This window comes from Cyprinus carpio, chromosome B3, assembly GCF_018340385.1.
Source record: "Cyprinus carpio isolate SPL01 chromosome B3, ASM1834038v1, whole genome shotgun sequence".
Taxonomy (NCBI): domain Eukaryota; kingdom Metazoa; phylum Chordata; class Actinopteri; order Cypriniformes; family Cyprinidae; genus Cyprinus; species Cyprinus carpio.
Window position 1 is genome coordinate 48,297,070 of NC_056599.1, and position 72,089 is coordinate 48,369,158.

General features: G+C 40.0%; 1 protein-coding gene and 2 long non-coding RNA genes across 3 annotated transcripts; all 3 read left to right on the plus strand.

Annotated features, from left to right (window-relative positions):
- The first annotated feature begins 2,437 nt into the window (after window positions 1-2,437).
- Window positions 2,438-12,481, plus strand: LOC109056432. Its single transcript, XR_006154317.1, has 3 exons — window positions 2,438-2,519; window positions 4,701-4,836; window positions 12,411-12,481. It is a non-coding gene; the product is annotated as an uncharacterized LOC109056432 (long non-coding RNA).
- A 16,497-nt stretch (window positions 12,482-28,978) lies between these two features.
- On the plus strand, window positions 28,979-32,012 carry LOC109056458. The gene is made up of 3 exons (XR_006154318.1): window positions 28,979-29,089; window positions 29,471-30,512; window positions 30,799-32,012. It is a non-coding gene; the product is annotated as an uncharacterized LOC109056458 (long non-coding RNA).
- A 12,692-nt stretch (window positions 32,013-44,704) lies between these two features.
- Window positions 44,705-49,477, plus strand: LOC122136865 (MFS-type transporter clz9-like). The gene is made up of 3 exons (XM_042721456.1): window positions 44,705-48,151; window positions 48,528-49,343; window positions 49,455-49,477. The coding sequence occupies exons 1-3, from the start codon at window positions 48,034-48,036 to the stop codon at window positions 49,475-49,477; spliced, it is 957 nt and encodes a 318-aa protein (XP_042577390.1). The 5' UTR covers window positions 44,705-48,033.
- The last annotated feature ends 22,612 nt before the right edge of the window (window positions 49,478-72,089 follow it).

The following is a 72,089-nucleotide window of genomic DNA, read 5'->3' on the forward strand; positions in this document are numbered from 1 at the left end:
CAAGGTGTGTGAAGTGTAAGCTAGTTAATTTAAATGTTATCAACTGTCAGACCTATTGTACCTGCCAGTTTATTTGGTACACTGAAAAATCTAATGTAGTCTCATGACATAACTGCAATAGTTCACATAACTTTTTGTGAGTTAGTACTTTGTAGTCTGTTGATAAGGTGCCTATATGATACATTATAATACATTTTTATTATTACTTTTCATTTAGATATACCTAACTAAGTCCACATAAGTATATGGGCAGTTTATGAAGAAAGAATAATTAGAAAAACATACAAAGCTGGAGAGACATGCTAATATGGCACGTCTCTTCACCATCCTCCGCTGCATCCTGGCTTTTCTTTGAAGGATTTATCTCCTCTGCTCGGCATCCTCCTCTTCAGCATCTTGATAAAGAATAGCAATTGCAATGGCAATCCTAAGCTGTTCCATTTTGAATTACACTTAACAACAAATTAACAACACTTCACAACCATTATTTCATATTAATATTCAACCATATTAAGGAGCGAAGGGAAGCTGCTAAAGGCAGTTCAACATTGCAAACACGAATACAAAGCTCAAGCAAGCGAGCAGGTAAATCATATACTGTAGAATATTTTGCAGTTTTTCACTTTCATTATTGTATTTAAGTATATTTCCCATTATAATTACTGGTCTTGATACTAGTAATCTATAGCACATTTTATTGAAACCATATTAGCCTAATCGTAGGCCTATAGTTAAAAAATAATATAAACATTCTAAATTAGATGTTTATTAGTATATAATATACATTTGTGCTGTAAAATATTAAATTAAATGTCTAATACTTATAGGGGAGAGTGGGGCAAGATTTGCCATTTTCAGACAAGTTAAAATGATGCAGAAGTATAATGAAATTATCTGTCCTATCCTATCCAATCATATCCTAATGAAAGTATTCCTATCATTTTAAATGATCAGAATGTATCTATGACAAAGGGTTCTAAAAATATGGCTTCTTATAAAAAAAAGTGTCCCCATGGCTCAGTTTGCCCCGGGTTTGGGGTAAGTTGAGGTCGGTAGATGCACCATCTGGATGCAAAAATACCATTCTAAAAAAACCATCTGACCAAATCTGATTAGAACCCATGTGAAATAAATAATAATTAAAAAACTAATTTAAACAGTCATATTTCTTTTATGAAGTTAACTTTAACAACATAAAACCAACCAAATTAAGTTTAAATGTCAATATTTAATTGTTTGCATTTCTGAAACAATATGTTGAACACTAAAGTTATAGCCTTCCTAAAAACAGACTAAACATAGTTTGTTGGCCATTAGAGACTACAGGTGGAAATATATATCTGATCATAATGTGATGAAAAGCATTTTCTGGTTCTTTTCAGAGAAGGATTTGGTGCACGTGTACACATTCCCTATCAAACAAAATATGTATATATGATAAACTAAACCAGTAATATCACATTAAAATACCAGTTTATAATTCAGAGATTTTACTTAACTCCAGTGCCTTATGGTGGGGTAAGTTAAAATGCTGACTCAATTTACCCCACAACATCTGGCTCACTTTGCCCCATAGCTGCCCTTTTGGAAAAATGGCTACTGTTGCTAACTAGTTCAAGCTAATATTTAGCTAAATGATTTGCATAGTTGTATATGTTGCTAAATCACCTATATGTATAATAAATATTTTTAGACCTGTATAAATTTGCTTTGGTGTAACAACCATTACATCTGTTATGTTAAAATTTTACTGAAATGATAAGAAATTTTAGAAATGATGAGTGGTTCCAAAATACATGGCCACCTGACAGTAAAAGTGTATAGTTGCCAAGAAACAACCAAAATGCACCGTTTGTTTGACGTCATGATCCAACGTTCTCGAGTGTCTGCTGCTGACACTCTGGCTCCACACTTGTTGGATCATGATTATTTGTAATTAGGGATATAATATTACAAACAACAAGATTACTGTCTTAACAGCAGAGTTTAAAGGCTTTTTTATTTTTATTTTATTTTTTGCAGCAGCAGGTCTGTGCATGCATTTATGTATGTAAATAAGATGTAAATAGTTTAAATTGACAAAAACACTTACTTTTACATGCATTGAAATAACAGAACTGATTGCTGTTGGTGTTGTAAAAATGTTTTTTTTTTTTACACTTCATGATTTACAAGTTTACTTACATTCTTGTAATGTGAAATGTTATATTGGTTACTTCAGTACTGTTGTACTTTTTGTCTATCTCAAACACCTTTTTTTTAACAATTATTAAACAATTAAAAAGTGAGGCAGAAACTGCCTATTATTTTCATAAATGCTTTTTATTTGTCAACACAGAATTGTTGCTAGTGTACCATGACACAATGAATGATAAAAAAAAATGTCAACTACTATTTGTATATATTTTATTCTGTAATGTTAGACGAGCGTTTGAACAGGACTTTTATTTTGGTATTGCGCTATGACGTCACAAGACTGCGCCGCGCTCCTGCATTTGTTGTGATTCAGCTGAAGAACGGTTTGTGATTTTAAGCATTTAATGCGTTAAAATCAATGCAACCCGTACGGGCTATTTTTGTTTTTACAAAAAATGTAAAAATTATTAATTAATATAACACTTAACACCTCAGTGCTTTATCTAACATGTTTTATCTTTACTTGTGTGAGTGAAGCGCATCCACACACGCGTTTCAGAAAAGACGCGTCTCATTTTGCTCCCTATAGCCTATCCTCAATCAGTTTATAATGAACATGAATCCATACACTGGTAAGTAGAGATGAATGAACTGAGCTTTTAGGATCTTCGAGGGAACTGAACCAAATGCCCCGCAAAATGATTCAGTGATTCAGAACCCTGTCAATACAACAACTTTAACAAACCAACTGCAGATGTTTGTATTTAAAGTGGTTTAAACCACATCTAGCAGACTAGTGAACATAGGGAGCTGATTGAGACGCAGCAGAGATTTTAATCTCGTTCAGAATGTCAGCTCAAATCTGATTTTGTGCTTATCTGGAGTGAATCTGATTTGAGTGACTGACTGTGCACACTGTGCATCGCACCTGTTCACATCCGATCTGTGTGTCCAGGAGCGCTCTTTCGTTTTACAGAATGTGCATTGGTTTCAGTGGCAATGCTGTTGCTTTATGCCTGTGCATAAATGATGTTTCATAAAACAAGTTTACCAAATAAGCCTTATATCAGAAGGTAATGCGACATCGTACTGAGCTACATACCTCAAGCTCATTCACTGTGGCAACTCAAGCTCATAAACTAACCCAACTCATGATCTGAAACTAACCTGATCTGGAGCAGGCTAAGATGAGCTTGCATTGATATTACAGCACTGACTCTCACATATAATTATTTGGACTTTCTTCTAATTTGCGTTCCATCTGTTTAGCGCGCAGCAGCGCTTGTTCACTTGCGTTAAGCCCCGCCCACTCCTGACAGCAAAATGGATATATTTGCATGACTTTCTAACATTTACAGATGTAGAACATACCTGTGCAGGCCCGGCACCAAAGGTTTAGCGTGTATTATAGTCTTAAGGCCCGTTCACACCAAGGACGATAAAGATAAAGATATAGTTCTAAAAATCGTTTTCAGTATTAAAGAACAGCAGAGTCCACACCACAACTATAACGATAAAGACTTTCAAAACAATTTTTTTTCCAATTGATGAACGATAAAAAATTGACAACCAATAAGAATCCATCCTGCTGTAATGAGCTCGAGAATTTAAAGCGTCAGACGAGCGTGCACTTAGAATAAAAATAAGATATCGTTCGCTGGTATGGACGCTAATATCGTTATATTTATAGTTATCTTTATAGTTATCGTTCTTGGTGTGAACGGGCCTTAACTCATACAACTGCCTGCTGTTTAGCTTCTGCTTACTTTAGGTGGAAAAGCTGCCCATAACCTCTGTTTTCTTCGTAATAATATCATAACGAAATAGGTTTGGCAAACAGTCCAGTTTATCTTATTTGGAAAGCGTCAAATTGTAGCCAATCACAGACATGTTTGTTGATTTCTAAAATGCAGTGGCCAATCAGAGGAGATTAGGATGGAATCCACGCACTCGCCGCTCCAGTCACCGTTTTTTTTTATCCAGTGCCGAGTTCTATCATGATCGTAACTTTGTGTGTCCTGGCGCCGGGCCTGTACCTGTGACCTGTACCTGTACCTTTAGTCCCAATTGATTTGTTAGGTTATTTCAAGTCAGGCTTTGCTTAGCGTCGTTTATGAAACAGCCCCCCGGCTTATTTGGTAAACTTGTTTTATGAACAGGCCCCTGATATTGTCTTACGATATGACATGATGTTGCTGTCGTGATTATTTGTCTTTTCCGCTTAACTTGCAGTTTGCAACAGCACAAGCTTGTCTTTGCCAAGATGTTTATCATGTTTTCTACAAAAGTGTCGAATTTTTTAAGTTTTACGAGGCGTGAGAACGTGAAAAAGCTAGGTCAGACTGAAACAGATTTCCAGGAATTTGATTTGAATAGGATTCCAAACCACATATGAATGTAGCTCGAAACGGATTCGTACAAATCGGATTTCATGTAGTTCGCCACCGTTCAAACTATCTAAATATGATCGGATTTTAAACGGATTTGGGCTGACAGTCTGAACGAGGCTTTAGTATGGATTTATTTTTTATTTCTGATAATTATTGTCATCTTAATCGTGACAGAGTGTCCAAACACACAGAAATTAAAGCTACTGAGATCCATGTGACGTAAAGATGGCGTCTGTTAAAGAGGAGAGTGAAGACATTAAGATTGAAGATGCAATCAGTGTGAAACAAGAAGATACTGAGGAACAAACAGGTTGGTTTTTATTCTCAAAGCTGAACGCAAAGATTTTGCTTAAAAATGTATCAATCTCTGTTTAAAATTAACATTATGATGCTGCCATCTTTCTAAAGTTAATGTACCCCACTGTAATTTGGCTCCAAATCTGATAAATACAGTATTAGTCAGTAAATATTTATCCATGACATTTAATATTTTGACGTTAATCACTGTTTATGTTTGTCCTTCTTCAGAAAAAAAAAATAATAACAAAATCAAACATTTAAGCCTGGGTTGGTGTGACATGGAATGACCATTTTTAATGGTTTAATCAAAAACTTGATTGAAAGTTAAAAATAAATAACTGCATTAGAATAATATGTTAGCTTATATATTATTCTAATATGGTTATTATATTTATTATAGGGCAGTCGTGGCCTAGTGGTTAGAGAGTTTGACTCCTAACCCTAAGGTTGTGGGTTCGAGTCTCGGGCTGGCAATACCACGACTGAGGTGCCCTTGAGCAAGGCACCGAACCCCCAACTGAACCACCGCAGCATAAATGTTTGCCCACTGCTCCGGGTTATCACGGTGTGTGTGTGTGTTCACTGCTGTGTGTGCACTTTGGATGGGTTAAATGCAGAGCACGAATTCTGAGTATGGGTCACCATACTTGGCTGTACGGTATGTCTTGTCACTTTGTCACGTCACTTACACTATTCATAGCTTTCAGTCACATGACCGGCTAAAAGATCTGGAGGGCAAAACATCCATAGAACTGTAGCATAAGCCTGTTTCACACCCGCAAATATTTAGATCACCTCTCAATAGAATAAAACAAAGGTATGTGAACAAAATGTTAGCTTTGGCCATTTGCAATCCATATTAAGCACCCGCGGCAATATTTCAATCATTAAATAGTGCGACAAAACGTTATAAAAACATTTAAGTGCCTTAATATATTTAAAACAGTAATATTAAAATATCACATTCAGTAATCTCTATATTAATGGTGCATAATTTACATAGGCAAGCAGATGAGGCCGGAATATGAATACTGTCTGCTTAATGGTTTAGAGTTTTCCTAATAATGGTTCCCTTTCGATTCGGTCACTCTACATTGCTATGGGAATTACCCTTTTCTCCAAATAATACTGAAGCCTTATTGAATCACGCCAGTGAAACTGGCCAATGGCATTCAAGCCTACGAAATATGAGGGGCCCCCCACTCTATATAAAGAAGCGCTTGTACATCATCCTTTCAGAATCTTTTTCCTCAGCCAACCTTCTACGAGAAGTAAGAAGCCTATCAACCAGACTACTCACCGTGACCTACACGCTGCAGCAGACATGCCTTCTCTTACCCTGCTGTGTTCCGGTGAGCATCGGAAACAAGGATGACTCTCTGATGGGTCGCACCCATGCAAAAGCGGTGCTTGGGGGGGTCGGACTGCCCCCACTTTGGAGATATGAGCCTCCGGAATCTCAAGCTCTGTGTGCCCATCATCCAAGGCGATGAACTCACCCAACAAGCCCTGACGCGCTCTTCCTCTGCAGCCTCTTCGAGCAAAGGAGGACAGTGGTGCGAGCTTCTGATGCGGATCTGTCAGGGTCAGGTGACGAGCCCACGCGCTCCTCACCCCCCGCTGTTCTCCGCCCCCCCAACATTGCTCAAGATGTGGTGTCCTTCGGTGCCATGCAGGGCGCTGAAGAGGTGGATGATGCCATTTCGTTGGCAGCATCTGCGAGAGAGGAGTGGTTTAACAGCCTGGTGGATTACACTGTGCCCCCATGGCAGCAACTTGAACATGACCTTCATTATAGTGATATTGAGCTACTTAGCGTCCTGTCCAAGGCAGTTGATGAGCTCGGTTTGGAGCGGGCGCCTCCTGCTGAGCTGGCCAGAAGCTGTCTGGACGAGTGGTACCTCCAGTCAGATCGTGGCCGAACTGTGGACGGCACTAACCAAGTGGGGCATGTTAAACTCGCCCCTGTGGAAGAAGACGTTGCCGTCCATCTCTGTCCTTCAACCGCGGCGAACTGGAGGGTGAACAACGCGCCTCTCTCCTCTGAACCTTGCCGCGCCACTGCAAACTTTCCCGGCAAGGCTTTCTCCGTGGCTGGCCAAGCAGCTTAAAGCACTGCATGTGATGGCGATACTCCAGGTGTATCAGGCCAAGCTGCTCAAGTCTCTGGATGAGGACGTGCCAGACCCTGAAGTGTTCAAAGGACAAAAAAAAACGCTTCCGTGAATCTCTCAGGTCTCTTTCGGAGCAGCAATAGAGATGGTCACGGAGCGCAGAAGAAACAGTCAAAGGCTATTAGCCACTTCCTGCCAATACGCACACGGCGCAAACCTTCCTGCTCATCCTCAGCGCAGCGCACGGAAAATCTTCTGCTGCTGCCGGTGAGACCAAGACAGCCTTGGCCGAAGCGCGGTCAGGTCCAGAGACCCCGCCCTGACAGAGACTTCAGGCCACCGGCACAAAAATCAAAGCCGCGTTCCTGATGCTGTCTCTCAGAGGAGGAAATCTTCACCCAGTGCCGAAGACGAGTCACTGGAAAAGTCTGCTCGCTCCGCTGTGTGTGTTCACCACGCCCCTGCCGAGAGCAATTGTTATGTTTGTTTTTGACTGTTCCACTATGCAGTGCAATAAAGTCGAAAAACATACAAAACTACATACCAAAACCTCACCTCAATATCAGAGCAATTCTCCTCCTCTCACTCCCCTCTCCCCCATCACTCACTCTCACACACGTGTGGTATTAAAACTCCCCCCAGCCCCCCAACTGCAAGTTATCCCTCACGGTGTGTGCAGCCCACTTCGCCCCGCTGTCACAATTCACAGAAGTGTGGCAGGCACTGCCAGGGGTATCAGAGTGGGTTATGAAATCAATAAAGAACGGCTACACGTTTCAGTTCTTCCGCAGGCCGCCTGTTTCAACAGTGTGTTAATGACCACTGTATGGGAGCGAAAAGCCTCAGTTCTGCTAGAGGAAATATACAACCTCCTCACAAGATGCGCTTTAGAGACAGTGCCCCTAGCAGACCGCGAGAGTGGCTTCTACAATCGCTATTTTCTGGTACCAAAGAAAGACGGTGGACTCCGCCCAATCTTGGACCTGAGACCACTGAACCATGCACTTTCAAAGCGCTCATTCAAAATGATTACGCTTAGACAAATCCTATCAATGAATCAGACCGAGAGATTGGTTTATCTCTGTGGATTTAAAGGATGCTTATTTTCACATTCAGGTAGCTCCACGCCACAGGCATTTCCTGAGATTTGCATTCGAGGGGATAGCGTACCAATTCACGGCCCTACCCTGAGCGCGCTGCTCAGCGACAAGCTCAGACACCTCGCTCATCTTCAGAGCTTTTAGGGCTGACTGAATATGCAAAAGAGCATTCTGGTACAGAGCCAGGACGTCTCCCTTTTAGGAGTAGAGCTGAATTCAATCACTATGCGAGCGTTGGTCTGTCAGATAAGTGATCACAAAAACTGATCAGCTCTCTGAGAGTGAGGGCACTCTCCCCCGCCGAAATGCTTTCAGAGGACGCTCGGCCAGATGGCTGCTGCCTCAACAGTGTGCAAACTAGGGCTTCTACATATGCAAGCGCTTCAGCTCAGCTTAAGTGCCGGGTGCCACAGAGCGCATGCTTGTGTATCAAAGTGACGCATGAGTGCTGGGTTGTGCTGACCCCTTGGTGTGATATGACTGTATTGCCGGGGTTTTCTTATTGGCCAAGTGATCAGGAGAAAGACTATTACAACAGGTGCATAGAGCACCGGACGTGGTCAGAAACAGAGAAGTTGTGGCACATAAACTGTCTGTAGCTCCATGCTGTACACCTAGCGCTCGAGTGCTTTCTTCCGGACATTCTCCACTGTCACATTCTCATCAGAATGGACAGCATGACCAGGTGGTAGCAACTATAAATCACCATGGGGGCATGAGCTCAGGCCCGCTGCTGGGCTGGCGAGAAGCCTTCTTCTGTGGGCAGATCGACACCTCTCCATCCGGGCAGTGCTTGTCCCTAGAAGCCTGAATTACAGCGTGGATTTACTGTCGATGGGTGGGGTAATCCACGGAGAGTGGAGATTACACCCTTTTAAAGTCAATATGATTTGGAGTGTATTCGGCAGGGCAGAGGTGGATCTCTTGGTTTCAGCGGAAAACACTCACCGTTCACTGTTTTATTCACTGACACACTGTCCACCGGGAATGTGGATGCACTGACTAGCTCATAGCTGGCCGAAAGTAAGCAAGTATGCTTTTCCTCCAGGGAAACTTCTGCCTCGCGTGCTTTGCAACAAATCAGAGAGGAAAGTAAATCTGTTTCTGTTAGTAGCACCCGAAAATTGCCCAATCAGCCTTGGTACCCAGAACTGGTGGAGATGCTGGTAGCCCCCCGTCGTCTATCCCACTGAAGAATGAGACCTCCTCTCTCAAGCACAGTTTAACCATATTGCATCCAAATCCAGAGTCATGGAGCCTTCTTCATGTCTGGTCGCTTAACTGAGCTTGCTTGCAATGGATGCACTTCCTCAGCGCGTGTTGAACACTATGTCTGAGGCTAGGTCTCCTTCCACTAGACGTCACAACAAACAATAATTTACACAAATCACAGTGGGTCGCGAGGCGAAGGCCCATTCAACTACCCAAATAATTCTTGCCTTCCTTCAAAAAAAAAAGGCCTGTTCGAGCCCTCGGAGCCCATACATCAGCGAGCTTTGCGTGTGCTCTGCGTTTCAAAACCAGCACTTCTCTGCTCGCGCTGTCCTCTGTTAAGCGAGCTGGGGACCTGCAGGCACTGTCAAAATTGACCACCTCGTGTATTGAGTTCGGGACAGTGTGATTGCAGACTCAACTTAAAGCCTAGAAAAGTTTATGGACCTAAAGTGCTTTCGACTTCCATTTAAAGCGCAGGTCATAATCACTATCTGCCGGGGGGGGTTCTGCCCTCAGAAACAGGGGGGGGCTGGCCGGTGCCGCTCCCCGCACAATAAGCACCGCTGCAAAAAATAAATGCAAAAAAGTGCAATGAGCATTTATACCAAGCGTTCTATACAGTTCGACTCTTGGAGCAGAAAGTACGCTTTGGAGGGCGCCACAAACCAGGCCCTGCCTGTGTCCAAGCAAAGGCTGTCATACTGGATCGTTCATCGCAGTTGCTTGGCTTTTGGCTCTTAGGGCGTCTGAAATGTCCTATAGAGGGTTCCGGGCCCATTTAACCCGCCGACTCACGTCATCGTGGGCCCCTGGGCAAATGGCGCATATCTTCTTCAGTACATTGCATTGGCAGCAAGCTGGTCATCACCCAAGCACTTTTGCAAGGTTTTATAACCTAGATGTGTCGTCGCTTGCCACACATGTGCTGTCAGTGGCTAGAGTGACCGAATCGAAAGGGATGCTCTCGGTTACTAACGTAACCTCGGTTTCCCTGAGATGAGGCGAACGAGACATTGCTCTTATTGCCATGTCATACCAAGCTTCCCGGATTCTTAGAATGCCATGGAAGTGCTTCAAATCGAAGATTTCTTGAGATGTGATGGACTGTACAAGCGCTGCTTTATACTAGGCGAGGGGGGGGCCCATCATATTTCCGCACACTTGAAACGCCATTGCGCCAGTTTCACTGGCGTTGATTCACTTAAGGCTTCAGTTCACGTAGTTGGAGAAAAGGCGTTAATCTCCCATAGCAATGTCCGCGTTCCCTCACTCAGGTGAACGAGAGGTTACGTTAGTAAGGCCGATGAGCATTTTCCTTATGGGATAACCACTTAAACGTTGTGAAAGACTTTGCACGCGTTGCGTTTGTATTCAGGCTTCAGACTGCTTGCCTGTACAAAACTATACAAGAACTAGGGGTGTTTACTGAGTTTTGCCATTTTAATATCTGTGTTTTACTACATTACTATAAATGCAAACTGCGTCAAAAATAACTGGCGTCTCAGTGGAGCCAATGCTTCGTTTTGGGCCCTCCAGATGGGCGTTCCTATAAGGGGTTGTAACGTAACGTGTCAGAAAACAATCAATTTATGGCAACTTATAGTAGTGCTTTATAATTAACCGTTATTATACAAACTCTAACCGGTATGCGCATGTGTAATTCCTATATATTCATATATATATAATCTATATTATAATATATATTAGTATCTATATTATTTTATTAGTGATAACGCATTCACTCAAACATCATGATTCAATTTAATTCATGATTTTGATTTCACGATATAGGATTCACAATTTGTTTTTGTTTTTTTAACAAAACTGAGATTTAAGACAAATGTATAACTGAACTTTTTGCCTTTTAATTATTGCTCTGGGCAAATGTCTGTAACGTTTCTTGTGGAATTGTAAATAATTCAAACCATCAATAAGTACACTCCTATAGCACTTGCATTTTATTCTAGTTTTGTTGGTTATTGTTTTTTCTATTTGGTTCCCATTTGATAAGTCGCTTTGGTAAAGCGTCTGCTGAATTGACAAAATAAAAGAAATCAGTACAAACCGCCGATTCCAAAAAGTTGGGACAGTACAAATTGGTGAATAAAAACGAATGCAATGATTGGTGGAAGTTTCAAATTTCAATATTTGATTCAGAATACAATACATAGGATGAAAGATCAAATGTTTTAAAACTGAGAAAATATATGCATATTTTAAGGGAAAAAAATACGTTGATTTAAATTACCTATGGCATCAACCCCATCCTCAAAAAAACAGTTGGGAAAAGGCCCTGTTTTACCACTGTGGTGGCATTCCCCTTTCTATTTTAACACAGTCTGCAAACGTCTGGGTAACTGAGGGAACAAGTTGCAAGTTTGGAACATACAGGATGGTTGTCCCTTCTTGGCTAATACAGGCTTCTAGTTTTGCTCAACTGTCGTAGGTCCTTCTTTGCCGCATCTTCCTCTTGTATGAACGCCCAAAATGTTTTTCCTCTGGGTTGACAGATCTGGACTGCCTGGCTAGGCCATTTCCATACCCTGATCCTTCATTCTACGCAGCATGAATTTTTGTACATTGATAGCAGTATGTTGTGTGGCATTGTCCCATGTTGGAAAATGCAAGGTCTTCCATGAAAGAGACGGCCTGGATGGGAAGCATATGTTGCTCTAGAACTTGGATATACCTTTCAGCATTACTGCATACATGCCAACATGAATAGTTTTTCGTAATTTTTTTTTTTTTCTTAAAAAAGTTAAAAGACCGAAAGTAAAAAAGTTGTGCAAGCAAAAACAAAATGGTCTGACTTCGGTTTTGTGAAAATATACATTAAAAATTATCTGCATGAAACACAAACATTCATATAAACTCCTACCCCTAATTGTATGCGGATTTGTTTAGCATCCTCAACCGATTTGAATCGTCAAATTTGAATCGATTTTCACCGGCTCGCGGTTAATCGTCACATCCCTAATGTATATAAAGTATATTATAGAACTTTATTGTGATAATATATACTATTGTGTGCAATGTCACGCCCACCGAAGTTTTTTCTTTTTTGCTGATGTTTTACCCCAATGTCTATACATTTTGTTGTGTTGCTTTGTGCCCATTAAACTGGAGTTAATTTGTATTTGTCTCTTTCACCTTAGATCTGATGCCGCTGAAAGTAGGAGAGAGTGAAGTACTAGATGAAATGAAAGAAAAAGATCAGTATAAGAAAACATCATAATATTGTAAACTGAAGAAATATCTGAAAAAGACTTTCTTCCAAAAAAGTAATTTCACCTGCCCAACAGTGTGAAAAGTGTTTCTCTTCAAAAGCAAGCCTGAAACGCCACATTACGCTATCACCTCTGGAGAGAAGCCTTACGCCTGCCAGCAGTGTGGAAAGTGTTTCAATAAAAAAGGAAACCCTTAAAGGCCACATGCGCATTCATACTAGAGAAAAGCCTTACACGTGCCCTCAGTGTGGAAACTGTTTCACAGTTTTTTTTGTTTTTTTTTTCAACAGAGCAAGGAAACTTTAACAGGCACATGAGAGTTCATACGGGAGAGACGCCTATACGCCTGCAAACTGTGTGAAAAAGGCGCTTTACAACAAAACTAAACCTTAAGGCTCATAATAAAACAGTCACACTGGTGAACACCATTTACATGTGATCAGTGTGGAAGGAGCTTCCGATATATAGGTAACCCTTAAAAGGCACTTGAAAGGTTCACTTAAGAGAGAGCAGTTTTACATCATGTCATCAGTGTGGAATGAGTTTCTCAGACGCAAAAACCTTACGAATCATGTGATTACTCACACTGGAGAGAAAACCATACATGTGCCTTCAATGTGGAAAGACTTGCTCAAACAATACAAATCTTGCTGTTCACATGAGAATTCACACTGGAGAGAAGCCTTTCACCTGCCCTCAGTGTGGAAAGAGTTTCAGATACATAGGAAACTTACAGAGTCACATGAGAGTTCACACAGGAGAAAGACCTTACATTTGCCCTCATTGTGGAAACCGCTTCCAATATTTTGGAAACTTTCAGATTCACATGAGAGAGTCACACAGGAGAGAGAGCCTTACATGTGTCTCGAGTGTGACGAGAGTTTCTCATATAAAGAGAGAGCTGAAATGTCATCTGCTAACTCACTCTGAAAAGGAGTTCTAGTGTTTTCTCGCAGAGGCAAGAGATTTACAAAATAGAGCAATTTCAAAAATCACCTGCACATTCAGTCTGGAGAATGGCAAATTGTGAAATAAAATTTGGCTCTGCAATTTACTAGAAAACTAGAAAATACTAGTAATGCTGTAAAATTTCAACAAGTTTCAAATATGAATAGTTGTGAGTAGGGATACACAATATTGGATTTTTGCCGATATTTTCAACTACATGTAGCCGATGCCAATATATTTTAATTTGTTTGTAAAACAAACACTAAGTCCTCCTGTGCAGAGATTATAAACAAATTAATATTATTCTTTTTGTTGTTTGTTGTTGTTTGTTTTTAAAAACTCTTATTAGAATTAAAATAATCATGACGTTCTTTTAATAATTAAAGTACATTAAAAGATTAAAAAAACTAACTACAAATCAACCTAAATCAATGGCTGCAATTGTTTTTTTTAGATGGGAGGCAGTGGTAACCCTAACATTTTATTAAAAGATTTAATATTTGTAGATGGTCTAAAGCAAAAATATTTTTAGAGCTCCTTGAATTTAAAGGAATAGTTAACTCTGTGTTGTAAAATGTTGTGTCATCATTTGCTCACCCTCATGTCATTCCAAACCTGTATGAGCTTCCCCATTGCCCCCATTGACTTCCATAGTAGAGAAAAAATACTTTGGAAGTCAGTGGGGGACCAACAACTATTTGATTACCAGCATTCTTCAAAAAATGTTGTTTTGTTTCCAACGTAAGAAAGCAAAAACTTACCACAGGTTTGGAATGGGCTGGGTAATCTGTTTGAAAAAAACACAAACAAACAAAACACATATACTCATCAATGAACAAATCTGTATATATCATAAGTGTCAGATTGTGTGATTTTTATTCATGTAAGCTTATAGCTTCGTGACCTTTAAATCATAACATACTTGTAATAAAAATGCAAGTAAAAAAATACATGAACAACATTAAGATACGGTGTAAGATATGGTATATCGCCATAATTTTTTATACCAGGCCGATGCCGATAAATATTTAAATTTTAAGCCATTTATTGTCCAAGTCCGATAAACATTCTGATAATATTGTGCATCCCTAGTTTTGAGATGCTCTCTAATTGTGATTGTAAAAGAGGTGTCTTTCAATATATTTGATTCAGTTAAATATTTTGGAATAAAAAAAAAAAAAAAAACCTTGCTGTGAAATGGCAATGTAAAAAAACAAACAAAAAAAAACCCTGAATGAAATAATGAACATTGCAGTGGGTTATTTTTTAGCGATAGAGTGGCAAACATAAGCACATGTTTCAGTCTGGGACCTTAATATGGTTATTGTTGGGGCTCATTTGAGGTGTATTCCAGAAAAGCAGGGTTAACTTACCATCTGCGAAACCCTGAAACTCTCGGTTGATTAACCCCAAACCTTCCAAATCCAAAAACACATCCGGGTGTAGTAAGTTCATTCAACCCGGAGTATGTTCCTGGTTAACACGCAAAGACATTCTCAACGGAGCGATGAATCGACGAGTTGTTAAATTCTTATCTAGTGGTTGTGCAATAATTTTTCTTTTTTTCCATTGATTTCTTTAATCCTCCAGAATAAGAATTCTATTGTTTGTTTGCAAATTATATAACAAGTCATATAAAAATATGTATGTTTATTGTTGAAATACATTATAGAAAATGCAGATCCATAATGTGAGATGATAATATAAAAATAAATATGTATAGGATAATAAATATATTACCCTTATATAAACACTCATACTGGTTAAAAAAAAAATGTATAGCCTGAATGCACTGTAAGTCGCTTTGGGATAAAAGTGTCTGCTAAATGCTAAATTAAATTAAAATATTACTTATATTAGTGATTTATAATTATATATATATGTGTGTGTGTGTGTGTGTATTGTATAGTATATTACATAACTATATTATAATAATTGTAATAATACATAATACTGTCCGTGATCTGTCATGCCCACTGGAGTCGCATCAGTAGGTGACGGCATGTTTTGATAGCACTGAAGTGAACTAACCCTGAAACATAACCCAACTCCAGAGCAGGTCATGTTCAGAGAATAAGTTGCTATGGCTACTTACATCCGTTGAGCGTTACCCTCTTTTTTTGGAAACCAAAAGCTGAGTTTATCCGCTTGCTTACCCTTAAACATACCCGGTATGTCACATTACCTGCTTTCAGGAATACCCCCTGGGGTGTATTCCAGAAGGCAATGGTTAACTTACCTTCAGCTAAACCCTGAACTCTCGGTTGATTAACCCCAAACCTTGCTTACTCGAGATATGTGGTTCCAAAAATGCATCCGGGAGTAAGTTCAATCAACTCAGAGTATGTTCCTGGTTAAGACTCAAGACATTCTCAAAAGAGCGACGAATCAATGAGGTCGCTCACTATGGAAATGGACGCTAAGAAAAAGTGCGCCATGCTGTTGGTTTCTTCTTTTTGGGGATGTTTTCTCAGCTTCAAGGAATTGTGTTACAGATCCTTGCAACATAGGGCCATGCAATATCATGCTGCAACAACTGAGGTGATGGTCGTGGATGAATGGCACAACAATGGGCCTCAGGATCTCATCACTGTATCTCTGTGCATTCAAAATCCCATCAATAAAATGCACTGTGTTTCGTTGTCCATAACATACGACTGCCCATACATACCATAAAACCCCCCGCCCACCATGGGTCACTCGATCTACAATGTTGACATCTGCAAACCGCTCACACCACACGTCGCTATCGACACGCTGTCTGCCATCCTCCGGAGCAGGTTATCTTCAGAGTGCAAGTTACTGTGGTTACTTACATACCCTGAAAGTAACCTCCGATTTTGCTTTTTAGAATACCCCGCTGATCTCATCATCATCCAGTCTGTCTGGGATTACAAGAAGAAACAGGAAGAAATGGAGACAGACTAAATCCAAAGGAACTGTGGCAACGTTTTCAAAGATGCTACAAGAAACCCCACCTACAAAACTACAGTACTGTGAAAAGTTTTTTAGGTTTATTTATCAATTAACTAAATCAAATCAACATTTGGTGTGACCACACTTTGCATTTAAACAGCTTTTTGTCCTAGGTGCACTTGTGCATAGTTTTTCAGGTAGCTTTACAGGAAGGTTTCTTGTAGCATCTTGGAGTCGTTGCCACAGTTCCTCTGGATTTAGTCTGTCCTCAGTTTTTCTATTTCTTTCATGTATCCCAGATAGACCGGATGATGATGAGATCAGATCTCTGGGTGGAGCACTGGTTGTTGTCAGACTCTTTGTGTATACAAAAGTTTCACTGTATTATTCACAATTAATGGCACAAGGAATGTTTTGGAAAAGTAAACAGTTATTTCCTACTGACACACTAAAGCAAAATATAGAAATAACTGGTGAAAATACTAATGGCCTAAGTACTGTATATATATAAATAATAGGCTACATTACATATTGTATTATTGTATAATGTTGTGCGCTATCTGTCATGTCCGTCAGTTGATCACACGTGAGCTGAAGTAAACATAACCCTGGAACATAACCTGCTCCAAAGCAGGGTATCTTCCGAGAGCAAGTTACTATGGTTATGGCTACTTACATACCCTAAAAGTAACCTCCGATTTTGGAACCAAAAGCTGAGGTTATCTGCTCGCTTACCCTCAAACATACCTGGGTATGTCACATAACCTGCTTTTTTGGAATACCCCCCTGTTGGTTCCTGCTGGCCTACTCGTGGGGGGTTTTTTTCGCAATAGCCAAACATTCTAGCAGTCTTATGCTGATCATAGGTATTTGTATCTTATTTCACAAGGGGCATCACTAAGTAGTTTTAATATTTTCATATATCAATATATAGTGCATTCAGAAAATATTCAGACCCTTTATTTTTTTTTTAGTCACACCTTAATCAGCAATGATTCAAGATCTTGAAACCAAATTGTCTACAGCAGCGGTTTGCAATCTTGTGCACATTTTGTATATCTCCTTAATCAAACCCACTTGATTCACGTCTTGATCTTGTTGCAAGCCACAAACAAGTGCTGAGAGATAAACACTGGTTTGTGGGTGTTCTTTCTGGCTCATTGACGACATGACCATTCCATGCGGCTTCATTCTGAATCACATCCTCTAAAAAGGGTTCCCAGTTGACCTGGAAGGTGATAATTAATTTCAACCCTGATTATAATCTATTTCACTCATCAGCCAGTTTGGCTCTCATAACTATGATTAACCATGTCACAGCTTTATTTATAAATATATTTACTTTGATATTACTCAACAAAATCCTGTTATCTACTGCAATATCCTCCCTCTTTCATCCTCATCCTTTTCACCAAAAATGTCTTTTATGTGGGCAAATCAATACAGTACACAGAAAAACCAAACAAACTTGTGGGACTAAAAGAAAAACGGTAGGTTCTGCTAAAATTGGCAGATGTTTTCAAAACACTGTCTTTTCTATTAACCAAATTCTGTTAATAAATATCTGCAAACTGGAATGAGCATAGACCATGGAACTCCTCACAATCCATGCTGAAGCTTAGATCAAATTGTTCACCAGCTTACGCCTGGTTCACACATACTCCGTTTGTATTGCGTATGCGGAGCATATTTTTTTCCGAGCCCAAGTTAACGGATTAGAGCATAGGTTTTTCAACTCTGCTCCTGGGCACCCACTCCCTGCATTCCATTCGGAAGGGGCTCATCCCTACGCCCTTAATCCCTTCAAAGGGTCCTTTGAAGTGGCAAGTTTTGAGCACTTCGGTTTGGAACGACCCGTCAAAATGGTGGCCATGATTGTTTTCACTCCGAAGTGTGATATATCCAGTTTGGAACGCACACCACTTTCTTGCCGAGTTCAGCTCCAGCCTTAATCATACACACCTGAACCAGCTAACATCAAGGTCCTCAGGATCACATAAAAAAAAAAATGATGACCATACGGACCATTTTTACGGGACGTGTCCTTCGCAGGATTTCTAGTGTTATGGAAATTTTTTTATTTAGTTAATTTGCATTGATTGCATTCATCTCATTTAAGTATCTTCTTAAACATACAATGATCAAGGTAGTATATAGTCCATAGGGACATTGAGTTTTTTATGTAACTTGTGCACGTTACTACTTTAGGTTGAAAAACAACATTCTGTATAAGTATGAAACTGAAACTGTGTACCAGGGACGGGCAGTTTTGAGAGTAACTAGACATCAACCATGTAATGTGCATGAGATGTGCATGTGTTATGGGGTGATGTGCACTGAGCAACATGATTGGCTCAAAGGTCTTAATCTGTCCTTCAGTGTATCTTTTTACATCCTATAAAAAGTGTGCTGTGAGTCTGTGTTTGTTATCTCTTTGCACACAGACTCAAGCTGTGTGTAAACCAGATCATTCTCTGCAGAGAATTAAAGCAAACAAAGACAAAACTCTGTTGTGTTTTTTCATTCTCAGTCTCTACAAATTGTTATTGAATTAGAATTTCCACGACACTATATTGCCTAAAATATCGAGGTTTTGGGCTGTTTGCACTGTGTAGATAGATCGTCGTATGACATTCACGAGAGCTATAGAGAACAGAGCAGATGGCTCCTTATGCTTTCGAATCACAAAGAAACAAAGCTTTTATGGGTTTGGAACGCACATTGGGGTAAGTGATGGTTGTTCATGAGTCACTTGTTTTGTTCTGAACAATTAAACTGAGCTCTGTTCTAAAAATCCGCCAGTTCCTGCAGATTCTTCAGTTTTAAAAAGATTCAAACAATAAAGATAGCAAAATAATTTCATAAACGATTTTAAAAAGATTCAAACTTTGGAACATGGAAACCCCTAAAAACTGCAAATAAACTAATAAAATCTAAAAAGTATTTTCAAAAGCATTTGTTAAGCAAATTGTGATGGTAAAAACACTCCTTAACAGAAATGAGAAGTCATGGTCCAAGATCTTATTGCTGGCTGGTCATGGCCTTATCATGGTCCAAGGTCATATTGTCCTCTAGTCTCAAAATTTTTTAACCTGAATCTTAAAAAAAAAAAAAAATTATATTTCCTGCATTATAAGCCAAAAAATTTACAAAATTATACATATGGGATTTACCTTTCTTAATGCACATTTTTTTTCAATTGCATAACAGAATATTTGACTGTCCCACATTAGTCAAAATGTGCTGTCCCACTTTTTGAAACATCATTTTCCAAAGAGGGACGACAAGATTTGCATCAAATAGACAATATTCTTAACACATTTATCTGACACATTATTATTGCAATATTTGTTGTACAAATACATCACAAATATAATTCGCTAACAATTCAGAACATTGTTTTATTTATAACAGATTTATATCCTTAACATTAATTTTGTCTAAAGTCCCATGTCACTGAGCTTTGAGTGAACTTTACAAGAGGTACTTCCTGTTTGATAATTTTCATAGCCACATTTCTGACATAAATCATGTTCACTTTAATTTTGTAAAAGAAGAGATAAATGCACTGAAGCTTAGGTGTCCCCACATTATTTAGTGTCCCACATTTTGTTGTCCGGTTACTATCAAAACCATGAAACCTCCCTTCTCCACTTTCAATGAAATCTTACGGGCTAACGCCAGCTGGGGACAGCTGGCCAATTGACGCGAAGCATGCAATATACTGACATGTCAGCGGGCAGTATAAAATGCATGGGCGCGAAACTTACGTCAGAATCACAACTGAACACTAGCACAGCTGATCAAACCAGCAACCACGGCGTCTAACGTAATGTCTCGTTCCCGCCTCTCAGGGCTGGAGCGTTTTCAGGAGTGATGATGCGTTCCCTTTCAAGGCGGTAACTCAACATTACGTCAGCTATGACGTATATGGAAACTGTATAAATCCCTCCTTGAGAGCAGTGAAGATAAGCCCTGAACGGGGTCAATCACACCCACACATAAGCAAGACAGTTCTAGCCAATAGCCGCGTCGCTAAGAGTACTCGCATCTGATAGGCGGAACTAGACCAATGAAAACATCTGCTCCGACCCTAACAAATTTTGCATATCTTCGTGCAATGAACACGAAGGCTGCATTGAATAGGGCATACACAACACAATGAGCACTCAAGCATGAGAGTTAAACACAGAGTCAACAGCGTTTGCGGTGACAACTGCATAAACCTTATAAACCATAACACAGAGTTAGCAGCTATGGTAACTACTGTATAGCTGGTTATAACAGTTCACAACAAATGAATGAAACTTAACTCACCAAAGTACATGTGATGCTACAGAGGGTACATCCAGCTTGTAAAGCCTGGCAAATGTATTCTGGGAAGACCAGCCATTCGTAAGTCAACGCACTGGATAGACATACCTCTAGACCAGGCCCATGAGGAAGCAATTGCCCTCACAGAATGAGCTCTAATGTTGAGGGGACAATCCTTCCCCTGGCATTCGTAACCCAACGCAATAGCGTCCACAATCCAGTGAGAAAGTCTCTGTTTTGAAACAGCACGTCCCTTATTACATCCACCAAAGCACACAAACAGCTGGTCCGACTGACGAAAGGCCGCCGAGTGATCCACATACATCCGCAAAGCCCTAACAGGGCAGACAGCGATCTGAGCATCAGTGTCACACGAGGCTGGGGGCTCAGCAGATAAGGCGGGCAGGGAAACAACCTGTGCTCTAAACGGTATATTGAGTGACTTCGGCACGTAACCTGGTCTCGGCCGGAGAGTGACATGACAATCGCCAGGTCCGAAACAGATGCAATTGTCGTTCACCGAAAACGCGTGTAAGTCTCCAATGCGCTTCGCTGAGGCGAGAGTCTTCAGGGAAAGCTCCTTAACCGTACTCAAAGCTAAGGACTTGAACGGTGGTAGAGATAGAGCCCTCAAAACTAGAGCTAGATCAAGCGTGCTTACCGATGGCAGCCGTGAAGGACACAATCTCCTCGCTCCCCTGAGAAAACTGATTACCAAAGCGTGCTTACCGATCGATTGCCCGTCAACCAGGGAACGAAAAGCAGCAATAGCGGCCACGGCAAACACAGGTGCCTGTTAAGGACGACAATGACCCCATGGAAACAGCCGATGGCTTGAGCGTATAGCCAGTTGCCACGCGCAGATCCCTGATGACGTCAGCGCCGACTGCGCCGCGGTTGAGGGATTGAAGCAGTTTTGCCTGGAACACCTTGGAGTATAGCCATAGCGTGAAGAGCAGAAACTGCCTCCCCTGCAGCAGCATAGGCTTTGTCCGCCTGGTGGGCCGTGAACCTGCACGGCTTAGAAGGCAGGCTGCGGTCCGAACACAATGCAGAGGAAGACTGGCACAGGTGCGCAGCAACAGTCTCCTCGACGGGGGGCATGCCGCACATACCCGTGGGCTTCCGCCCTGTCCACTTTTCGCGAAACATAGCCTGTGTGGCAGAGTGGGTGCGCACCGATTGGGGTGCAGCCCATGACTTCACCACGTGCACGTCTGGGAAGAACAGGGTTCTTCTCCTCGATGTGGCCTGGCGGCGGCTCAATTGGAGGAACCACGAGTCCAGCTTACTTTTCACAGGCTCGTCAGGTGCGTTCCAAGCGAGGTCCAGCTCTGTGACGGCCTTGCCGAGGACCCTGATGAGCTCCTCCGGTCCGACTGAGACCCCCAAATCCTTTTTCTGACGCCGAGAGCGACATGGAGTCGTCTTCTTCGCCAGCTCCTTCGAAGGTGACGAAGTTCGTGAGCCTCATCCCCGCTTTTGCCCGAGCCACTTCTCTCCTGGCTCTGAGGGCGTGCACTGGCAGCTCGGCGAGGCCCAGGCAGGTGACACAGAACTGGTGAAGGTCGGGCGGGTCAATGGGACCCATGCAAATCTGGCATGTAGCAGCCATCGGGTGCGGAGAGGAAAAAACGGGTGAGTAGTCCTCTAATGCAACTTCCACGATGACTTAGATAAGACTTCTAGCATGAAGAAAGAGATTCTGACGTAATTTTCGCGCCCATGCATTTTATACTGCCCGCTGAAGAGAGTTTTTTAAGCTCAAAGTGGTCAAAGCAGGCCGTCGCCATCTTAGCAGCACATCATCCCCAGATCATCGAAAATGGACAAAAAGGCGGGAGATGGTTGCTAAAAGCCACGCCCACCTAGCTCGAAGGCAGTCAGCAGCGGCAATCCACCTTTCACTCAAGTGGCCACGCCCTTAATTATGCAGAACTTTAAGGCTTTATATATTTTAATATAAAAACATTCATCCCCCTCACAGCTGTCATGAAAGGCAAATTAGCTATATAGACCAAAATCATTTTTTGTACCAGGCTGTAAACATGTTTTTTTTTTTTTTATTTCTGCCATGTGAGTTGAATTGCGCTTGGTGACTGCCAGCCCTTTAAATGCTGTGTTATTAAATGTGTGCTCTGTGAACAATAAAGTTTTGCTTCTGTCAGATTTTATCATGGACAATAATCTGGACTTGTTGCTTCTTATGGAAACTTGGCATAAACAGGACGATGGTGTTCGTTTTAATCAGCTGACTCTAGCGGGCTTTGGACTCTTTTTGATTTCTCACGGACTATGGGTAGAGATGGTGGTATTAAAGCGGTCTGTAAACTGCAATACAATATACACCCTGTGTCTGTACCTCTTTTTAAAACATTTGAATGCCTTGTCTAAAACGATACAGCATAGTATCGAAATATTTTCTGTGGCAATACTGTATCGATACACGGACTCCAAGTATTGATCATTTATTTTACTATTTGGTAGAATAATAAAATCTGTTTATTTACAGTCCACTAGATTTAGTGTTGAGTTTTTTTTTTTCTGGTGAGGTCAGCTGGGTCAACTTCAGCATGCAGTGAAAGTTTGTAAAATAAAGATGTCAGCATTGTAGTGAATCAGTATGAATGGGCGAATATGAATAATTAATCATAATTAGTTATAACTAATTATAAATATTTAGAAGATTGCTGAAAGTATTTACTTTGTGCTTTCTTGTAAGTAAGTAAAATTTATTTATATAAAACTATTAATTAAGTAAAATTTATTTATTTAGCACTTTTCACAGATAGAAATAAAGTGCTTTACAGTAAAGTGTAATACAATAACAATTTAAATGCATTCAACAAAAATTCAAAACGCAAACATAACAAAGAACCATAAAAAAATCCCTCGACTAACCAAAAGCCTGCTTGAAGACCAAAAACTACAGTTCCCCTCTAAAAAAAAAAACAAATTCCGCACACTTTCTTGTGGCCTCTGGAGACAAGCCACAACCTAATATCAACTACCAATAATTACTGATCACCACCACTTTTAAAATAATTACGAAGAACAATCAAGTCAGTGATGTCTAATGATCTGAGACTTCGAGTAGGAGTATGAAGCTGTATCAAGTCAGTGATGTAGGCAGGGGCTTGGCCATGCAAGGCTCTAAAAGTAAGAGCCAGGATTTTAAAATAAATTCTATACTGGACTGGTAACCAATGAAGTGCTACTAAAACCGGTGTGATGTGAATAATTAATCATACTGTACAATATTGCTCAGAGCATGTAGCAAAAATCTGCATGATTAGGGACTCCAGTTATGAAGTGTGATACAAGTAAGACTTTATTAACTACATAAATCCTTAAACTAGTCTAACATACACATACACACACACACACACACAGTTGGCATAGGAAGAGGGTTTAAAGCTTAAACAGTAAAGAGAATAGAAATAAAAAGATGAAGCTATCATACAATTTAATATTCAGCAGATCTACAGCCTTGAGGAAATATCAGTTTCTTAGTTCAAACACACCTTTGTAAAGGGTGCAAAGGATACTTAATGTATCACTTAATAAGACTAAGTTTGATACTTGCACGTCTCGCCGGTTTGAAAGAGAGTTCTGATGGTCTTTGGGGCTCCAGTAGGTTGGCTGAAGTTTGGTGATGAGAAAGAACCATTTTCGAGTCAGAGGATCTTGATGAATGTAAAGTCAAGGCCGAAGGCCTGGCACAAACTTAGGGTGTCCTTAGAAGCGTTCTAGCTCACATCCTCACTTCTCAGAATCTAACCGACGCACAGACTGCCTGAGCTATGTGTTGGGGCCCACCGGGGCATGCCTGCACCAACTCAGGCTCTCCACACGGACACAGAGGACTTAGCAGAAGAAGAAGAAGAACTGGGCGGAACTGCCCGCACCAGCTCAGGCTCTCCACACGGACACAGAGGACTTAGCAGAAGAAGAAGAACAACTGGGTGGAACTGTGGTAAGATTACATGAACGAGTGGTTCTATCATAAGCATGCATAAAGAAGTCAAATTCAACAGACAATATACAAGAAAAGCAGTAATATACACAATGACCTGAAGGATATGTGTATTCATTCAAAGAGAGGTTTTCTTATGAACTTATTACAGAAGAGTCCATTTTATGGGCATTATGTGTCTTTCCTAAGGGGAAATTAAGTGAGTGTTGCTCTAAATATAACAAATAGTTGTGTGTCTGATTGGTCCAAATGCTACAGCATCGAGGAATGTTATCAGGAAAGCCCTGTCTGCGTTTAAATCGGATGATTAATTATTTTAAATTTAAAGCTGCAGTCCGTAACTTTTTTGTGTTCAAAATTAAAAAAAATTCTATAATAAGTGAGTACATCATGAATCCATTTTTCAAACAGTGTTTTTGGTTTGTCCTGAATCATTACGGTACACCTACAATAAGTGTTTATATTCTGACTATTTAGACTGGTTCAGGTAGGTACCGCTGCCGAGTAGACCAGTACATGTTTGATTCGCCATAAACATAAACAGAGAAGTATATGCACACAGTTCTGTTTATTAACCGCTAGAGCGCCAAAAGTTACGGACTGCAGTTTTAACAGTAATTTACTTTCAAAAGCCCCAATTGCTGAAGGGTTTGCACAACTTTTTTGTACAAGTTCAAGTTTCAGTGTTCAAAATACCTGTAGTTGCACAGCAGTGCATACCTGTTTATATTTAATTAAGATGGACTAGATTAGACTGTAATACAAATAATTGAGTTTGCCAGGTGCATACTGTCAATCCCGTGTCTTGTGTTTTCCTCCCCCATGTGGTCCATTACCTAGTTTCTCCCTCGTGCCTGATTATGTCAATTAGTTCCAGATGTGTCTTGTTATTTCCTTGATTAGTCCCATAATTTAAGCCCTCTGTGTTTCAATGTCCAGCGTCCGGTATTGTTAATTTCTCCCCTCTGCTACGTGTGCGTGCTTTGTTTTTGTTAATAAAGACTTTCTTCACGGCTTCCCCTACGTTTCCTCGTGCCTTTGCTCCTCGCTCCAAAGTAGCAGCAGCACCGTGACAGAATACCGGGCCTAAAAAGAGAAGGATTACAGCAGCTGAGGACAGGCTGTGGCATTTGCGGCTGGGTGGTCGGAGGTTGGAGCGATATGCTGAAGAATTCCTCAAGCTTGCTAACTGGATGAGCTGGCACGATGCCGCTCTAGGTGGGTGTTTGCAGCTGAGGCTTGATGACGAGACAATCCACTGCGATCTCCTCCCTTGATCGAGCTGATTACCTTTAATTCGGAAACCATTTAAATAGAGAACAAGGTTAGAGGAAGTAATGGACCTTCCTCATCCAGTCCCTCCTGAAAACCACTGGGCCTCGACAGCTCACCCCATGCCAGGATCCACAAGATGCCCGGCCAATGGCTTCAACGACCCAGATCCTCCCAGCACCATCCCAGTCCTCAGCCTAGAGAAAGCGGCCGTTCCTCAGTGAAGCCCCCCGGCCATGCTGAAGTCAAGACCGCCAGCCTCTGCGCAAGCCCACTGGCCAGTTCACTCCCAAGCCCTCAGCTGACAGCAGCCCGATCCTTAACCCAAAACCAAGGGAGGAATCTAAGGAGGAGGCGACTGTTGGCTCGAGCCCCTGAGTCTTCTCCAGTGTCGATTCCAGCCCCTGAGTCCGCTCCAGTGTCGGCTTCAGGCCTTGGGTTCGCTCCAGTGTTGGCTCCAGCCCCTGAGGCCACTCTAATGTCGGCTCCAGTACCCACGTCTAGCTCAAGGCCAAGGAGGGCCACTGCTACTACGTCAAGCCAATGGAGGGCCTTAGAAGCCAAATTTTCCCCAAGGATTTTTTGGGGAGGGGTTATAGGGATCCGGCTGTAGAGGCCGGGCCGAACTGCCTACTTTGCCATGGCTACCCGAGCTGCCTGCTCCGCCATGGCTCACGGGTCTGCCTGATCTGCCATGGCACCGTGAGCTGCCTGATCCCCCCACATTGGATGTTGCTTCAGGGAGGGGGGAGTAATGTAAGTCCTGTGTCTTGTGATTTTCTGGCACTCCATTTTCCAAACTTACTTCATCTCAGGTTTCTCGTATGAAATCTTCTACTTGAATACTTGATCCTTTGCATTGTAGCCTATTTAAATCTTGTTTTGGTCCTTTATGTCCCTCAGTTCTTGCTATAATGTTTGTCAACTGGTATGGTGCCAGCAGCATGTAAAACTGCTGCGGCCACTCCACTTTTAAAAAAGCAAAACTGTGATGTGAACATTCTTTCTGATTTTTACCTGATCTCAAATCTTCCATTCCTGGCTAAAATCTTAGAGGCTGTAGTTGTGGCCCAACTGAATAAACACTTAATTGAAAAAAACAACTGTACTTGGTTTGTCAGAGACAGATCTTTGCTGGTTTATGTCCTATCTTACTGACCTCAGTCAATTTGTTTTTATGTGTGTCTATAGATCCAAGTTTGTTCCTGGTGTCCCACAGGGGTCAGTATTGGGTCTGTTACTTTTTAGTTTGTATATTTACCCACTGGGACAGCTACTAAGATTTCTTGGCCTTAATTATCACTTCTATCGTGATGATACGTTAATTTATATCCATTCAAGATTAGGTCAACATGTGAACGTTGTGCATCTTTCTAACAGTATCACTTAGATCAAGAAGTTTTTAAATGGCTCCAAAACAGAAGTTATGCTCCTCGGCTAAAACATAACATAAACTCCTAAACTCTTCCCATCAAACTCTAAATGCTGATTGCTCTTAATTAGTAAAAAAACATCTTAGCAGAGTAAAAAATCATCTGATGCTACGCTGTCATTCGAGCCCTTTGTGCAGAATACAGTTCAGACATCCTTTTTTCACCTTTCACCTCAAACTCTTTTGTCTTTTCACATGTTGATTATTGTTATGGTCTTCTTGCTGGAGTTTCTAAATCCTCCATTAACAATCTTCAATATTTACAAAATTCAGCTGCTGGAATTCTGTCTGTGGTCAGGGCTGGTGATCATATTACCCGTTTTGGACTCTTTGCACTGGCTCCCTGTTAGGTACCGTATTGATTTTAAAATCCTTTTGCTGTCCGCCGGTTAATGAACATTTTATATTCCCCCAAGAATACTGAATCAGAATGCCTCGCTTCTATGGATGCTGAAAAAGCATTTGATAGAGTAGAATGGAATTATTTATTTTTTACCTTTGAAAAATTTGGTTTGGGTCCTGTTTTCACTTCTTGGGTTAAACTATTATATGCATGCCCTTCTGCCTCAGTATTAACAAACAGCCGCTACTCGAGTAGTTTTGATTTGCATCGTGGGACCGGGCAGGGTTGTCCTTTGAGCCCGCTCCTTTTTGCTATTGCAATTGAACCACTTGCGATTGCCATTCGCAGTAACGAACGGATACAGGGGATATGGAGAGGAGGAAGCAAGCATAAGGTATCATTATACACTGATGACTTACTTTTGTTTGTCTCAAAGCCAGCCACCTCCCCACCGGAGGCACTTTCAGTGTTGGAGGTCTTCAGTCAGTTTTCAGAACCGAAAGTAAACAGAGCTTTGCAGAAAAAAGCCTACAGTACAGAAAAAGAGTATATGGGTGTGTGTGTTTGTGTGTGTGTATATATATGAGAGAGAGAGAGATAATTGTTAAAAATTATTAACTCAATACTGACTTTATCTTTTCATTTATTTAGATGGATTTTATTTATTATTATTTATGTTATATATAAATGTTAGTGCTTCGGCGACATTGTGTTACACAATCACGCTAATAAAGCTTAATTGAATTTAACTGAGAGAGAGAGAGAGAGAGAGAGATTGTTTCTTTGGAATATATTGTGATAATATAATGTGATGAACATTAGCCTACTCCCCTCCATTCTTTGTGCTTTTGTTGCTGTTGTTTTCAATCTTGTGACACTTAAACGGTAAATTTATAGATCTTGGCCATGTTGAAATCGTAAAGAAAATGAATGCTGCCCAAGAGTTGCAGCACATCAGTTATGATCCCTATATCCGTTAAATCCTAAGAAAGGTTCATATGGGATATTATACCACAGGGTGATTAATCTGTGATTATGTGTCAAGCACACCTTTCTGTATAAGCTTCAGCCATATTGGGTTATTTAATTTAGACTGACTCCAGACTTTACATGCTATTGGCATTCTGTCTATCAGTTCTACTGTTTGTTTTTGCCTTTAGGAGTCTCAAGTTTTGGACAGTTGCACTATTTTCCCTCAGAACTTTCTGTATTAAAAAAAAAAAAAAACATTGTGGTTGTATTCATGTGTCTTCGCTTCCTTTGCAATACATCAAAGTCGACTCCCACGCTGTGTCTATCCAGCGAGCCAATCAGTGCTCCGCAGGTCAGAGGTGCCGCCCACTGAACTAAGTCAGAGATGAAAGCTGTACAGCGGTCTTTGCTAACGGTGTGTGCATGCCTATGAAGTAAGTAGCAGTCTATTCATCCATTGCTCTCGAATATGTTTATGAATGTTTAACTGCTCAGAGTGTGTCCAAGTGATGTGTTAAATGTGTATATTTACATACTAGATTCCTCACATATATCACTGTTATGTTTAGATGACATAATCTACTGTATGTGCCATTTATTTATTATATGGTTTATCAAATATACATTTCTAAGAGTCAAAGTATGTCACCGGCGCTAATAGACAGAGCATCTCTGTCCAGTTTTCCTATCTACTGTATTAATCATTGCATATGTATTATACAGTATATTCATTGTGGAAGTTACTCTGATTATATTTGTTGTGATTACTGTTATTTATTATACTTATATATTATTTGTATATCTTTATTTTGTAGAGAAACCACACACACATGCGAAGCAGAATTTCTTCAGTGTACTGAGTTGTGGTGACAATAAATGGGTTATTCCCGCATACCTGATGCTTCATAGCGTGTGTATCAAACGATAAATTCTCATAACAGAAAGAAGAGCTAGCAGTAGCAACTCATTTTGATATTTTCCTTTTCTGTTGTTCTCTGATTAGACTTGTATTTACAGGCACAACAGTCACACTGGTGAATTCCAGAAATCTTTTGCCTTTTCTGTTTTTGAGCAAGAACGTTTGATTAGCTCAGCTTTTTGCTCAAGGGTTAAATGTAAAATTTAAAACCAGCTGTCTAGTTCTTGTTTCCTCAATTTGCATACACCGTTTCAACACACTAACTTCCACCAGGCTTGGAACTGGTGCAACTTGTCCTCAAAAGCATATTTCTTAAGCTTCTAAAACATTTCAGAAAAAAAAATATTAATCCTGCAAGGAAAAGGAATGCTGTGACTTGTTTTTATGACCACATTTGTGTATGAGACAAACCTTCTGCACATGCTCAGACCTGAGAGACCTTGCATGCAAACCACATCCTGATTCACTCAAGATACAAGTAAGATACTGCTGTAAGATTTGAGGATTTTACTAAATCAGCTCACCTGTTCAAACAGATCACTTCAAACTCCTAGACAAGCCATGGATTTTGAGAACAGCAAAGAAGGATGTAAAAACTGCAAAAAGAATTGCAATAACAATTGCCAATGTCATTGTCATACAATAACCCAAAGTCCTAAACCTAAGCAAAGGGCTGAGGAGAAGACGTCTGAAGGGCCTTCAAAAGAGTGCGGCTCCTGTGATTGCAGCTACTGTTATTTCGTCCCTTGTGACTGTGGCCCTTGTGATTGTGGATCCGGTGATGGTGGTTCTGGTGATGGTGGTGCCGGTGATGGTAGCTCATGTGATTGCGGACCCTGTGATTGTGGACCTTGTGATTGCAGCTCCTGTGATTGCGGCTCCTGTGATTGCGGCTCCTGTGATATTCAGTGAATGTTTGCAGGATGTTGATCAGACACGTGAGAAACATTTGTCTCTTTAATAACTGCTTCTAAAAATATGGACATTTTACAATTTCTCTCCAGTTTTATCAAAGTTTTGTCTAATTGTGGCCGATAAATACACTCTGAACATCGTAATCGTAATGTTAATTTTTATGGTTGTTTTGATTTTTTTTTTTTACTTATAAAAAAAAGACACTGCACTTTTTTAACCTCTTTTTTTTTTTTTTTTGAAGGCATAGCAAATATTTCATGTTGATACTGAACCTTAATAATAATAATAATAATAATAATAATAATAAAGTAATTCATCTGTCTGGAGTGGATGGATTTGTGGAGACAACGCAGTACTCAGGACAGGTTTCAGCTCCAGTGAAGAACATCATCAACACAAAGACAACAGCACTATGATCTACAATAAATGACAGGACATCTGTAGTGCCATCGTGGATGTTAAACATCATAAAGACAATATTATCTATACATATAAATACAGTTCCAACCAAAATATCAAAGTAAATTAAATAGCAAATCAGTTAAATGCTAAATTTCTTTCCAGTGCTCTGAATATCTGTACTTTTTAAGAAATTTTTCATGTTTTAATTTTATTTATTTTTTTTAGATTTTACAACGAGACCATTGTTTCTCAACTCTGAGATGATTTTTATAATTTTTGTAAACAGGACATTATGCACTCATTATTTGTGAGGGGTAGGAGTGAAGGTGGAGGGAGGGGTGCTCGTCATGAATGTCATGTGACACAGCAACCACGATAGCACTCTATAACTGATATAGGTCTATGCTTTATCTTTATTTGATCTTTTTATTCAAAATATTCCTAAATAGGTTAACTATATCCTGAAATATCTTGATTCTCAAATATGAGTAATACGTATTACATCTTACTTAGTCTTAAAAAGTCTTACAAAGCAATTTGCCTTATACATTTACAGCAAAACCAGAGTACAGGCAGTTTTAGCTTAAAAATAAAAAGAATATAATCAATAATTATGAATTACAAAATTATAATAGCCTATTTGAAAAATAAATTGTTAGCTGATGCTAACTGGCTAGCTAACTAGCTACCTGATGCTAACTTGAGGTAATTTTTAAATATAAAGTCCAAATATTTTTATTCAACCAACTCAACCATGTTTATTCAAAGATTTGATGAAAAAAACCAAGGATTTGATGTTCAGAACAGAATAACTACAGTAATTGCCCATTGCCCCCTGGGCGCATTTTGCCCCACTATGTTTGAGAAAACAATTCTGTAATTCTAAATATAATTATATTTACCTTAAATAACATGTACTTCCCATCTACGGGCCCTACTGTTTTCATAACATATATAACCTGTGATTTTCTACAAAACGAATTTTTCTTATTGCTTAAAATTAGATCAATTACTGTGAAATGTATTTTCTCTCAGGTACATCACCAGTGTGAGCTTCATCGTGAATACTTCTACATCACTCTTGTCAATGCAGTTCATGGTGAAAATAAAATTTATCTTGATATTGTGGTTATTTTTGGGGAAAACAGTAGGCGGGGGGATGGGCGTTTTACCCCACTTTACACTGTAAAAAAAAAAAATATTATTTAGTAACTACTTACACAGAAACTTAACGTTCATGTAAATTTCTATCTTCAAAGTGTTATCTGAATTGTTATTTTTTAGTTGGTTCAACCTTTACTGAACTAGTTTTATAGTCCATTTAGCTAAAATGTTTTAATTTCACAAACATTTAGAAAACTACAGCAAGTTGTCAATTAAAATGTAACCATTTACTCCATGCATTTTATATGTAGCCTCGATTAAGATATATTATTTGGCCATCATAAATTGCTGTGAAACTAGTTATTACATTTTATATATTTTAATAGTTTAAGAAAATTATTGAAAATGATTAACTGTTGTCTGTCAATCACTAAAAATATACACATTACAACACATAATAGCCTTTATCTAATAATAGTCTGCATTTATAACATTTTTCACACAGACTAAACATACAGACTTGAAGAAAAAAAAAGTCACCAGCATCTTAGATGGCCTGAGGGTCAGTAAATTAACAGCAAATTTTCATTTTAGGGTGCACTAGCCCTTTAAAGCTCCAGTGGACAAACGTTACATCTGTAATACAACTGCAAAATTTAGTTTAAACTTTGTTTAATGAACTAAAAAAAAGACTGAACAAGCTAAACAAGATGTTTGCAAACAAACATTTACAAATATTACTACTGTTCACAATTACATCTCTAAAATGAGGCAAAAGTAAAAAAAAAAAAAAAAAAAAAAATGAACCAGATGTTAGTTTATAAAATCAAGTCAAGTTACCTTTATTTATATAGCACCTTATACAGTACTGATTGTGTAAAAAACAGCTTTACAGAGTCATACAGGAAAATAGTTTGTCAATAATGCAAGAGAACAATAACAAGTCTTTTTTCCAACTGAATTCAGTTCATTGATGATTCAGTGATGTCATCATCCAGTTCAGCTCTCTTCCAATAGTGTCCGTGCATTCAGTCAAGTGTCCCCAACTAAGCAAGCCAAAGGCGACAGTGGCAAGGAACCAAAACTCCATCGGTGACAGAAGTGGAGAAAAAACCTTGGTAGAAACCAGGCTCAGTCAGGAGGGACAGTTCTCCTCTGGCCAGACGAAACCAGCATGGCTTGGTTTAATTCCAGGCTGCACCAGTGGTCAGATTGAGCAGAGGACTCATCTGGTTACAGTGTTCCTTTCCTGATGGCCGACGGGGTCTTTGGAGGGGATTGGTCTCTGGGGCTCACCTAGTCGTCATGGTCTTCGCTGACATTCAGTGGATGGAGATTTTTTTTATAAACAGAGTTTTTCCTACTTCCGTTTTTAAAAAAATCTCCATCCACATGAAAACGCAAACGCATGCTATGAAGCACAGTCAAGAGCATGCCAAACCAACAGGTGGCGATATAATCTCAACCATAAAGCCATGTTGGCCAATCAGAAGCCTGAAAAAGTTTCCAGTAGGCGGAGATAACAGCACATGCTCCGACGTCACAAGCCAAAAACTCTGGTTTCGCTGTCTACATTATAACACTGCAACCGGAGTTTTTGAAAATCTTCAACCTGGCATTCAATTCAATTCAATTCAAGAATTGAATAAGTTTCTACAATATTTAGGAGTAGCTTATCAGTGGTGACTATCAGTTTATGTGCATACGGCAGATATGTTCAGAAAAATCAATAAAAGACGTAAACAAACAGACGATTAACACTATTAACAGCAATTATGCAATCACACTTAGAGCAAAATGTGGTAGTTCTGCATGTTGTCTCTGGGTTAGCATCATCTGAGGTCCTCTGAGGGGTTGGCATCATCTCTTCTCAGGAGTTCTGGATCCAGACTGGAGCTTGTGTAAATCCTAGTTACCTCGGGATGTAAATCCCAGCAGAAAAAAGAGACATAATTAGCATAGCTGCTGTTCCAGCCAAGTAAAATTAATTAGTTTAACCCAAGCTAAAGATTGATAATGCACATTTGATCAGATATAACTTCAGTCCAAAATTATTAGAAGCATTATTTGAATGCTTGGCCAAAGAGGTGTGTTTTTAATCTAGATTTAAACAGAGAGAGTGTGTCTGAACCCCGAACATTATCAGGAAGGCTATTCCAGAGTTTGGGAGCCAAATGCGAAAAAGCTCTACCTCCTTTAGTGGACTTTGCTATCCTAGGTACTATCAAAAGTCCAGCGTTTTGTGACCTTAGGGAGCGTGATGGGTTGTAGCGTGGTAGAAGACTAGTTAGGTACACAGGAGCTTAACCATCAAGGGCCTTATAAGTAAGTAATAATATTTTGTAACTGATACGGAAATTAATAGGTAGCCAGTGCAGAGACTGTAAAATTGGGGTAATATGATCATATTTTCTTCACCTGGTAAGGACTTTAGCTGCTGCATTTTGGACTACCTGTAGCTTGTTTATTGAGGATGCAGGACAACCACCTAGCAGTGCATTACAATAGTCCAGTCTAGAGGTCATGAACGCATGAACTAGCTTTTCTGCATCAGGAACAGGTAACATGTTTCGTAGCTTGGCGATGTTTCTAAGATGGAAGAATGCAGTTTTTGTAACATGGGAAATATGATTTTCAAAAGACAAGTTACTGTTGCTAATTTAAACACCCAGTTTTGACCAGTAGAGGAAATAACAGTACATCCTAATTGCACCATTGTAATCTACGAGATTCTGTGTAATGTTTTTTGGTCCAATAAGTAATATCTCTGTCTTATCTGAATTTAATAGGAGAAAAATTATTGTCATCCAATCTTTTACATTTTTAACCACTCTGTTAGCTTAGATAATTTAGAAGTGAGTTTTCAAAAATGTTGACCTGGTGCAGCGTTTGCGTGTGGACGAACGGCAAAAATATAGTGAAAACACTATTAATTAGCACAGTAACGAAAGATCGGCAGTATGAGACATTAACTTATAAGCACAAAACACAAAATACTCTTTACAATATAAATAACTTTATTAGATAAATCTAAGACAATATAAACTAATCTAACACATAAACGCACACACTCCTCACACATTCACAAAAGTTGCAGGAAGAGAGAAAGTAAGGAAAGAATGAGTTTAAGATGAGTTGAATTGCATAGATCAGAACAACAACCAATCATTTAATTTACCTTTGCCCTTTAATCATCCAGTTTCTCAGTGATGCTATTAAGCTTTATATTAAATGTACCAGTTCAGCTAGAATCTGGAGGTACTTGCATTGCTTGTTTAGGGGATTCCCTTGTCATAGTTGCAGAAAGGGATTTTCCAAGGTTGATGATTGGTTGGAAGTTCAGTAGACTTTGAAGTGACTTATTGGGCGTTGGCGGATGGTGCAGAATCAGTGGGCTGGTTGAAGTTTTGAGGCGAGCACAGTCGGAGTTGGACTTGCAGAACTTAATTCAGAACATGGAACTCTCAACAGAAAAAAAATTAAAGTAGAAGACAAAAAGAAAAGTGGCGAGACTAAATGGCATACCTCCTCATGGTTTTTAGAGGAGCATCTGGCGTGTAAGCCAGAGCATGCTGAAAAAGGCTTGAAGACAAAAACCATGAAAAAATGCAATAGCAAAAAGCCCAAAAGGCAAACAGCATTGGCTAAAAGCAAAAAGCTAATTTTGTTGGTGTCCTGAGTTTTTCAGCTTGGCTGTTGGACAAATCCCAAATGGTGTCTTGACCAATTAGACATTGTCTTTGCTCGGTGTGTTATTATATTTCTCCTCCCAATACATAAATCAACATGTTATCTTATCAGTCACAGGGTCAGAATTTTCCTGCTCTTGCAGAGTACAATTTGGACATGATTTCTATAAAAAAATATATATTTTGGTCATGGTCATACCATTAATCTTGGTTACTTGCCCCAAAATTGACAATCTCCTTCCTGAGTTGAAATCATTAAGTGTTCTTTTGTGTTAATGTTGCAAGCTATTCAAACTGTGGAGTTGGTTGGTTAAGCTTACTTAAGTCTGGCTGGCTAGCGCTAGGATCTGATTTACAATCATCCATGTTGTCTTGGGCCTCTTTGTGGAATTTGGCTCCTCGTGTTTCAACAACGGTCTGATCGAATCTTTAATTGTCTGATTTTCTCTGATATGCTACAACCTGGAAAGAAAACAATAAAGTCTTAGTCTTGAAAGTACACACACTATATAGTTGCAGTGGAGCTTTCTGGTCATGGTGCCTTAGTCTGGTGTTGGGATGCATAAAAGAGCTCTAGCTGTGCAATGGCTGTTGTTTGCAACACAAAAACTGCTTGGCACAAAAGTAGGAAGTGTTCGAAAAATCTACATGGAGGAATAGTTTTCAAAACAATAGGAGCATATAACAAGAGAGAAGTTTGCCATTCTGATGCTAAACTGTCAAACCACAGAGAAGACAGCTGTCTCATCAAGCCTAAATCAATTCAGTGCATGGAGTCTACAACAAACCTGGAGACAATGGCAAAAAATGGCAGCAACTTCAAAAGTGTGGGCCCTTTCACACCAGAGGTATCACCGACTGCAACATTTCATCCACATTCAACCATATCTGTGTGACAGCGTTCGGTCACTTCTTCCAGATAAGGATATACTTGAACATATTCAAGTATATGGCATTATATGTTGGTGCCGCATATATGGCTGCCATGGTGTGGAATGCTCCCATTCTTTTACTGTTTTTTTAGTGCTGGGCAATGATTAATTGCAATTAATCGCATCCAAAATAAAAGACTTTGTGTACATAATATATGTGTGTGTACTATGTATATTTATAATGTATATAAAAATACACACACATGCATGTATATATTTAAGAAAAATATGTTATGTTTATATATTAAATATATTTATATAATAAAAAATTATATGAATATAAATATATTCATGTAAATATTTTCTAATTATATACTGTATGTGTGTGTCTTTATATGTGCATAATAAAATATACACAGTTCGCACACATTTATTATGCTTACTTTAAGCTAGCTGGCTAGCGCTAGGATCTGATTTATGATCATCCATGTTGTCTTGGGCCTCTTTGAGGAATTTGGCTCCTCGTGTTTCAACAACGGTCTGATCAAATCTTTAATTGTCTGATTTGCTCTGATACGCTACAACCTGGAAAGAAAACAATAAAGTCTTAGTCTTGAAAGTACACACACTATATAGTTGCAGTGGAGCTTTCTGGTCATGGTGCCTTAGTCTGGTGTTGGGATGCATAAAAGAGCTCTAGCTGTGCAATAGCTGTTGTTTGCAACACAAAAACTGCTTGGCACAAAAGTAGGAAGTGTTCGAAAAATCTACATGGAGGAATAGATTTCAAAACAATAGGAGCATATAACAAGAGAGAAGTTCAACATTCTAATGCGGAGCTGTCAAACCACAGAGTAGACAGCTGTCTCATCAAGCCTAAATCAATTCAGTGCATGGAGTCTACAACAAACCTGGAGACAATGTCAAAAAATGGCAGCAACTTCAAAAGTGTGGGCCCTTTCACACCAGAGGTATCACCGACTGCAACATTTCATCCACATTCAACCATATCTGTGTGACAGCGTTCGGTCTCTTCTTCCAGATAAGGATATACTTGAACATATTCAAGTATATGGCATTAAAAGATGGTGCCGTATATGGCTGCCGTGGTGTGGAACGCTCCCATTCTTTACTGTTTTTTAGTGCTGGGCAATGATTAATTGCAATTAATCGCATCCAAAATAAAAGTTTTTGTTTACATAATATATGTGTGTACTATGTATATTTATTATGTATATATAAATACACACACATGCATGTATATATTTAAGAAAAATAGGTTATGTTTATATATTACATATATTTATAAATTATATGAATATACATATATTCATGTAAATATTTTCTAATTATATACTGTATGTGTGTGTCTTTATATGTGCATAATAAATATACACAGTTCGCACACATTTATTATGCTTACTTTAAGCTAGCTGGCTAGCGCTAGGATCTGATTTATGATCATCCATGTTGTCTTGGGCCTCTTTGAGGAATTTGGCTCCTCGTGTTTCAACAACGGTCTGATCAAATCTTTAATTGTCTGATTTGCTCTGATACGCTACAACCTGGAAAGAAAACAATAAAGTCTTTGTCTTGAAAGTACACACACTATATAGTTGCAGTGGAGCGTTCTGGTCACGGTGCCTTAGTCAGGTGTTGGGATGCATGAAAGAACTCTAGCTGTGCAATGGCTGTTGTTTGCAACACAAAAACTGCTTGGCACAAAAGTAGGAAGTGTTCGAAAAATCTACATGGAAGAATAGATTTCAAAACAATAGGAACATATAACAAGAGAGAAGTTTGCCATTCTGATGCTGAACTGTCAAACCACAGAGTAGACAGCTGTCTCATCACACCTAAATCAATTTAGTGCATGGAGTCTACAACAAACCTGGAGACAATGGCAAAAAAAATGGCAGCGACTTCAAAAGTGTAGGCCCTTTCACACCAGAGGTATCACCGACTGCAAAATTTCATCCACATTCAACCATATATGTGTGACAGCGTTCGGTCACTTATACCAGAAAATAATAAACTATATGGCATTAAAAGTTGGTGCCGCATATGTGTGTGTACACGCGCATATATGGCTGCCGTGGTTGTGGAATGCTCCCATGTGTATACTTTGTTTTAGTGCTGGCAACAAATATTACGATTATTCGCATCCAAAATAAAACATTTTGTGTAGATAGGCAACCTCCCACTCTCTAACCCAAAACCAAAATGAAAAAAACACACAGATGCTGTCATGATACACAGGAGTGAGGAACTAGGAGATGCAGGAGTATTAACCGAGCGGCAACCTCCCACTCTCTCTCTTGAAGCCAACATGGAAGTGACTAAAACTGTAATTCATCGACTTGCCGCTTGAGGCTAGCTATAAAAGGGAGTCAATCCCATCGACTGCCCATGTTAAACTGCCCAACTTTACAGCAGAAAAAAAATATGTTTACACCCTGGTTCAAAAGATGATTTTGGTCTATATAACTAATTTTGCCCTATATGACAACTGTGAGGGGGTGAATTTTTTCTCATCCTTTTAAATTATACTTAGCCTTAAAGTTCTGCATAGAACAGGGGGGGCAGGTGACTCAGGAGGTCATGGCGTAGCAGGAGACCATGGCGGATCCTCCGTGACCTTAGCTGGCTCGGCCACTATGGGCATATGCCCCCCACCCATTTTCTTGGGGAAAATTAGGACTCCTTGAGGGCGCTCTGGAGGAGCAGGCACTGGAGCGAGTTCTGGTGCTAGAGCGGGCACTGGAGCGAGCTCTGGGGCTGGAGCCGACACTGGGCTTACTTGAGGATCTGGAGCCCTTCCTGGGCAGAACTGGCGATCTGGAGCCCTTGCTGGGCAGAACTGGCGATCTGGAGCCCTTGCTGGGTGGAACTGGGGATCAGGAGCCCTCCTTGGGCTAAACGAGTAATCAGAAGCCCTCCCTGGGCTTAACAAGGGATCTGAAGCCTTCTCTAGGCTTAACAAGGAAATAGGAGCCCTCCCTGGGCTTAACTGGGGGTCTGGATAGCGCTTACAAGGTGCTGGCACTGGAGGGCATTCTGGAGGAGCAGGCACAGCAAAGCGCTTTCGAGGAGCTGGCACTGGAGTGAACTTTGGGGTTGGCAGGAACCGCCGGTGGGCTTGCCACATGATTGGCCGGTGGGCTTGCCACATGAACGGCCGGCTGACTTGACTCGCGAATGTCCGGCAGGCTCGAATCGGGAGCGGCCGGCTGACTTGACTGGCGAATGGCCGGCAGATGGGTCCCAGACCAGTGGCTCTCCAGACACTGGATGACTGCCCCCTTCCAGCCGAGGTCGGTGGTGTCTGGGAGCTCCGCGGGGCGATGGTAAGTTATCCCTGTTAGGGTAAGAACGATGGAAGACCAGGGTGGGATGCAGTTAACAGTCTTTAATGAATAAAGTAAATTGTCTTCACTGAGTAATTAGAACACAAAATCACAGGCATTAATCAGAGCCAGAACAGAAACTTCCAGACGACTGGATCAAAGAAACTCTGCATCAACTTCCACGAGGACAGAGGCAGGGACCCCGAGATGCATTCAGCCAGTCAGAAATAGTGAAGACAGCGGGCAGGGTGAACAGCCAAGGGCGAGCGCTGAACAGGTACTCTGCAAACAGGCACAGCAGGATAATACACAGTCCAATAGCAGTATAACTCACAGCAGAAATTATAACTTCACTTTCCACAGACAAGACAGGACAGGATGAGAGAAACAGACGTTTCTCACGAGAGGTCATTGAATAATCCGACAACAAGACAGGGCTAGGAAGAGGGAATAAGAAGCAGAGACAATCAAGAGGAAAAAGGGGACAGGTGAGAAGGGAACGAAAGGGAAACCAGCTGAAAGAGATAATGAGCGGAGGAGTGGATGTGTGCGTGATTGTGTGAGTGAGTGTGCGACCACAAGAGGGAGACAGAGAAAGAGGAGAAGAAACCAGGATCATGACAGTACCCCTCTCTCAACGAGCGCCTCCTGAGGACAACTGGCGAGACCGGAGGATATCATCAATGAGTGAAGGATCCAGGACGTCCCGGGAGGGAACCCAGCTTCTCTCCTCAGGACCATACCCCTCCCAGTCGACAAGGTATTGACGGCCGCGTCCCCGACGGCGCATGTCGAGAATCCGGCGAACCCTGTAGATAGGGGTATCATCAACAAGACTAGGGACGCGGACCGGGCGAGAAGGGGGACGGATGACTGGTTTGATGCACGAGACATGAAACACGGGATGAACCCGGTGTAAATAAGGCGGAAGGTGAAGCTTTACTGCGACAGGATTTATGACCCTTACAATGCGGAATGGTCCAACAAAGCGGGGAGACAATTTACGTGATTCGGACCGGAGAGGTAAATTTGAAGTGGATAACCACACTCTTTGACTGCAAACGTAGCGAGGAATTCTAATTCTACGCCTATTGGCCGTGACTGTCATGCGTCTTCTAGCTTGACAGAGAGCAGATCGCACTCTCCTCCAGGTGCGTTTGCAATGGCTAATAAAAGCTTGCACTGACGGAACATTAGATTCAGAGTCTTGGGACGTAAATAACGGAGGCTGATAGCCGAGACAGCAATGGAAGGGCGAAAGACCGGTAGCAGAGGAGGGAAGCGAATTATGGGCGTATTCGGCCCAGGATAGTTGCTGTGACCAGAACGCGGGATTCTGATGGGTGAGACTGCGAAGCATACGGGCGACAATTTGATTTGTCCGTTCTGCTTGACCGTTCGTTTGGGGATGAAACCCGGACGAAAGGCTAACGGATGCCCCAATCAGGCGACAAAACTCCTTCCAGAATTGAGAAGAAAATTGAGGGCCTCTATCAGACACAATATCAGTTGGTAAAACGTGTAGCTTAAAAACATGATCAACCATGATCTGGGCGGTCTCCTTGGCAGAGGGGAGTTTAGCGAGAGGAATAAAATGGGCCGACTTAGAAAAACGATCTACAACGGTCAGAATAACGGTGTTACCCTCCGAGAGAGGAAGTCCGGTGATAAAGTCAAGAGCTAAGTGAGACCACGGTCGTGTAGGAACCGGTAACGGACGAAGTAGACCGGCCGGACGGGAATTGCCAGCCTTGGTTTGCGCGCACGTATCGCAGGAGGCAATAAACCGTCACACGTCTCGTTCCAAAGAAGACCACCAAAAGCGCTGACTGATAAATGCAAGGGTGCCCCGAACGCCGGGATGGGCAGTCAATTTAGAGGTGTGTCCCCATTGAAGGACAGCTCGACGCGCGGATACAGGAACAAAAAGGAGCCCCTTAGGACAGTTGCGCGGGACTATGACTCGAGAAAGAGAACGCTTAACCAGCTTCTCTATTCCCCAGACGGTCGTGCCAACAACATGACCCAGGGGAATAATCTCCTCGGGCTCAGAAGATGAAGAGGAGTCAAAAAGACGGGCAATACGAGATGGAAAAATCGAAACGGGTAAAGAACAGAGCCCAGCGGGCTTGACGAGCGTTTAGTCTCTTGGTCTTGCGGATATATTCTAGGTTTCGGTGATCTGTCCAGACAATAAAAGGAATGGGAGCTCCCTCTAGCCATTGTCGCCATTCGCCTAACGCTAGACGGATGGCGAGCAGTCCGCGGTTGCCCACGTCGTAATTGCGCTCAGCAGGAGAAAGACGGTGAGAGAAAAAAGCGCAGGGGTGTATCTTTTCATCAGCGGCGGACCGCTGGGAAAGCACAGCCCCGACCCCCACTTCAGAGGCATCGACCTCGACTATAAATTGTTTAGTGAAGTCAGGAGTAAGAAGGATAGGCGCGGTAGTAAAAAGAGACTTTAGAACGTCAAACGCAGTCTGCGCAGATTCTGACCACCTAAACTGGGACTTGACTGAGGTCAGAGCTGTAAGAGGAGCGGCTACTTGACTAAAATTTCGTATAAAACGACGATAAAAATTAGCAAATCCGAGAAAACGTTGTAGCGCGAGGCGAGAATCGGGCACGGGCCAATCAGAGACCGCCTGGACCTTGGCTGGGTCCATACTGATCCCCTCTGCCGAGATGACTGAGCCTAGAAACGTAACTGAGGGGGTGTAGAAAGAACATTTCTCGGCCTTTACATAAAGTCGGTTCTCCAGTAGACGCTGGAGGACACGACGAACATGTTGGACGTGCACCTGGAGTGATGGCAAAAAGATCAAAATGTCGTCGAGGTAGACGAACACAAAGACATTGAGCATGTCCCGTAGGACGTCATTGACTAAGGCTTGAAAGACCGCGGGGGCGTTTACCAATCCGAAAGGAAGAACCCGGTATTCAAAGTGCCCTAGGGGCATGTTAAACGCGGTCTTCCATTCATCCCCCTCTCTTATGCGTACTAGGTGATAGGCGTTGTGTAAATCGAGCTTTGTGAAAATCTTAGCTCCCTGCAAGACTTCGAAGGCAGATGACATCAGTGGTAATGGATAACGATTCTTGACAGTGATATTATTTAAACCCCGATAGTCTATGCAGGGACGCAGGGAGCCGTCTTTCTTTTTAACAAAGAAAAAAACCGGCTCCCGCTGGAAACGAGGAAGGAACGATGGTACCGGCGTTGAGCGAGTCAGATAGGTATTTCTCGAGTGCCTCTCGTTCGGGAGCAGATAACGAGTATAGTCTTCCCCGGGGGCATTGTACCTGGGAGAAGATCTATACTGCAGTCATACGGGCAATGAGGAGGGAGAGAAGTGGCCCGGGAACGGCTAAAGACCTCCCGCAAATCGTGACACTCCTCCGGAACTCCAGACAAATCACCTGGTTCTTCCTGAAAAACAGTTACGGACGAGACAGGGGGCACAGCAGAAGAGAGACAATCAACATGACAAGACAGTTTCCAAGATAAAATGGAGCCCTCCGCCCAGTTTATCTGGGGGTTGTGGAGAACTAACCACGGGTGGCCTAATACCACTGGAGTAAAAAGGGAATGAAAAATAAAAAAAGAAATAGTCTCTCTATGATTTCCTGAAACAGTAAGAGTCAATGGGGAAGTCCTTTCTCTGTACCCTGGGAAGGGAACTGCCATCTAGGGTGAACAGGGGGGTGGAGTCTTGTAATTCTAAGAGGGGAATACCTTGTTCCAAAGCCCAAGTCTCATCAACGAAGTTCCCTTCCGCCCCCGAATCAAGCAATGCAGAGCAGGAAACTGACGATCCCGGTCAGCGGAGGTGTACGGGAAAAGGCAAGGCAGGACTTAGATGGAGAGACCCATGATGTAGCGCTCGCCAGCAACCCTCCGCCTACTGACGAGCGCTGGCTTTTACTGGGCACCTAGAGACAAAATGATCAGTGGCAGCACAGTACATGCTAAGGCGATTCATAATCCTGCGTTGGCGTTCCCGTGTGGATATACGAAGCCCCCCTAGCTGCATCGGCTCGGGATCAGCAGCAGATGGCAGTGGTGGCTGGGTCGCTGTGGAAGCGGGAAGTAACGAAGCCTAATTCTGCGAGCCCTTCGTCGCATGTCAAAGCGTCTTTCGATGCGGAGAGCCAGCTCGACAAGGGAATCAAAACTGTTAGGAACCTCTCGGACAAAGACCTCATCCTTAATCTCAGAGTTCAGGCCCTCGAGAAAGCGGGGCGATGAGTGCCGGGGACCGTTCCATCCACTCGTTGTGGCCAGGGTACGGAACTCAATTGAAAAATCAGTGACTGACTCTTCCCCTGGCGCAGGGTGGATAGGAGGCGGGATGCTTCGTCACCGTGTGCAGACCGGTCAAAGACTCGGATCATCTCCTCCTTAAAAAGAGAAAAACTGAAGATGCAGTCTACCTCTGCCTCCCAGTTCGCTGCCGCCCACTCTCGAGCATGTCCATTGAGAAGAGAAATCACATAAGCCACCTTAGATCGATCCTTGGCATAAGTGAACGGCTGGAGGGAAAATACAACCTCGCATTGGGTAAGGAAGGCTCGGCACTGTAAAGGCTCGCCAGAGTAGCACGGCGGGTTTTTATACGGGGCTCAGAAGAGTCAACGCTGTCCAGCTGAAGCAGTGGTTTCATGACGTAGCAATGGAACTGCTGGGTTAGATCCGAGAGCTGGGCGGTCAGGGAATCAACGGCACGTCTCGCGGTGGACAAATCCTCCTCATGCTTTACCCAGCAGAGCGCCCTGGAGCTCAACAGCATTAAGAAAGGGGGTTACCACTCGCCTGGTCAATCCTTTGGTCGGATTATTCTGTTAGGGTAAGAACGATGGAAGACCAGGGTGGGATGCAGTTAACAGTCTTTAATGAATAAAGTAAATCGTCTTCACTGAGTAATTAGAACACAAAATCACAGGCATTAATCAGAGCCAGAACAGAAACTTCCAGATGACTGGATCAAAGAAACTCTGCATCAACTTCCACAAGGACAGAGGCAGGGACCCCGAGATGCATTCAGCCAGTCAGCAATAGTGAAGACAGCGGGCAGGGTGAACAGCCAAGGGCGAGCGCTGAACAGGTACTCTGCAAACAGGCACAGCTGGATAATACACAGTCCAATAGCAGTATAACTCACAGCAGAAATTATAACTTCACTTTCCACAGACAAGACAGGACAGGACGAGAGAACAGACGTTTCTCACGAGAGGTCATTGAATAATCCGACAACAAGACAGGGCTAGGAAGAGGGAATAAGAAGCAGAGACAATCAAGAGGAAAAAGGGGACAGGTGAAAAGGGAACGAAAGGGGAACCAGCTGAAAGAGATAATGAGCGGAGGAGTGGATGTGTGCGTGATTGGAGGGAGGGAGACAGAGAAAGAGGAGAAGAAACTAGGATCATGACAATCCCGGTCTGGAACAGCATCACAAGGATTTCCCCCTCGAGGGAGCAACAAGCAAAACACTGATACAACTGTAAGACAGAACCAGAATTCCACTCTCAGACAGGTCTTTTCGCAAGAGAGAGCCATCCTCACGGAGCTGTATCATCACCCAGCCCAGACTAATCTCTATTAAAGTTAGAGTGGATTTTAAACTGCGCGGTAGCAGGCAATATTCCCTTTTCACATGACGTCACGCAACTTCTGTTATGACGCAAAACAAAGTATTCTTACTTCCTTCAGCATAGTAAAGCACTATCGCTACCAGCATGGAGTTTAACCCAGACGCTTGTACAACTGCCACAAATACGATTACAGAATGACTGTCTTTTCTTACAGAATGACTGTCTTTTCTTGTCCTCATTCAGGGAGAGACGTCTGGCATCTCAAACGAACTTACCGAATACTGATTGGCGAGATTTGCCCCTTGAAGTCGAGGGAGGAGTTAAAAACGGAGAACTGCAGTCACTGATTCCTGCGACTCTTGCGCTCTGTTTGCTGTCTTTATTGCAGTTAGATGAAGTTGGTTAGATAAATTTCTGTAATAAACAAACGTTTTATACATTTACATATGGTAACAGAAAGGCTTTTCATTCAGTAATTTATTTCCTGCTTAATACAGCGCCTGTATGTACAAGAATAGTTCAACATAACAAGCTTGTACTATTTGAATATCAATTAAATGGGGTCTATAATTTTTCGTTTTATTATGTATTTAGTATGTATTTTGTGTGGACACAAAATTGAATCTGAAAGCAAGCAGTTGCAGTAAGCAATTAATGTAATTTAGAAATAAATATTAAATATATTAAGTTGATATAAAAAGCTTTTATGGTTAAAAAATGATGCCAGCTTTTGTTTAAATTAGTAAAAAACGCAGCTCATAGCTGTTTTTTAAAGATCACATTGCATATAGCCTATAATGAAAATAAAATACCATCAAGCATTGTAATCAATAATAATTCACAAAGTAAAAACACATTTAGTTAAAGCGAAATTAAATGGAAGGAATTTTAAGTAATTGTAGAAGTCCAAAGTTCTGTAGAACTACGTGACTGTCCTTTTTGTACTGTTTCAATATTAAGCCATTTTATTCTTGAACTGGATAATGAGTATCTTTTCAGACCACTTGCCATGTGAAACTTGCCATGTAATAAAAAGATTTAATATAAAAAATATGTTTTCCCATAGTAAATAAAAACAAAATCATGTTGTTTGCCTTTTTATTGCCGAACTATAAAGGGAATTTAATTTACTCAGTGTACTCACAAATTATCCAAGGAATGTCATAAACCGAAATAACAAGTGAAAAGGTCTCAAGTATGTATTTTGTCTGCACACAAAATTGAATCTGAAAGCAAGCAGTTGCAGTAAGCAAGCCGCCCATCTAAAGCAGATGCAGAAAAACGTTAGTACATTATCATTATTAGGGGAGAACCGGGGCGAAAGTAACGCGGGACGAAATTAACAAAGCGATTTTCTCAGAGACCTGTTTACATTTGCATTCCAAGCTATGACACCACGTCCAGCACGCAACCCTTGACGGAGCTGCCGAATATCACTTGATTTCGTCATCTCTTCCCGCGGTTAGGTCTGGAAAGCAGTTTTCAAGTACGGTAAGTAAATTACTGAAGCTGTATTTTTTTTTTTTCTAATTACAAGTTGTGTTTCTCGTTTCATGTGTCACAGTAATGATGAATCTACATGTTTTTTAGTGCTGTAACACATCCTAAAGTTTGCGTCGTCAGAGTTTTTCAGTAAAAAAGTAAATCGGGTTTAAATGTCAGGAGTTCCTTTCGGGACGAAAGTAACACTTCTTACTTTCGTCCCGCTGCTAATGTGGTGAATTTCTGGGTGTTGCAGCATTTATTAAAACATGTTTATGTCATATTATACCAACAGAATATGCCGAGAGTTAGGGTCAGAAAGACAGACAGGGGTCTGATTCAGCCAGATATTTATGAGAGGGCGTTTCTGGACATTTCTGTCAGGAACATCAGTCTCAGGGCAGCTGCTAAGTCGCATGGCATATGTCATGTCACTTTGCTCAGATACTGCAGGAGGAGGGCAGAGACCAGTAGGGAGAAGACTAGACCACCAGGGTACAGATCACATTCTAAAGTCTTCTCTGTGGACCAAGAGAGGAAACTGCAGGCTTATATTAAGAGGACAGCTGATATTTATTTTGGCCTGTCTCCTAAGGAGGTCAGTTTAGTAGCTACAGTAAAAACACTCAACATGCAGCTCACTCACACTGCTCTTACTCAAACAATTTTAAATGCTTATCAAAATATGAGATTTGTGTATTCTTTAAATATATTTTTTATTTTTATCCTAATTAAATTTATTATTTACATTTTTGTCCTATCTTTCTAAATTATGTTTAATTTTCTACTGTCCACTGAAGCTGCTGCAACATGTAAAAATCCCTAGTACAGGATCAGTAAAGTCTTATTTTATCTTAATCATGTCATAAACAATCTCCATCTAATCATTTTCTTATTATGTTTTAGGTGTGCAAATTTGCATACGAATTGGCCAGCAAATATGGCTGCAAATATCCAGATGGATGGGATGCCACCAAGATGGCGGGAAAGGACTGACTCACCTCCTTCCTTGAACGCAATAATACATTGTCTATTCACCGACCTCAAGCCACCAGCATGTCCCGTTCCACCAGCTTTAATAAAACAAACGTGACTGCTTTTTATAACAACCTGCAGACAGTTCTTGCCCGCTACCTTTTTGAAGCAAAGGACATTTGGAATGTGGATGAAACAGGTAAAGTTTACAATTCATGATTCAGTGGTTTAAAATACACAAGACAAATTCATTGCTATATAAAATTTTATAACAGATATAAACTATAGACCTTGATATACATACATAATATAGCCTATACAGATAAATATATACAGATTATAAAACTATGAGGTGAATAAATATGTAATTATATAAAAACACTACACTAGCTAAAATAAATACATATACAAATACATAAATTAATTAATAAATAAATACAGATATAGAGATAATAAAACAATAATGAAAATAAATATGTAACTACATACAAACACTAACTATAAACACACACATCTAGGTATAAACACCTACAAATGTTCACGAAAGCTTATCAAATTTTATAATTAATTTTCAGGTACCACGACAGTCCAAGTGCCAGATAAAATAATCGCCACCAAGGGGAAGCGCCAGGTCGGTGCAGTGACCTCTGGGGAGAGGGGGACATTGGTCACCATTTCCCTTGCAGTAAATGCACAAGGCAATTGCATTCCCCCGTACTTCATCTTCATCTTTCAAGTTCCAGGACCACTTTGTTGTCCCATTGGCTCTGCTGGTTCTGCAAATAGCTCAGGCTGGATGCAGGATACAGACTTTCTGGCCTTTCTCCAGCACTTTGCCAGACACACCCGTGTGACCCTGGAGTCGAAGCTTCTCCTCCGCGACAATCATTGGTCACACCTTTCTGTGGCAGCAATTGACTTTTGTCGGTCAAACGGCATAGTCCTAGTATCATTCCCACCCCACTGCTCACATCATCTCCAGCCACTTGACAGAAGCGTCTTCGGTCCACTTAAGCGATATATAAACACGGCAGCAGATCACTGGATGAGAAAACACCCTGAAAAAACTTTTACCATCTATGATGTTCCAAGCCTAGTGACCACAGCTCTGCCACGAGCAGCGACACCCAGAAACATAACGTCTGGCTTTGTGTGCACTGGCATCTGCCCCTTTAACCCAGAAATTTTTGAGGAGCAAGACTTTTCCCCTGCGTACGTCACCGACCGCCCTTGTCCTTCATTGGTACCATGTGGTCCCACACCACATTCCAACAAACACCCACTCAGCCAGAACCTGTTTGAGGGAGGGCTGCTGCCAGAGTATCCTGGTGGTTCAACCAGGGAAGCCTGTTTAGAGTCTGCCATCCCTGACCACCCAGCTGTCTGTTCAGGTAAAATAAAATTAGATAGAACTTGGTTAATCCCGAAGGATTTTAGTAAAATAATAACTAAAATAGAATTGTGCACGATATTGATATTATTGTTTTTGTCTGCTGATTAAGCTGTCCCACATGAAGAAAGATGAATACTTAATCTCCAAGTCACATTCACACCAAAACCAGAACCAGAACCATAATCCTAGAAAGAAAAAAAAAACAAAAAGACAAAAAAGGTTAAATGACAAAAGGAGGTGAGTGCCATTTGGTTTTTGCTTTGTCCTGAGTAATTTCTTTATACATGCTGCTACCATGTGGACAGAGGATGAGCAATAACTGCCTGTAAATTTATACAAATGTTGACAACAATTTTTCTCACTTTGAATGTTGCAGGTCAACAGCGATCCTCACGGACTCTCCAGTGAGGGCAGCTCTGGAGGAGGAGCAAAAGAAGAGGATCCAGAAGAAGCAATCCGCTCCAAAGAAAAGGCTACTCACTATTGATAACACTGCACCCACAGCTTCCCAGAACAAGGATGAGGAATGTCTTGTGTGGGGGGAAACATTCAACTCATCCTTGCCTGGGGAAGTGTGGGTGCAGTGTCTCTTTTGCCAGCTCTGGTCACATGAGGCATGCACTGAGGGTGCAGAACATTATATATGTCACAACTGTGACAATGAGTAGGCAAATGCCTTTTGTTATGTTCATGTTTGTTTGTACTGTTAATTATATACTTTCATACTGTTGAAAAAAATGTTTTATAAAATGAATTGACATTGCCAATAAACAATTCAAACAGTTTGTTGTGTTACTTTTGATGAAATTGAAATTTTAAATGAAAATGTAATTTAATAATTTTTTGCAAAGATAAAGGACAAAATAAGTTTGCAGTTACATATTAACAAGACCATAGTCAGGTATACTTAATAAAAAATAAAAATAAGAGTAACACAAAAAATCTAGCTTGTATTGTTGTGTTACATTTGAGCCACCTGTGTGTTACTTTCGTCCCAACAGAGGGGGTCAAAAGTAACAATGTACAACTTACAGTACAGGTCAAAAGTTTGGAAACATTACTATTTTTAATGTTTTTGAAAGAAGTCTCTTCTGCTCATCAAGCCTGCATTTATTTGATCAAAAATACAGAAAAAACAGTAATATTGTGAAATATTATTACAACTTAAAATAATAGTTTTCTATTTGAATATACTTTAAAAAAATAATTTATTCCTGTGATGCAAAGCTGAATTTTCAGCATCATTACTCCAGCCTTCAGTGTCACATGTAACATCCAGTCTATCACATGATCATTTAGAAATCATTCTAATATTCTGATTTATTATGAGCGTTGGAAACAGTTCTGCTGTCTAATATATTTGATGAATAAAAGGTTAAAAAGAACTGCATTTATTCAAAATAAAAAAAAAATTCTAATAATATATTTTCTTTACAATCACTTTTTATCAATTTAACACATCCTTGCTGAATAAAAGTTGATTTTATTTAAAAAAAGACAGAAAAAAAATTACTGACCCCAAATTACTGACCAGTAGTGTATATTGTTATTACAAAATATTTATATTTTAAAAACATAGCTTTTTTTTTTTTTTTTTTTTTACTTTTTATTCATCAAAGTATCCTAAAAAAGTATCACATGTTCTGAAAAAATATTAAGCAGCAGAACTGTTTCCAACTTTGATAATGAATCATCATATTAGAATGAATTTCTAAAGGATCATGTGATAATGATCCTAAAAATTCAGCTTTGCATCACAGAAATAAATGATAATTTAAAGTATAATAAATTTAAAAACAATTATTTTAAATTGTAATAATATATCACATTACATTTTTTTTTTCTGTATTTTTGATCAAATAAATGCAAGCTTGATGAGCAGAAGAAACTTCTTTCAAAAACATTAAAAATAGTAATGTTTCCAAACTTTTGACCTGTACTGTATGTTCAAAGTGAATTTATACTAAAGTCATTTTACATTTGTACAAAATACCACCTGGTATTGATAGACCACACTTGTGAGTTACTGAGAACAACAAAAATATATATCTGTCTAAAACATTATCTTTTAAAATTACATTTTTCTGAAAAGTGGTACTTACGCCCCTGCTCTCCCCTAGTCTTAACTTTTAACTGCCGCCTTTCATAGTTCAGATTTTTCCCACATTTTCCTGAGAAGTCTGTGGGCATAGGAATTACAGATACACTGCCTTACAGGAAAGCGGAAGTAAGTTGACGTCACTGTGAAAAGGGTCTATTGATGGCGCGATCACTTACGTCAGCACAGTGGCAGGCAGGTCCTCCAATGAATTTCACATCTGAAACAGACAAAGCATACACTAGGTGGACAACCAGAATGGGTAATACCACCGCGTGTACCGCCACCGCAGGTTGATTCATTCTTGGTTAAAAAAAAAACAACTAAATCTTCAGGTTCCATTTGCAGAGCGAAATGAGAACGGTCCAGCATTTAGAAATAATTCTTATTAACTCTGGTATTATTCTTGATTTTTATAACTGCTAACAGTTTGCATTTTCGAATTATGCCTTTACTGTGTGACCCAAAATGGAAGTATTTTCTGTTTTAGCTGTTTGATCGCGCTGTTGCCTCACGCGCACATATTCATTGGAAACAGTGCAGCCGTTCACTGTGTCATCCGGCATGAGCAGGGGGCCACTTTGGCATATTTTTATTCATTATGTTTTTTTCCGTCGAATACTGAAACACGCGTGAACCACAAAGCCTGTTTTCAAATGGGCAACATCACGAATATGGAAACGTTTGGATTTCTCCAGAATGAGAGAGCCCAACCTTACCTTATGTTTCCTTTAAATTATTATTATTATTTTATTTTTTATAACTAAGCATCATATACTACAATTATATTTATACATTAGAATTATAAATGTTTAATTATTGTTCTGTTCTGATAAATTTGTTAAATGTAAAGGATTTGTTGTAAAGTGAGGGGAACTAAAAATATCCTGTCGGCACCTATAACATTATTAGGCCTGCCGTTATAATTTCAGAATGTAATAAAATGCAACTTATACATGACTTTTTTTTTCCTCTCACAAAAAAAAACCTTCCAGCAAATGAAAATAGGCGATTAATAGGCATTTTTTCTTTCATTGCATCTGAAAATGACTTTGTGCATCACATTCAGTTCGCGAGAACCATCAGAGCGGTTTAAAAAACGAAAAAAAATAAAATAAAAAATGCTATCAAGGTCTTCGGATACTATATGAAATACAAGTTAATTTAGGGTATTTAATATGCACTGTGACATTTTACCGTTTCAACTTATAAACTCCTTGAGATTTTAAAGTCAGTTTAATAGTATTGAAATTCAAGTTGAATCTAGTATAAAAAAGGTTTTAATTGCTTAAATTATTTCTATGAATTAATAATATGTTAGCATGACTATTTCATCATATATTTTTTTACGAGCTGTATTCGTTTTCCGAAACCAATCACCCACTTTTTTCTTTTTAAAATCTATTATTCGCTCGCATATCTCCTACAACGGGGAATTTTTTTTTTTTTTTGAGCACGGTGCCACTGTCAGGGAGTCAAAAGATAGTTACATCATCATTAGAATTGCCAGTTAACTTCAGAAATGAAAAATAAGGGCTAATTGAGATTCTTTCTTTTATTCTTTATTTATGTTTATTCTTGTATAAAATAAGTGTTTATTCTTTAAGAAAATAAGGTACAGAATAAGGGACGATCCAAATATTTGTAATGATAATATATTTTTAATAATATAGGCCTATATCTGCCTGCAGTTATCATATTTGTTTTGCTTCAACAATTTATGTAGGCTACAATTATTCTAAAAAAAATAAATAAAAAAATAAAAATAAAAAAATAATGGCATGGGATTTTAAAGCATAACAACTGAAAGTCTATGAAACGTTAGTCAATAAAGCATTTTTTTTTTAAACAATGGCACTTAAAGTTTTAAACTAAAATATTATTTCAACCATACAGCCTGTGAATAAACAAAAAACATACTTTTCAATGAAAGAACACTGAGAGTGTAGGTTGCTTCTGGTGTTTGGATTTGTACTTCAATATAATGAGCTCCAAGTTTAAGAATAGCTTACAGGGTATTTTTTTTTTTTTTACTCTCTATTTAACAGCATTTACTTACAATGAAATACGTCTTCCTTCAGGCAGACTGAATGTTTTCCTGTCTTGCTAAATGTTGGGTCAGTGAGCGCGAGTCCCGCGCTGTGAAGCGGGAGCAGCTGATGGAGGATTCCGCTTGGTCTTAAAGCCTTCCGCAAACGATACGTTCACAAATAACAATGATTTTCGTAAAATAATGATTAATTATCAATTTATAATTTGTTATTATTATGGTCTTGTGAAAATAATACTATGGGCTGCAAGAAAATAATGAATAAAAAGAGCAGGGCTGCTGTGAGTGCAGGCATGTTTCAACCCAGTAACATGACAACACACCGTTCCTCACAGCCAAAAAACAGACCGAATTTAGTTCAGCTGGAGGGGGTTTTGGGGTAGTTCTTTATAGCTTGTGGGGGTCAAAATAAAGGTGTGAATTTCTTGCTCTTTCGTATGGACAGTGTCTTATGAGGGTTTCAAACTTGCAGAGCAGGTTTAGATAGGATAATTGCCTCGTCATATTTTTAGTTTTAGGACAACTTTGAAGAAAGGTTTGATCCACTTCAAATGTTGACTACTGTATAGCGCAATATAGTTTATTAGTTATTATAGTTTAATTTCAGAGCTAGTTGCCTTAACTCCAAAAAAAAAAAAAACCAAAAAAAAAAAAAAGCCTATTCATTACCAATAAGTTGAACCATCTCTTTATGTTTTTCTAAATCCCAAACAGAGTCCAGACATCAGTAAAGTATCCGTCTATAAACATGTTTTATAGGCTGTTTTAGATTTGGGAAATACACATGCATTTCTCATTTGCACTAAATGAAAGTGTTTTATTTGGGGAAATGTTGATTTTCTGTGAACTTTCGAGGAATGTCAATATTTGGGACATCTTTGTGCTTCAACTATCTCGAATGGATCAGTGAAATGTCAAAGAGTGGTGCTTTTTGATGCATACTGCAAAAGAGAATGTGTGCACAGGACAAGCCGAAATTTACAAATAGTTGCAAGTACATTCAGTCATATCTTTGTTCACTGTATGCTCAACAAATGTACTCTTATCCACCCAGGAAACAATGAAATTATCACCTTAGATGGAATACTCATATTTACTCTTTTCAGAGATGTGAAACTGTCTAAATACCATTCGGAAAGCTTGATAAGACAGTACCTTGGAAAAATCTTAAGTAATACTGGAAGGTACACGTGTATCACAAAGTACTGTAGACTGACTTTCACATTCCTGGAAATTTTTATCGCATTCTCGTCTCTTGATGAATTCCACTAACTGTTACAGCTTCTGAAACTGAGTTTCTGAAAATGAGATTCAAGTCTGTTGTTCGTATTGTTTCCCATTATAGGAAATCTTCTTCTGTAACAATGAGGCCACATGTCTTGACAGGGGTCCCAGTGTGTCAAAAAGTACTGGACAAAATCTTAATTTTGGCAAATGTTTTTCAGTGTTTGGACATTGTCATTATATGCTGCCTCAGATGAACTGTACAGAATTGATTGTAAAACTGACAGTATCTCCTTTTTCGTCTCTACAAGCTCAGCTATCTTTTTTTTTTTCCAGGCTTTGATGACATGGAAAGTGCATAAAAGCAGCTTTGCATTGAAGTTTTTGCAAAGGGCCTTTATCTCAGTCTATTTTGGGTTGTACTTCTTAAAGATGCTGCACATTTGGGACAGCATGTCTTCATTTTCCTCTCTTAAGGAGCAGTACGCAATGTTTTCAGCTTTCCCTGAGCTGTTCTCAACCGTGAGACACTGCAGTGCAAATCCCTGTCTGTTTGTCTTATATGTTGCATCTATAAAAGCAGTGTCTGGATACAAATCAAACGTTTGCTTCATTTCTGAGGTCTGCATGTACATTTACCGTAGCCGTCCTGTCTCATCTGTGAAAACTTTGAAAATATAGCCCTCCTTTTCCAACTCTGTAATGGTGTCATAGAGTTGTTCAGCTTCTGTACGGCCATTTCTGAGTGCAGCTTTCATTTCTTGTTTAATGTTGTGCACATCTTTTTCTTTCATGTTTTTGTCAATTTCATCCTTCACATGATCTCTCACCACAACATTTTATTCAGAATACAACATAGATGACATATCATTACCCCTCCACATGTCATCTTTCGACGTAACCTACGCTCACTCTCACCTCCCGGCTATCTGCAATCGTTTCATCTTCGCTTCCTTCCCCTAAACTGTTAGCATCTTTTGATGCTAACAGTGCTACTGATACTTTCTGCTCCACTCTTACATCTTGTTTAGACACTGTTTGCCCCTTGTCTTCCAGGCCAGCCCGTACCACCCCTTCAGCCCCTTAGTTATCTGATGTTCTACGCGAACACCGTTCTAAGCTTAGAGCTGCTGAAAGGGTGTGGCGCAAATCCAAAAATACTACTGACCTTAATGTGTATCAGTCACTCCTCTCTTCCTTTTCTGCTAATGTCTCCACTGCTAAAAATTAACAATTCGTCTCTCACATGCTTTTTAAAACATTTTCCTCGCTCCTTTGTCCTCCTCCTCCCCCTCCTGCTTCATCTCTAATAGCTGACGACTTTGCCACGTTTTTCATTAATAAAATTACAAACATCAGTTCACAGTTTTCCACACCACAATCCATCAAGCACATCTCACCAGCAAACATACACTCATTCACATCCTTCTCTTCACACTCTGAGGCAGAAGTCTCCAAACTCATCCTTTCTAATCATCCTACTACTTGTCCGCTTGATCCTATTCAATCTCAACTCCTTCAAGCCATTTCTCCTGCAGTTGTACCTGCACTCACTCACATCATTAACACATCCCTTCATACAGGTGTTTTCCCCTCAACATTTAGACAGACTCATATAACTCCACTCCTTAAGAAACCCACTCTTAACCCAACTCTTTTAGAGAACTACAGACCAGTTTCCCTTCTTCCTTTCGTTGCAAAAACACTTGAATGAGCTGTGTTCAACCAAGTCTCTACCTTTCTCACACAGAACAACGTCCTTGACAGCAACCAATCTGGCTTCAGAAGTGGACATTCAACTGAGACTTCCTTGCTCTCAGTTGTTGAAGCCCTAAGACTGACAAGAGCGGAATCCAAATCTTCAATACTTATCTTGCTTGATCTATCTGCTGCTTTTGACATGGTTAACCACCAGATCCTCCTGTCAACCCTACTGACAAAGGGCATCTCAGGAACCGCACTCCAGTGGTTTGAGTCTTACCTCTCAGATACTGTAGGTCCTTCAAAGTATCTTGAAGAGGTGAGGTGTCCAAGACGCAACATCTAACTACTGGGGTGCCTCAGGGCTCAGTTCTTGGACCACTTCTCTTCTCTGTCTACATGGCATCATTAGGTTCTGTCATTCAGAAACATGGCTTTTCATACCATTGCTATGCTGATGACACTCAACTCTACCTCTCATTCCATCCTGATGATCCATCGGTAGCTGCTCGCATCTCAGCTTGTCTAACAGACATTTCTTGCTGGATGAAGGACCATCACCTTCAACTCAACCTTGCCAAGACAGAACTGCTTTTGGTACCAGCAAACCCATCATTTCGCCACAATTTCACCATCAACCATAACTCCTTCAAAAACAGCCAGAAACCTTGGAGTTATGATTGATGATCAGCTAACTTTCTCAGACCACATTGCTAAAACTGTCCGGTCCTGCAGATTTGCTTTATTCAACATTAAGAAGATCAGCCCCTTTCTTTCGGAACATGCTGCACAACTCCTTGTTCAAGCTCTTGTTCTGTCCAGGCTGGACTATTGCAACGCTCTCTTGGCAGGTCTTCCAGCCAGTTCTACAAAATATTTACAATTAGAAAAGAACGCGGCAGCAAGATTAATTTTTAATGAGCCGAAAAGAATACACGTCACACCTCTATTTATCAATTTGCACTGGTTACCAATAGCTGCTCGCATAAAATTCAAGGCATTGATGTTTGCATACAAAACCACCACTGGCTCTGCACCCCTTTACCTAAATTCATTACTTCAGACTTATGTGCCCTCTAGAAGCTTACGTTCTGCAAGTGAACATTGCTTGATTGTGCCATCCCAAAGAAGCACAAAGTCACTTTTACGGACTTTTAAATTAAATGTTCCCTCCTGGTGGAATGACCTGCCCAACTCAATCAGAGCAACTGAGTCCTTAGCCATCTTCAAGAATCGGCTAAAAACACATCTCTTCCATCTTTATTTGACCCTCTAACTTTTTCACTCACTATTCTAATTCTATTTTAAAAAAAAATCTAACTACCTTTCTAATCTTTTTGTATTCTATCTATTTTCTTTTCATTTATTATACAATTATAAAAAAGACCTCTAACACTAGCTTGCTCTATTCTTTTTCTATTCTATCTGTTTTCTTTTTATTTATTATATTATTTAAAAGCCCTTGCTACGTATACTGTGTTTAGGCTAACTGAGACTTGTTATAGCACTTATATATCATTGCTCTTTTTGTTGTTTTTGATTGCTTCCATTGTCCTCATTTGTAAGTCGCTTTGGATAAAAGCGTCTGCTAAATGACTAAATGTAAATGTAAATGTATATCAAATGTTTAAACTGAGAAAATGTATAATTTTAAGGGAAAAATAAGTTGATTTTAAATTTCATGGCATCAACACATCTCAAAAAAGTTGGGACAAGGCCATGTTTACCACTGTGAGGCATCCCCTCTTCTTTTTATATGTCTGCAAATTTTTATACAGTCTGCAAACGTCTGGGGACTGAGGAGACAAGTTGCTCAAGTTTAGTAATAGGAATGTTGTCCCATTCTTGTCTAATACAGGCTTCTAGTTGCTCAACTGTCTTAGGTCTTCTTTGTCACATCTTCCTCATTATGATGCGCCAAATGTTTTCTATGGGTGAAAGATCTGGACTGCAGGCTGGCCATTTCAGTACCCGGATCCTTCTTCTATGAAGCCATGATGTTGTAATTGATGCAGTATGTGGTCTGGCATTGTCATGTTGGAAAATGCAAGGTCTTCCCTGAAAGAGACGACGTCTGGGTGGAAGCATATGTTGTTCTAGAACTTGGCAGAGGCGGACAGAGTACACAGCTTCATTACTTGAGTAAAAGTACAGATACCCCTTGCTAAATTTTACTCAAGTACAAGTAAAAGTACTACAGTCAGATGTCTACTTAAGTAAAAGTACTGAAGTACTTGTTTTTAAAAGTACTTGAGTATCAAGAGTACAAGAGTACATTTTCTAAATATTGCATTACTACTGCCACAGTGCTTACATTTATGTACAGAAACGTCCTACATGGAGTTATGAAAAATGTTAATGTTAATACCTTGGAGAATGTTAAAGGAATTGAAAGTAAAATCAAGTCATTTTCATCATTTTTACCATGTTGCTTTATTTAACATTTCTCACTTGCGCACAATGGCAACGCTCTGACAAACCTCTGCTAGAGTTTTAATGGAATTGTTGCACCCACATTTGAACCTGACTGTGTTAAACACACCGCATACCCAAGAACATCAAAGCATACGCTCAGCTTACATTAATGTGTAATATCAGAAAAGAAAATTCAGCTAAGAATTGTGTGTATATGTGAGTTTCTCTGTTTTTTCATCAATCAAATCAATAAACATAAATCAGCAAAGAAGGCAATATAGCAATGTTCTGACACACCTCTGAACCTGACCGTGTTATACACGCAGCATAGAAGAGAAAATAATAATGATTAAAGAAAATCAGCTAATCAGCTGTGTTTAGGTCAGCGTACAAAGAAGGAAAAATAAAATTCAGCTAATTTGAGTGACAGTCTTAAGCCCCCTTCCTCTCACAGACATGCAGGCAAAGGCAGGAGAAAATACTTTCAGCTGAATAACACCATTCTCACACACACAATCTATGTGTGACAACTCTGTGTGTGTGTGTGTGTGTGTGTACTGTACTTCAATTCAATCAAATGTCATGAAGTCTTTGGCGGATAACTGAATGTGATTGCTGATAGGCTGTCCCAATCAGTGGCGCCTGCACAATCCAATCAAGTTTGAGAGGGAAACAAAAACAAATTTCCGAAATTTTTCTTTTTTTTTCGTTGCACAAATTTTTTATCGTCGTAGTACGGAGCCCTGCACGTCCCCTGTAGGAGAAAAAAATCAATCCGTGGCGACCGTTTTGCAATCCGTCCCCTCAGTTTTTAAACCGTGCTCACAAATTCTTAAACTGTTCCCTTGGTTTAACAAACCATACCCACGAATTTCCAATCCGTGCGCTCAGATTTTGTTAACCGTACCTTTCTCAAATGAATCCTAACCCACGAATTCATAATCTGTGCACACGCTTTCGCAATCCATTCCCTCGGATTTGTAAACTGTACTCACAGAGTCATGCAGCAAGCTCAAACGTAGCCTACGTGTTAACAAACAGTTTTATTGAATATTATTATGTGGAATAGGCCTACAGCAAATTTAATAAGAAAGATGTGCATCAAAATCTTGTTTAATTTGTGAACATCTTAGCACTTGATTATTATTGTATAATAAACCTGGCATTGTGACTGACTCTGGAGTAATTTGTTCCTCTTTTGTAAGTCGTTTTGGATAAAAGTTTCTTAATACCAACATAAAAAAAAATAATAAAAAAAAAAAAAAAAAAAAATATTTATTATTAATAATAATAATTTAAATTAAAAGCCAAAAAAAACAATTCAACTAAGAAAACAGTAAAAATGTTTGTCATAAAATAATTAATGAATGCTTTATTTTTAAATAACTTTTTACAGTTTTGGAAATGTGTTTGTGTACTATTCTTTCTTAACATGAAAAATTATTTTGGTGATTTTATTATACTAGCTTTTCCCCCAGAGTTAGATGCACGCTTCACTGTTAATTTTATTATTAAATAATTAGGCCTATTATAACAATGCTTTTTACCCTTTTTTTTCAGGGAATTCAGAGAATTTTCTATTCTTTTTAGCTTTATTTTTAGGCTATAAAACACAGGCGGAGGTGTTTTATCCTATTGGTGATTAATGTAAAATAAACGCTAAAAAGAAGACTATTTTGTGAGTGGGGATCATGGTCTCATAGGATACTATGAAAAATAATGTTTAATAAACAGAAATGAATCTGACGGTGGGGGCGGAGCCACAAATCCGTGAGTTTACAAATCCGAGGGAACGGATTGCGAAAGCGTGTGCATGGATTATGAATTCGTGGGTATGGTTTATTAATTCGTGAGTGCGGTTTGTTAAACCGAGGGAACAGTTTAAGAATTTGTGAGCACGGTTTATAAACTGAGGGGACGGATTGCCAAACCGTCGCCAGGGATTGATTTTTTTTCTCCTACAGGTGACGTGCAGGGCTCCGTAGTACGGTGTTTTCTTCCACATGGAATCCGGCGTTTTGGGAGAGTGAAACCGATGTTTTTTTGAAACCGGGTCCCAGAATGAATAAATCTGAAAACGCCCCCTTTGCCTTTGTGTTTTCATCTGGATGGCGAATCCATATATTTTCTGAAATGATGAAGTCATCAGCCCACGTCTCGCCCTAATCAGACACTGCTACGTCACGTAATAGAAACAAAAACATGAACAAACACTGAACGATTGTCTTTTTTATTAACTAACATTAACACAGATTAATAAATGTATTGTTCCATGTTCGTTTGTGTACCACACGCAAGGTTTATGAGCACAGTCCAAGTCTTCTTCTCCGTTTTTAGTGTATCTCTGTGGCAGAATTACAGCGCCACATACTGGTCTGGCATGTATACTACATCGTTTTGCGGTTTCGTGTGGACGCGGATATTTCTTGAGACGAGGAAAAAAAAGATCGGATTGGGGTAAACTCCATCTCCGTGTGGACGGGGCCAAAGAAATAACGGGTACTTACGGTTATGGATAAAAATGTAGTGGAGTAAAGAGTACAATATTTGCCTCTCAAATGTACTTGAGTAAAGTCATGAGTACTCCCCAAAAATGATACTCGAGTAAAGTACAGATCCCTCAAAATTGTACTTAAGTACTGTACTCAAGTAAATGTACTCCGTTACTTTCCGGCTCTGGAACTTGGATATACCTTTCAGCATTGATGGTGCCTTTCTAGATGTGTAAGCTGCCCATGCCACACACACTCATGCAACCCCATACCATCAGAGATGCAGGCTTCTGAACTGAGCGCTGATAACAACTTGGGTTGTCCTTGTCCTCTTTAGTCCAGATGACATGGCGTCCCAGTTTTCCAAAAAGAACTTCAAATTTTGATTCGTCTGACCACAGAACAGTTTTCCACTTTGGGCCAAGGCTCATTTAAAATGGACTGTGGCAGACAAAAAGCCTGCGCTTCTGGATCATGTTTAGATATGGCTTCTTTTTTGACCTATAGAGTTTTAGCCGGCAAAGGTGAATGGCACTGTCACGGTTCATGAATTCGCTGTCTCTCTCTCGGCTTGTTTAGTGTGCAGGTGGGTGTCTGTGGGCGTGGTCTCTGATCACGCCTGATTAACAGCACCACCTGCTTCTCGTTATATGTGTGTATTTAAGTGCTGTAACTGGTGTCTCATGTTGTCAGATCGTTGTGGTTCTCCGGTGTGGTCCCTTCTGTTTCCCTTGCTGTCTGTGGATCGTGGATCCCTCTCTGTTCTTCATCATGTCTTCTGCACTGGGATTACGAGCATCGTCATTTGGGGAAACAGTACCGGATCACCGAGGATCATCACTGGTTGTCCACCGAAGTCCCTGCGTCACCCACCATCAGAGCTTTTAATCGCCTCGACCTCCATCTGTGTTCTGGACTCCCTGTGTTGTTTGTCCAGTCTGACCGCTATTAATTACCTTGGCAATAAACCGCTTTGCATTTGCATCTTGCCTCTGTCTACGTTTCAGCTACTTTTTGGCAGTAACTTTCCAGAAGGGTAGCTTGACTGTAGCATAACTACTTTAATTTATTTACTTTAATTAATATATCTATTCCACTAGGGCCAGTAGCTTCCCCAACACTGCGTATACTTTATTTGCATGCTTCAGGGATGTGATTCTTCTGGATGAATCCGGAATTACGTTTTTTTTTTTTCTTCACACAAATCAAGCATTTCCCAAAAGCATTGTAAGCTTAAGTAAATCGTAGGCCCATTGAAACCAATGGAGCTACAATCAACTTAGGCTTACAATGTTTTTGGGAAACAGCCCCGATCAGTAATAAAAAAGGTTCAGAGTGATGCTGGTCACTGTATGATGACTGAACTGGTGAAATGCAATTAACTAAATTGTGTAAAAGAGAGCTCTCGGATTTCATCAAAAATATCTTATTTTGTGTTCTGAAGATGAACGAAGGTCTTAGGGGTTTGGAACTCTCTCTCTCTCTCTCTATATACATATATATATATACACACACACACATATATGATTTAAATGTATATTTTTAAATTAGTTAATATTTTATTTATATATTTGTTATTTTATTTTTTAGACAAAATCTGAATGATTTGTAAACAGCAAATCACAATGACAGTGAATTAATAATTAATTAGTCTGTTTTGTGTTTTGTGAATTTAGGTAACATAAGGTGACCATGCATGCCGTTTTTCCCGGACACGTCCTGGCCAGGATTTCTATATTGCTTAAAATATCTAGGTTTTGGCTTTGTTTGTGTGTGCAGACCAATTGGTGTATGACATCGAAGTACCATACAGACAGTTCGTTATGCTTTCAAAGTGCTCTCAAGGTACTTTGATGTCAGACACTGATCAGTCTGAGCCGCACTGCTCGAACACACCTAATATGTATGCGTAATTGTATGGCTTTGACCATAGATCCCACTGTCAGGCACACAACACGGACACAGATGCAGGTTTCAGTAGGAGACCAGTTTATTTAATAAGTCCAAAAGGAACTCCCTCAAAATAACAAAAACCGGCCAGGGAATTAGAAAAATAGTCCAACAGAAAATGAGAGGCTACAATGTCTTCGCAAAAACACCCGGCTGGGGGCACCCAATGGCGTGGCTGCTTAGAGAATGGAGAGGGGGGGGAAGAAGCGACAGCCAGCATCTGAGCGGACCGAAAAAACTTCTGCGGCATGCAGGTGCCCAGTCTAAGAAATGAGGAAGGGAAAAAATAGAAAAAAACAAAACAACTGGAAGAAGCAACAAAAACCGACAAGGGACTGACAATGGCACGACTAAACAGCGATAGACTGGACCGGACAGAGTGGCTAAACATTGACTACTGGCATACAACGATCTGGCACCATATGGCACAAAAGAGGGAAATAAATAGAGCGAGAGATGAACAGACATTGAATTCAGGTGACCGGAGTCAAACAATTAAGAGCGGAAAAGGTAGTAACGAGGGGGAGGGAGGAACACCAAAGAAAGGTGCATGGGCGAACGATCAAAACAAAACACCATGTGCTCACAACATGCAGACATATACAGAACATCCCCACCGAAGGACAGGGTGATCAAACCGAGGACATGACACCCACCTTCTCACACACCATGATTGGTTCATTATGTACAGTCGTGGCCAAAAGTTTTGAGAATTACATAAATATTGGAAATTGGAAAAGTTGCTGCTTAAGTTTTTATAATAGCAATTTGCATATACTCCAGAATGTTATGAAGAGTGGTCAGATGAATTGCATAGTCCTTCTTTGCCATGAAAATTAACTTAATCCCAAAAAAACCTTTCCACTGCATATCATGGACCTGCTGAGGACCTGCTGAGATCATTTCAGTAATCATCTTGTTAACTCAGGTGAGAATGTTGACGAGCACAAGGCTGGAGATCATTATGTCAGGCTGATTGGGTTAGAATGGCAGACTTGACATGTTAAAAGGAGGGTGATGCTTGAAATCATTGTTCTTCCATTGTTAACCATGGTGACCTGCAAAGAAACGCATGCAGCCGTCATTGCGTTGCATAAAAATGGTTTCACAGGCAAGGATATTGTGGCTACTAAGATTGCACCTAAATCAACAATTTATAGGTTCATCAAGAACTTCAAGGAAAGAGGTTCAATTCTTGTAAAGAAGGCTTCAGGGTGTCCAAGAAAGTCCAGCAAGCGCCAGGATCGTCTCCTAAAGAGGATTCAGCTGCGGGATCAGAGTGCCACCAGTGCAGAGCTTGCTCAGGAATGGCAGCAGGCAGGTGTGAGCGCATCTGCACACACAGTGAGGGGAAGACTTTTGGAAGATGGCCTGGTGTCAAGAAGGGCAGCAAAGAAGCCACTTCTCTCCAAAAAAAAACATCAGGGACAGATTGATCTTCTGCAGAAAGTATAGTGAATGGACTGCTGAGGACTGGGGCAAAGACATATTCTCCGATGAAGCCCCTTTCCGATTGTTTGGGGCATCTGGAAAAAGGCTTGTCCGGAGAAGAAAAGGTGAGCGCTACCATCAGTCCTGTGTCATGCCAACAGTAAAGCATCCTGACACCATTCATGTGTGGGGTTGCTTCTCATCCAAGGGAGTGGGCTAACTCACAATTCTGCCCAAAAACACAGCCATGAATAAAGAATGGTACCAAAAACACCCTCCAACAGCAACTTCTTCCAACAATCCAACAACAGTTTGGTGAAGAACAATGCATTTTCCAGCACGATGGCGCACCGTGCCATAAGGCAAAAGTGATAACTAAGTGGCTCGGGGACCAGAATGTTGAATCTTAATCCCATTGAGAACTTGTGGTCAATCCTCAAGAGGCCGGTGGACAAACAAAAACCCACTAATTCTAACAAACTCCAAGAAGTTATTATGAAAGAATGGGTTGCTATCAGTCAGGATTTGGCCCAGAAGTTGATTGAGAGCATGCCCACTCGAATTGCAGAGGTCCTGAAAAAGAAGGGCCAACACTGCAAATACTGACTCTTTGCATAAATGTCACACTGTAAAAAATGACCGTAGAATTAACACCAAAAAGTTGTAAAATCACAACATAAAAAAACAGTAAATGAAAATACAATGCAAAGTTGTTTATTTGAAAATATTTTTGTGTTGACAGTTAATAAAGCTGTAGATTTTACAGGAAGAATATGTTAACAAAACCAGATTTGTATGTAGAAATTATGTATTTTTATTGTTTTGAGAAAATAAAACTGTAAATTTAAAAACAATGTGGTGCTTTTTTAAATTGCAAGACCATAATGTTTAAATAACAGCCTATTCTCATACCATTTTTTTTACTATAGGTTAAAATTGCCTATAGGTGATTGAAGATGCTATAGACAGTCTAATGTCATAAGTGGCTATTTGCCATATTGTCAGGGAAACTTTATTAACACCGATATTATGAGATTGCGAATGGAAAACGCAGCTCTGGAACCAGTCAAATGGATCTGGAAGAGGACTTACCGCCCATTGGAATTTCTCATGGATATCTCATACAACACAACGATCATCTTATCGGTAATGGTAAGTAAACAATAGTATTTTTTAGCCTTGCTATGTTAGGCAAATTTACTTTACAAGGACTTTGCAAGCAAATATGTAAAATAGGGAATGTGAAGGTACGCAGTGTTGCATTATACGTGGGCTCTTTACAAGCACAATCTATGTTTACATTTTCTATGACCTTTAATAGTGGGTGACTCGTGTGTTTGGCTAAAACGAGGTAAAATTAAAGAAGAACAGAAGAACTGGAGAAGTTGAAAGAAAAAGAGAAGGGGCCATACCGGGAGAAACTGCCAAAAAAAAAACGTTATTTGGACAAACTGTTTGCGATAAACAACGTGATCAATATGATTTAGAAGAACAAGACTGGATTACTGATCCACTCACATATCCGGACATCGTTAGCTTGCTATTTTCAGCATATGTTAAAGGGATAGTTCACTTTAAAATTAAAATTCTGTCATCATATTCTCACCCTCAAGTTGTTTCAAACCTGTATGGTTTATTTCTTCTGCTGAACACACAGGAAGATATTTTGAAGAATGTCGGTAACCAAATAGTTAACTGGTCCCATTGACTTCCATAGTATAATTTTATTCTTTCTATGGAAGTCAGTGGGACCATTTGACTGTTTATTTACTGACGTTCTTCAAAATATCTTCCATTGTATTCAAAAGAAATTCGTACAGCTTTGAAACAACTTGAGGGTGAGTATGATGACAGAATTTTCATTTTGAAGTGAACTATACCTTTAAGTTTTCATTGGTTGTGTAAGAAAAAAAATGACACACGTAAAAATGAGGGTATTTGGTAACGTTACATTATTTTTAAATAATTGTATGCATCTTTGCCCATCCCAGCAATGTGTACTTAAAGGGTCTTTGTTGATGCAATCAGTACAGAAACAAATGTATATGCAGTCACTTAATGTATTTATTAAGCAGTTATATAAAAACTTGATTTACAAACATTTTAAATAGATGTACAGAATATCAACGCAAATTGTTAATTGAAAACAAAATAAACTATAATTTGATTCATTATGAAATGTGGCCTAGCTTTATCATCTGCTCTAACATGAACCAAATTCAACATCATTCATCAACTAAGTTATACTAAGTTAATGTTACGTAGTCATCAAGGAATATACAATACACCTTTTGCTTTGTACAACTTTTAACAAAGGTTTTTCCTCCTGATTGCGGTAAAAACCACGCGATCCGGCGTCAGCTCCTCGAAACTGCTTCCCTTGTTTGTTTTTCCAAGAATTAACGTTAACGTTAAAGCTGAAAAAAAAATGTTTTCCGTTGTTCAGTTTCCTCCATATACTATCATGTGACCTGCTGTGGCAGTTCTCTAACGTTAGATCGAGGAGCACTGACCAACCATATCGACGTTTATTAAAATCTCGACAGAAAATCCAAACACAGCCTCCAACACACAAATTCAAATACAACGGTATTATTTAGGGCGTAAAAATACGTAGATCCTGTAAATATGGCGGCGGACCCATGATACGGCATGACGTCACCTTCTCAACGCAGCTCCGCCCATTCAACTTCTGTTAGTTCAGTGCAGAGCAGATGTGCTTGCTTGGCTTCATCATCAACACCCACACTGTGTCGAGCGCAGTTTCTGTCTGATGCTGATGAACACTGTTGTCAAAGAGAAAACTGTATTTAGTCAAAAGAAACGTTGTGTCTTTTTGTAATTTCACGTTAAATGTATAGTTGAAGAGAGAGTGTTTATAAATTCTATGTTTCTGCATTTCATGTCGATTTTTTTCATTATCTGTTTCTCCCGCCATTTTAGGTTAAAAAGTTTTAGCAGCTAAATAAATACCTATCACTGAAGCATAGATAGACCTAAGACCTAACCTTACTCAACTGTCAGGTTAAGTCTTCAAAGAAAAAAGGTAATTTAATAAAAAGAAACGTTGTGTTTTTGTAGGTTCACGTTAAATGTATAGTTGAAGAGCGAGTGTTTAGAAACCCTATTTTTCTGCATTTCATGTCGATTTTTTTATTATATGTCTCTTCCGCCATTTTAGGTATTAGCAGCTTAATAAATATCACTGAAGCATTAACGTTATAACATTAGATAGACTTACTCAACTGTCCAGTTAAGTTGTCAAAGAGAAAAGGTAATTTAGTCAAAAGAAACGTCGTGTCTTTTTGTAGTTTCACGTTAACGTTAAATGTATAGTTGAAGAGCGAGTGTTTATAAACCCTATGTTTCTGCATTTCATGTCGATTTTTTCATTATCTGTCTCTCCCGCCATTTTAGGTTAAAAAGCTTTAGCAGCTAAATAAATATCACTGAAGCATTCAAGGCAGTGCCGGCGCTGTGGTGGGGCATTCGAGGGCCGTGCCCCCCCTAGCGGTCATTGATGCCCCTCCTACAGGCCATGGCGTGGCCCAAAAAATATATCCTTTTAGTTATTATTTTAATATTAAATGTTCAAACTGTAACTTAAATTAAATAAAATAAAAAGAATGGGGAAAATGCATAAATTTTGGTTGTTCATGGCACGTTACTAAGCTTTGTCATGGTGAATGCTTATTGGTCGCCGAGTAAACTTGTTACATTTGATTTGCAGCACACGCGCAAAATCCATTTCAAGTCGAGGAACAGTTTGTCCGTCTATATTATAGACAGTTGTTAGCAGCTAATTTTAAAAATTTCAAAAAAAAAAAAAAAAAAAAAAAATTGGATTTACGAAAATGGTTTACACCTCCGCAGCCTCGTCAATCAGCAGACTTAGATACTCCGGCCACGACCACCAGTACCACAGTATATGAGAGCCGAGCTGGCGCTTCTTCTGCAAATGCTAGCTCCGGACAACAGCCAAAAGATTTAATACGCAGACATTTGTGTGATGATGTCCAACTCGTTTTATGAAGAAAAAAAGCCTTAAGTTTTCAGAAACATCTATACGAAAAAACTTTGTCTGATGGCCGGGTTTCCCGATAACGATGTAGCCTAACCTATCTTAGCTCTTAAAAGCACTCTCTACGTGCAAGGTTATAAACATTAGCCGCAATTCCCCGCGCGTTTCCCAAAAATGTAGGCTACTGAACTCGTAGAACGCGAGAATAGGCTACTACGTGCTACTTGAGTCGCTGTCCATTCGCAAAGTGCTGAACTAGGCTATACCAACCTTATATGGAATCGTATTCTGGACGTTTTAACTAACAATCGTCATCTGTTGTGTATTAGGAATCAAGACAGGTAAAAATAAAAATAAAAAAAATATATAATGACATTCTTGTAATAATAAAAAACTCCATAATCACGGGAAGAAGGAGGCGGGAACCGGCGAACATTCAAATAAAACTTTAATAACCAAATAAAGATAGAACAGCGCGACAGCCCCTCACGGTCGACTGCCGCGCACAAACAAAAAACAAACACAAAATAAAACCCAGGCCAGGTCCTCTCTCGTCCTTCACTGTAGTCGCTCCTCTTTTGTATCCTCCCGATCTCCTCCGTGGGACTCGAGACCGGTGAGTGGAGCAGGTGTCGCTCATTTCCCAATCACTCCACCAGCCTCGCTCCGTTCCCAAGCCCCTCGGCCCCGCCCCACTCGTCACAATTCTATATAGATAGATCATTGGAGCTAACATTATAGGGTAGAATGTCATTCTATATAGATCATTGGAGCTAACTGACTCTTGCCAAATTTCAGCGCTGTCTTCTGTTCCTCTTTTAGATAAAAACCCAAGTCTAAATCTTTCATTGTCATTCTATATAGATCCTTCAGATTTAGGTCTGGATTTCCATGCTACTATGATTTTGCCAATGCGTCAAAAAATATTTATCAAACGACAGTGCCCCCCCGCCGATGATCCAATGCCCCTCCAGTAGATCTGCTCTGACGCCGACTCTGATTATAGGCTTACTCAACTGTCAGGTTAAGTCGTCAAAGAGAAAAGGCAATTTAGTCAAAAGAAACGTTGTGTCTTTTTGTAAGTTCACATTAAAGGTATAGCAGCTAGTTGAAGAGCTGGTGCATAGAAAGTCTATTTTTCTGCATTTCATGTCGATTTTTTTCATTTTCTGTCTCTCCCGCCATTTTAGGCTTAAAAGTTTTAGCAGCTAAATAAATATCACTGAAGCATTAACGTTATAACGTTAGACCTACTCAACTGTCAGGTTAAGTCGTCAAAGAGAAAAGGTAATTTAGTCAAAAGAAACGTGGTGTCTTTTTGTAGTTTCACGTTAAATGTATAGTTAAAGAGCAAGTGTTAATAAACCTTATTTTTCTGCAATTCATGTCGATTTCTTCATTATTTGTCTCTCCCACCATTTTAGGTTAAAAAGTTTTAGCAGCTAAATTAATATCACTGAAGCATTATAGGCTTACTCAACTGTCAGGTTAAGTCGAAAAGATGCGTTTTAGTTTAAAGAAACAACGTGTTTTTACTTATTTCACTAACGTAAATTAATAAATAGGTGGGCAACCGTTCAATTTATGTTTCTGCATTTACTGCTGGCTGTTAGCTAATCACTATTTTTCTTACTTCTGTTTTAAGCTCCCCACGCGGACTTAAACATTGTGGTCTTAGATAACAAGAAGGTAGTTTTGAACATGATTGATTGTCGTTTTTGCGGCAGAACATTGCAAACGTTGAGGGGTTATGTGTTGCACTGTAAGGTTCATAGAAACGAACCACGCTGTGTTTTTAAGTGTGAGAGCACTGATTGCAGGCAGACATTTTGCACATATGCAGCATTTAAGGGTCACTTCTATCGAAAGCACAATGTGCCAGCACCGTCTAACACTGGCACAGCCATTATATAAAATTTTATTTGTGCCATGTCGCTGTGTTCAGAACGATTTCAGACCATGCAGGAACTTCTTGTACACTTAAAAAGGCATTTAGTGGAGGGAAGATCTGTGACATGTCCAGTGGCCGGTTGTCAAAGCACATTTACTTTGAAGTCATCTTTTACTGCTCATTTGTCTAGGAAACATCCGCAATGTTCAGTTAATAACATAAATGTTATTTACAGAGACATCACACCCCAGTGCTCCGCCACTGCTTGTGAAGAGGCTTCCCAGACTTTAGATGGTGCAACAGAAGAAAGTACTGAATTGCCACCGAATTTCAATGAAACATTTCTTAGGAATGTTTGCTTGTTCTATCTTAAACTGCAAGGGCAGCTCCTACTTCCAGCTTCAACAATACAAATAATTGTTGAAGAAATGCAAAATGTACATGAATTAGGCCTTGATTACACTTTGAGCAAATTACACTCACTCTTGAAAGATGAGTTAAATCTAACTGATGATGTCATGGGAAAAGTATGTGATTGTATTAAGGATTCTGATCTGTTCTCTTCATCTCACAAAGGCCCACTGAGAACAACCCATGCAAGAGCTCAGACATTCAAACGCATGTTTAAATATGTAGAGCCCAAAGTAGTTAGATTAGGATATGATGAAAATATGAGACAAAGGAATGCTTATTACATACATGTGAAGCAAACATTGATTAGCTTACTAGAATCAGAATTTTGGAAGAATTCAGTTCTGCAACAGTCAAATGAAACAGATGCATGCGTTCTTAGTGACATTTGTGATGGAAAAGCCTTCAAGTCAAACCAGTTCTGCATTGCAAACCCAGGAGGCCTGAAACTTATTTTATACCAAGATGCATTTGAAGTAGTCAATCCTCTAGGCTCAGCAAAAAATACACACAAAGTTCTCTCTGTTTATCTCTCTGTGGCAAATTTGCCTGTTCATGTGCGGTCCAACACGGATCATATGTCCCTAGTCTTGCTGTGTGGCGAGAATGACCTAAAACAATTTGGATGTGCTAAAGTTTTTGCTGACATGTTACTGGATCTGAAAGATTTTGAAGAAAATGGAGTCACTGCAGGAGGGGAAACAGTCAGAGGGGCTTTGTACTGTATTGCAGGGGATAATTTAGGGTCACACGGCATTGGTGGGTTTACTGAAAACTTTAGTCATTCTCGTTATTTTTGCAGGTACTGTGAGGTCACCAGAGACGAATTTCAGAAAGAACCCAATCTTTGCGGACAGCAACGAACCGCTGATACCTACAACGCTGCTGTCGCCTCTCTGTCTGAGGAGAGCAGAGAAGTCAAAGGAATAAAACAGAGGTCAGTTTTCAATGATTTGCCAAACTTTCATGTAAGCCAACCTGGTCTCCCACCTTGTTTAGGCCATGACATTTTTGAGGGTGTTTTGTCCTATGATCTTGCTCTGTACTTGAAGTATTTCAT

Excerpts from the sequence above, each read along its gene's own strand:
- LOC122136865 (XM_042721456.1), top strand. The coding sequence starts at position 48,034 with ATGTCCCGTTCCACCAGCTTTAATAAAACAAACGTGACTGCTTTTTAT. Across the intron at positions 48,152-48,527 it reads TTGGAATGTGGATGAAACAG|GTACCACGACAGTCCAAGTG; the intron begins GTAAAGTTTACA and ends ATTAATTTTCAG. Across the intron at positions 49,344-49,454 it reads CCACCCAGCTGTCTGTTCAG|CTGTCCCACATGAAGAAAGA; the intron begins GTAAAATAAAAT and ends CTGCTGATTAAG.